This window comes from Chiloscyllium plagiosum, unplaced genomic scaffold, assembly GCF_037043375.1.
Source record: "Chiloscyllium plagiosum isolate Xiang-an unplaced genomic scaffold, Cpla_swu_hap1 HiC_scaffold_29, whole genome shotgun sequence".
Lineage (NCBI taxonomy): Eukaryota > Metazoa > Chordata > Chondrichthyes > Orectolobiformes > Hemiscylliidae > Chiloscyllium > Chiloscyllium plagiosum.
The window spans coordinates 39765446-39837534 of NW_028270167.1; the positions used below are offsets into that span (position 1 = coordinate 39765446).

General features: G+C 42.3%; 1 long non-coding RNA gene across 1 annotated transcript; it reads right to left on the reverse strand.

Annotated features, from left to right (window-relative positions):
* Nucleotides 1-6162: 6162 nt before the first annotated feature.
* On the reverse strand, nucleotides 6163-37528 carry LOC148142285 (uncharacterized). Its single transcript, XR_015752056.1, has 3 exons — nucleotides 37391-37528; nucleotides 12870-13062; nucleotides 6163-6248 (listed from the first exon to the last, which is right to left on the reverse strand). It is a non-coding gene; the product is annotated as an uncharacterized LOC148142285 (long non-coding RNA).
* Nucleotides 37529-72089: the final 34561 nt, after the last annotated feature.

The following is a 72089-nucleotide window of genomic DNA, read 5'->3' on the forward strand; positions in this document are numbered from 1 at the left end:
GGGGTAAAAGAGGGGGAGGTGTGGCATTGCTTGTCAAAGATAGTATTACAGCGGTGGAAAGGACGATGGATGAAGACTCGCCATCTGAGGTAGTTTGGGCTGAGGTTAGGAATAGGAAAGGTGAGGTCACCCTGTTAGGAGTTTTCTACAGGCCTCCTAATAGTCCTAGAGATGTAGAAGAAAGGATTGCCAGGATGATTCAGGAGAAGAGTGAAAGTAATAGGTTGGTTGTTATGGGGGACTTTAACTTTCCAGATATTGACTGGGAAAGCTATAGCTCGAGTTCGTTAGATGGGTCGGTGTTTGTCCAATGTGTGCAGGAGGGTTTCCTGACACAATATGTAGACAGGCCAACAAGAGGTGAGGCCATACAGGATTTGGTTCTGGGTAACGGACCAGGCCAGGTGTTAGAATTGGAGGTAGGTGAGCACTTTGGGGACAGTGAACACAATTCGGTGACTTTTACTCTAGTGATGGAGAGGGATAAGTGTGCACTGCAGGGCAAGAGTTATAGCTGGGGGCAGGGAAATTATGATGTGGTGAGGCACGACCTAGGATGCGTGGCTTGGAAAAGTAGGCTTCAAGGCATGGGCACAATTGATATGTGGAGCTTGTTCAAGGAGCAACTACTGAGTGTCCTGTCAGGCAGGGAGGAAAGGGTCGTGTGATGGAGCCATGGTTTAATAAGGAATCCCTTGTTAAATGGAAGAGGGCGGCCTATGTAAAGATGAGGCGTGAAGGTTCAATTGGGGCGATTGAGAGTTAGAAGGTAGCCAGGAAGGATCTGAAGAGAGAGCTAAGAGCAGCAAGGAGGGGACATGAAAAGTCCTTAGTTGGTAGGATTAGGGAAAACCCTAAGGCTTTCTATAGGTATGTCAGGAATAAAAGAATGATTAGGGTAGGCATAGGTCCAGTCAAGGATAGTAGTGGGAAGTTGCGTGTGGAGGCTGAAGAGATTGGGGAGACACTGAGTGAATACTTTTCGTCAGTATTCACTCAGGAACAGGACATTGTTGCCGATGTGAATATTGAGTCACAATTAATTAGAATGGACGGCTTTGAGGTATGTAGGGAAGAGGTGTTGGAAATTCTGGAAAGGGTGAAAATAGATAAGTCCCCTGGGCCTGATGGCATTTATCCTAGGATTCTTTGGGAAGCAAGGGAGGAGATTGCAGAGCCATTGGCCTTGATTTTTATGTCCTCGTTGTCTACAGGAATAGTGCCAGTAGACTGGAGGATAGCAAATGTGGTTCCCTTGTTCAAGAAGGGGAGTAGGGATAACCCTAGTAACTATAGGCCGGTGAGTCTCACTTCTGTTGTGGGCAAAGTCTTTGAGAGAATTGTAAGGGATAGGATTTATGAACATCTGGATAGGAATAATGTGATCAAGGATAGTAAGCATGGTTTTGTGAAAGGCAGGTCGTCTTCACAAACCTTATTGAATTCTTTGAGAAGGTGACTAAGGAGGTAGATGAGGGTAAAGCGGTAGATGTGGTGTATATGGATTTTAGTAAGGTGTTTGATAAGGTTCCCCATGGTAGGCTACTGCAAAAAATATGGAGGTATGGCATTGAGGGTGAGTTGGAGGTTTGGATTAGGAATTGGCTGGCTGGAAGAAGACAGAGGGTAGTAGTTGATGGTAAAGGTTCATCTTGGAGTGCAGTTACTAGCGGTGTTCCGCAAGGATCTGTTTTGGGACCATTGCTGTTTGTCATTTTTATAAATGACCTGGAGGAGGGGCTAGAAGGTTGGGTGAGCAAGTTTGCGGATGATACGAAAGTCGGTGGAGTTGACAGTGAGGAAGGATGTGTCAGGTTACAGCGGGATATAGATAAGTTGCAGTGCTGGGCAGAAAGGTGGCAAATGGAGTTCAATGTAGGTAAGTGTGAGGTGATTCACTTTGGTAAGAGTAACAAAAAGACGGGGTACTGGGCTAATGGTCGGATACTTGGTAGTGTGGATGAGCAGAGGGATCTTGGTGTCCATGTACACAGATCTTTGAAAGTTGCCACCCAGGTAAATAGTGCGGTGAAGAAGGCATATGGCGTACTGGCTTTTATTGGTAGAGGAATTGAGTTCCGGAGTCCTGAGATCATGTTGCAGTTGTATAAGACTCTGGTGCGGCCGCATCTGGAGTATTGTGTGCAGTTTTGGTCGCCATACTATAGGATGGATGTGGAGGCACTGGAACGGGTGCAGAGGAGGTTTACCAGGATGTTGCCTGGTATGGTAGGAAGATCGTATGAGGAAAGGCTGAGGCACTTGGGGCTGTTTTCATTGGAGAAAAGAAGGTTTAGGGGTGACTTGATAGAGGTGTACATGATGATTAGGGGTTTAGATAGAGTTGACCATGAGAACCTTTTTCCACGTATGGAGTCAGCTATTACGAGGGGGCATAGCTTTAAATTAAGGGGTGGTAGGTATAGGACAGATGTTAGGGGTAGATTCTTTACTCAGCGAGTCATGAGTTCATGGAATGCCCTGCCAGTAGCAGTGGTGGACTCTCCCTCTTTATGGGCATTTAAATGGGCATTGGATAGGCATATGGAGGATAGTGGGCTAGTGTAGGTTAGGTGGGCTTGGATCGGATCAACATCGAGGGCCAAAGGGCCTGTACTGCGCTGTATTTTTCTATGTTCTATGTTCTATGTTCTATGTTTGTGGCTGATCCTTAATCTCCTCTTTCATGCCATACAGAGGTTGTGTCCCTGTCAAGCCTTTAGTGTCTAGAAATCTACCTATTTCTTTCTTAAGTATATTTGGTGCTTCCACAGAAAGCTGTGGTAGAGGATTGCATAGGATCATTACCTTCTGACTGAAGAATGTTTTCATCTCAGTCTGAAATGGTCTGTAGCAGATCCTGAGCCAATAACCTTTGCTCTAGACTGTCAGCCATGAAGAACATTATCCGTGCATCCAGTCAGTCCATTCCTGCTGGAATTCTACAATTCAGTCAGATTCCCTTTCCTTCTTCTCAACTCCAATGAATACAAACCCAAACCATATAACTCTGTAAGGCTGAATCAAACTGTTCACAACTTATATATTCTTTGTACACTGGGATAAATCTCAATATCTTATTTTTTCTGATGATAAAAGCAAAATACTGGAGATCTGAAATAAAAACAAGGTGTTAGAGAAACTCAACAAGTCTGGCAATATCTGAGGAGAGAGAAAAACAAAGTCAACATTTCAAGTCTAACTTGAGTCTTCTTAAGATGATGCTGAGGGGCAGTTTGTAGATGAGAAATGAGGGAGGGGAGTTAGGGTTATATCCTTACAGGACCTCATGATACCTGTGGGAATGATGGGAGTCCCTTGGAGTTCAGGAGCATGGTTCTCTGAAAGTGGAGTGACAGATAGACAGGTCAGTGAGGAAGGTTTTTGGCATACTGGCTTTCATCAGTCTGGGAACTGAGTATAGAAATTGGGAAGTTATCTTGCTGTTGTATGGGACATTGGTGAGGCCACACTTAGAGTTTTGTGTTCAGTTTTGGTCACTTTGCAATAGGAAGGATGTTATTAAACTGGAAAGAGTGCAAAAGAAATTTATAAAGGATGCTGCCAGGACTCAAATTATAGGGAGAGGTTGGATAAGTAGAACTTTTTCTTTAGGGCATAGGAGACTGAGGGGGGACCTTATAGAGGTGTATAAGATCATGAGAGGCATCGATAGGGTGAATGCATTCAATCTTTTTCCCAAGGTTGATGAATCAAGGACTAGAGGGCATCAGTTTAAGATTAGTGGGGAAAAAATAAAAGGGAACCTGAGGGGCAAAATAGCATATGGAATGAGCTGCCAGTGGAAGTGGTTGAGGCGGGTACATTAACAACATTTAAAAGGCATTTGGACAAATACATGAATAGGAAAGATTTAGAAGGATTTGGGCCAAGTGCAGGGAAATGAGGATAGTGTGAATGGACGTTTTGGTCGGCATGGTCCAGTTTGTGAAGAAGGGCCTCTCTCTCTGTGCTGTCGGACTGTATAACATTAAATCTCTCTACACTAAATCACTGCACTTGATTCTCCTGCAGCAATAGTACAAAGTAAGTGCTATCCCATCCAGGTAGATGAGGATAGAGAGGTGTTAAAGGGGAAATGATGTCGTCAGCCATATCACATGCTATATTCACTTGAGAGGGGATCTCATTGAAACAGATTGCATTCTGACTAGGAGAGATTGAATACAGGCATGTTGTTTTTCATGACTGAGGAGCTCCAGAACAAAGGGTCATGGACTCAGGCTTTGCAGACAGGTCCATGAGGATCTGGAGAAATAGATTGCCATTGTCACAATTACAGAATGAGACTAATCCATCTCCCAATATTGAAGATAATCTCACAACAGAAATCATCGAATTCCTACCGTATAGAAGCAGGCCATTCGGCACAATGAGTCTACACCCAGACCCATCCCCCACTAACCTTATGCCCTGTAATCCTGCAATTCATTTGACTAAATCCATCTAACTTAACACATCACTGGGCACAATGGACAATTTAATATGGCCAATCCCCCTAACCTGCACATCTTTGGACTGTGGGAGGAAACCAGAGCACCAGAGGAAACCCACGCAGACACTGGGAGAACATGCAAACAGACAGTCAGCCAAGGGTGGAATCAAACTCGGGTCCTGGCATCAAACTCGGGTGCCTGGCGCTTGAGTCAGCAATGTTAACCAATGAGCCACCCTGCCGCCCAAGCGGAAGATGCACCTAATTAGAAGCTCTCAACTCCCTCTCAACTTTGGAGCAGCACTAATGTTTGAACAGTGATCTAATGAAGAGTTTGATAAACTCCATGCTCATCTCCCAATTCAGAGAGGTGAATGTGTGACACCAATCTCACAATGTCAGGACACAGTCAGTGATGCTTATCACTGATGCCACATATTGTTTCAGTTTGAATATTTGATAACATAATAGTGCAATTCAAACACAATTCATTGATTGTGGCCAGTCTGTGGTGTCTTGGAAATGTGATTGCCTTCATAATAAAGCAAGTTTCTTCACCCTGGAATAGAAAGGTTAAGTTTCTTACACTACATGTCACTAGGCACACCGTCATTCTTTCAGTGTGAGATATGACAAGTAAAAATTCCATAATAATTGCTAACCGAATAAATAAATAACTTGCTGCATAATTCATAACTTTGTTTTCGTTGAGTTTCATCTCATTTTACTGTTACAAATGCTATTAGCGTTAGGCAATGCTGTGACCAACTTCTCAAAATGAATATGAAGAAAGAAAGAGTTACCTTTTTACTGTACCTTTGATGACTTCTAACATTACAAAATATTTTACAGCCAATGATGTACTTTTCTGAAGTGTAGTCACTGTTGTAATGTAAGAAATGCAGGATCCAATTTGTGCACAGCAAGCTCCCACAGCCAGCAATGAGATAAATTAGCAGGCCATCTGTTTTATGTGCTGGGTAAATGTTGGTCGGAACACCTGGAAAGCTCAGCTGTTCTTCTATGAAGGAGCACAGAATCTGTGGAGACAATGGCTTAATGGTACTATCACTGGGCTATTAATCCAGAGACCTGGCCATGTCCTGGGGATCCAGATTTGAATCTTGCCATCGCAAATGGTGGAATTTAAATTCAAAAACTAATTTGGAGTTAAGAGTCTAATGATGACCATGAACCAATTGTTGGAAAAACCCATCTTATTCACTAATGTCCTTTAGAGAAGGAAACTGGTCTGGCCTACATGTGACTCCTGACTTGCAGCAATGTGATGTCTCATAAAACTGCCCTCTGGGCAATTTTGGGATGGGCAGTAAATGCTGGCTGAGCCAGTGATGCCCTCATCTCATCAATGAATTTAAAAAGAATTATTTTACAGCCACCTGAGTAAAGAAACTGAACCGTGGCTGATAGCTCTGACAGTGCAGCATTGCCTCAGTGCTGCAGTGCTCGAGTCCATGAGGTGGAATGGGAAATGCTGACCTCTGACTCAGATATGAAGCTGCTAATGACTGAGAGCAGCCTTCTTTCCTCTGATGGTCTACAGGACTAGGGTTTCTCAAGAGAATCTGTGCTTTCCTCATATTCACTTTTGAAGCGTAGTCATCAAAATGACAGCAAATCGGGAAGATCAAGAATGGGGAACATCCAAGATTATGAATACCCAGCTGGTGGGTTTGATGCTGATGCTTTCTCTCACTGTCTCACAACTGCCACGCGTTTGACTGTGGAATTTGGGGACTGAATGATTCAGACGGAGTTCATTGTCCAGACGCTGAAAAAAAGAAGGAAATGATTGCAGGGTTTAATCTACACATAAGAAGTGATTTATGGGGAAGGGTTTCTCCCCAATCTTTCAGAAAATATATTAATCAAATGTCTCCCAACTGGGCCCATTTATAGCATCTCAGTGCCAATTTTCAGCTAACTCAAAGGAAACAGATTTCACAGCATAGTTAAATCCTAATTCTATCAATAAATGTATGAGCACATCACAGTAGTTCAAAGACAGTGTGATATAAATACTAACACTCAGGCATGGAAGCACTTAAGACAAGGCCTGCTTCTGTGCTGCTGCCCTGTGTAGCCTCTTTGATCTGGCCTGGTATATTTTATGCATTGTCTGTCAAGTCGTGGGAAGGTCTATTTTTATCTCTCACTTTCCATGCAGGTAGGATCTAAACCAGATGTGCCAGAGTGCTGCCCAGAGGAAGCCTGCGTGGGAGCTCAGCTTTCAATGTGGTCAGCGGAGGATGCACCTTATTAGAAGCTGCTTCCTCTCGACTTTGAAGCAGCACCAACGTTTGAACAGCGATCTAATGTGGAGTTTGATAAACTCCACGCTTAGCTTCCCATTCAGAGGTGAATGTGTGGAACCAATCTCACAATGTCAGACATGAGTGCCTGCCAACAATCTGGCACATATCACAGACCTTGCAAATTCCTATTAAATCAGACAGGATTCCTTTTTTCTTCTTTTGAGAGATACAGTTATGAATTCTATCAAAGGCTTTAAACATAATGGGAACAGCATTTCCGTTAGGTGCTCCAGACAGACCCAGTGATTTTTAGTGCATCAGTAAATATAAGAGAATGTATTTTCCCAACTGTAAACGTGTGTTAGTGACAGAATTGTGTTAACTTAGACATGTGTCCATTTTAGAATAATGACCAACTCTCCGATGTTGTAACCTGAACGTCAGCACAGTTAGAGGACAGCAAAAATACAGCAGGATAGTGCAGATACAGGATGGATTCATTATAATGTAGACCCCATAATGACACAGAACAGGATAGGCAGTGCACAGATACGGAACACAGAAATATGGCAAAGATGCAGGACTGTGTCATTGTAGCTGGGGAGGGGATAGGTTAGGGCTATTATCACTGGACTGTTAATCCAAAGACCCAAGTAATGATCTGGGGATCCATTTTTGAATCCATCTATGGCAGATTCAAAGAAAATCAATTTGAATTCCATGAAAATCTGCAATTTATAGTATATTGATGGTTATGAAAGGATTGTTGATTATTGGGGAAAACCCCATCTGGTTCACGAATGTCATTTAGGGAAGGAAAACTGCCACCTTTACCTAGAAGAGCCGATAAGTGACCCACGGCAACATGGTTGACTCTTATGGGTAATTAAAGATGAGCCATAAACGCTGACAAGCTATCACATGAATGATTTTTTTAGAAAGTACAAGGAGATAATGGTGTATACATAGAAGACATGTAAAGTAGTAGAGACAAGGCACAGTTAAAGAATAGTGTACAGACAGCATGTGTAGATATAGTACACATCCCAGAAACTGTGGATATTGGGCAGATAGAACATGACACAGGTTAGTAAGGATACCTAATCAGATACAGATTTGTGCTTAGACACATGACTGCGTGGATACAGGTCAGGATAGATATCTCACCAGCTTAGAATAGTATAGATACAGGACAGTGTAGATATAGGTACAAAATGGTTTTAGTTTTTGTCTCTTTCTTTCCTAATAATCCCATACCTCACAACTGGATTCAACAATTCCATGATTGACACTTGTAGTCACTACACTGTGACTCAACCATTGCTTCTGTATTTAATTCTCTCAGGGTGTAACAAAACACATTCATGAAGGTAGAACAATGGATGTGGTGTCCTTGGATTTTAGCAAGACATTTGATAAGGTTCTCCATGCTAGACTCATTTAGAAAGTAAAGAGGCATGGGATACATGGGAACCTGGCTGGCCGTAGAAGGTGCTGGTAGATGGAAAGTATTCAGCCTGGAGCTTGGTGACCAGTGGTGTTCTGCAGGGATGAGTTCTGTGACCTCTGATCTTTGTGATTTCTATAAGTGACTTGGATGAGGAAGTAGAAGGGTGGTTTAGTAAGTTTGCCAATGATACAAAGATTGGTGGAGTGGTGGATAATGTGAAGGGCTGTTGTAGGTTGCAATGGGACATTGACAGGATGCAGAACTGGGCTGATAAGTGGCAGATGGAGTTCAACCTGGAAAGGTGTGAAGTGATTCACTTTGGAAGATCAAATTTGAATACAGAATACAGCATGAAAGGCAGAATTCTTGGCAGTTTGGAAGAACAGAAGAATCTTGGGGTCCACGTCCATAGATCCCTCAATGTTGCCACGGAGGTTAATAGGGTTATTAAGAAGGCATATGGTGTGTTGGCTTTCATTAGCAGGGGAATTGAATTTAAGAGCTGTGAGGTTATGCTGCAGATCTATAAAGCCCTGGTTAGACCACACTTGGAATATTGTGTTCAGTTATGGTCACCTAATTATAGAAAAGATGTGGAAGCTTTAGAAAGGGTGCAGAGGAGATTTACCAGGATGCTGCCTGGACCAGAGGGGGCATTTCTTATGAAGAAATGTTGAGGGAACTAGAGTTCTTTTCATGGGAGTGAAAAAGAATGATAAGTGACTTGATAGAGGTGTACAAGATGCTGAGAGGCATAGATAGAGTGGATAACCAAAGACATATTCCCATGGCGGAAATGTCTATCACTAGGGGGCATAATTTTAAGGTAATTGGAAGAAGGTTTAGGAAAGATGTCAGAGGTAGGTTCCTTACACAGAGAGTGGTGGGTGTGTGGAATGCACTGCCGGCAGTGGTAGTAGAGTCAGATGCATTAGGGACATTTAAGCAACTCTTGGCTGGGCACATGGAAGATGGTACAATAAGGGTATGTAGGTTAGTCTGATCTTAGAGTAAGATAAAAGGCAGGCACAACATTGAGGGCCAACGGGTCTGTACTGTGCTGTATAGTTCTATGTTCTATGTTCTAAAATCAGCAGTGGGTCAGGACATTCCTGGCTTGTCTCAACTGCATTAAGTCTGAAAGAGTTCAATTACCCATCAGGGTAATGGCCTCTGCTTCATTGGCACACTTTCCACTGGACTCCAATCATTTGCCTGCAGTGTGTGTAATCCACAAGACACACTTCAATAATACATTGCCCTTCCTTAGAATAATAGAATCCATACAGTGTGGAATCAGGCTATTTCACACCAACCTTCCAAAGAGCATCTGATCTAGACCCACCCCTCACTCTATACCTGTAACCGTGCATTTCCCATGGCTAATCCACCTAGCCTACACATCCCTGGAAAGTATGGGCAATTTAGCATGGCCAATCCACCCTGATATTGTGACTTTGGGAAGAAACTATAGCACCTGGAAGAAACCCATGCTGACACGGGGAAGAACACCGTGGGCGGCACGGTGGTACAGTGGTTAGCACTGCTGCCTCGCAGCGTCAGAGACCCGGGTTCATTTCCCGCCTCAGGCGACTGACTGTGTGGAGTTTGCACGTTCTCCCCGTGTCTGCGTGGGTTTCCTCCGGGTGCTCCGGTTTCCTCCCACAGTCACAAAGATGTGCAGGTCAGGTGAATTGGCCATGCTAAATTGCCCGTAGTGTTAGGTAAGGGGTAAATGTAGGGGTATGGGTGGGTTACGCTTCGGCGGGTCGGTGTGGACTTGTTGGGCCGAAGGGCCTGTTTCCACACTGTAAGTAATCTAATCTAAATGTGCAGACTCCACAAAGACTTTCTGAGGATGGAATTGAAACTAGGTTCCAGGTTCTAACCACTGAGCCACCATGCCATCCTTCAACAGCATTTCCCAAACCTGCCATCTCCACCACTGTGAATGACAAAGACAGCAGCTGTTTGGAAACACTACCAAGTCCAAGTTCCATATCATCCTGACTTGGTGGTAGAACATAGAACATAGAACATAGAACAATACAGCACAGAACAGGCCCTTCGGTCCACGATGTTGTGCCGAACATTTGTCCTAGCTTAAGCACCCATCCATATACCTATCCAATTGCCGCTTAAAGGTCACCAAAGATTCTGACTCTACCACTCCCACAGGCAGCGCATTCCATGCCCCCACCACTCTCTGGGTAAAGAACCCACCCCTGACATCTCCCCTATACCTTCCACCCTTCACTTGAAATTTATGTCCCCTTGTAACACTCTGTTGCACCCGGGGAAAAAGTTTCTGACTGTCTACTGTATCTATTCCCCTGATCATCTTATAAACCTCTGTCAAGTCATCCCTCATCCTTCGCCGTTCTAATGAGAAAAGGCCAAGCACTCTCAACCTATCCTCGTACGACCTATTCTCCATTCCAGGCAACATCCTGGTAAATTTTCTCTGCACCCTCTCCAAAGCTTCCACATCTTTCCTAAAGTGAGGCGACCAGAACTGCACACAGTACTCCAAATGTGGCCTAACCAAAGTCCTGTTGCAACAGTTGCATCATCAATTCACGACTCTTGAATTCAATCCCTCCGCTAATAAGCGCTAATACACCATAGGCCTTCTTACAAGCTCTATCCACCTGAGTGGCAACTTTCAAAGATCTATGAACATAGACCCCAAGATCCCTCTGTTCCTCCACCTCACTAAGAACACTACCGTTAACCCTGTATTCCGCATTCTTATTTGTCTTTCCAAAATGGACAACCTCACACTTGGCAGGGTTGAACTCCATCTGCCACTCCTCAGCCCAGCTCTGCATCATATCTAAGTCTCTTTGCAGCCGACAACAGCCCTCCTCACTATCCACAACTCCACCAATCTTCGTATCATCTGCAAATTTACTGACCCACCCTTCGACTCCCTCATCCAAGTCATTAATAAAAATTACAAACAGCAGAGGACCCAGAACTGATTCCTGCGGAACTCCACTTGTAACTGGGCTCCAGGCTGAATATTTGCCATCTACCACCACTCTCTGACTTCGACCGGTTAGCCAGTTTTCTATCCAATTGGCCAAACTTCCCTCTATCCCATGCCTCCTGATTTTCCGCATAAGCCTACCATGGGGAACCTTATCAAATGCCTTACTAAAATCCATGTATACTACATCCACTGCTCTACCCTCATCCACATTCTTGGTCACCTCCTCAAAGAATTCAATAAGACTTGTAAGGCAAGACCTACCCTTCACAAATCCGTGCTGGCTGTCCTTAATCAAGCAGTGTCTTTCCAGATACTCATAAATCCTATCCCTCAGTACCCTTTCCATTACTTTGCCTACCACCGAAGTAAGACTAACTGGCCTGTAATTCCCGGGGTTATCCCTATTCCCTTTTTTGAACAGGGGCACAACATTCGCCACTCTCCAGTCCCCTGGTACCACCCACGTTGACAGTGAAGACGAAAAGATCATTGCCAACGGTACTGCAATTTCCTCTCTTGCTTCCCACATAATCCTAGGATATATCCCATCAGGCCCGGGGGACTTGTCTATCCTCAAGTTGTTCAAAATGTCCAACACATCTTACTTCCTAACAAGTATCTCCTCTAGCTTACCAGTCCGTTTCACACTCTCCTTTTCAACAATACAGTCCCTCTCATTCATAAATACTGAAGAAAAGTACTCATTCAAGACCTCTCCTATCTCTTCCGACTCAATACACAGTCTCCCACTACTGTCCTTGATCGAACCTACCCTCGTCCTCGTATATCACTGATTCTTCATGTTTCTGGCTCATTATTCCAAAATACCTTCTCTCATAAATATTATTGGAACCCTTTTATCAAACAGTAGTTCGTGAAGGTTCCCTATTATCTGTATGGCAATTAGGAAGGGGCTATAAATGTCAACTTATCAGCAATGAACAAATCTCATCAAAGGATAATGAGAATCTCTAGCATTTATATCAGTGCCCTGTCCTCCAAATTCTTGCCACTCTTCCTGGACTGTCCACATCTCTTTCCATCCTTTATAACAGCTACATTTGTTTCGCACCTCTAGTAAAGTACAATGTTCTTAGAGCATTATAAAAAGTAATGACTCCAACCCACACAACGGGTTATTGAGTGAGGCTTTGTCCAAGGTGTAGGCATTAATGAGCGTCCAATTGGACGAAAGAGAGATAGAATGATGGAAATGTTTAGGAGGGAATTCCAGGGATTAGGATGTTAACTGTTGAGACCTAGCCACCAACAGTGGAGTGATGGAAATTAGAAGTGTTGAAGAGGCAACAATTGGAGATGTACAAAGATCTTGGACTGGAGTAGATTTCAGAAATCCAGATAGGGGAGCCCATGCAGGAAAGGATGCAAATTTTAAAACTGAGGCACTATCAGATTGAACCTTGACCTGGTTTCTAGTTTGACTGGATCAGCTACTGGACATTTTCTCTCTCTCAAGGCTTGTTCTGTTGGATCTGTGAAAAGGTGATCCTTGGAAAGTGACTAACAAAAGTTGAATGTTAGCTTGATGTCCAGGAATTTATTACTGGTTCCATTCAGCAGACCTGCTGTGACCTCAAGTGAAGTTCCTGATAAACCATACTTCCTTCCTTTTATAATTCAGCAAATCCCATGTCAATTCTGTTATTCATCTCTGCTCTTTTTGATACTCACTTTTCCTGACAGTTCTGTTGCTGTCTTCTTTCATCTTTCTTTTAATCTTTCTCACTTCTTCCTTTTATTTTGCACCCTCGGATGATGACTGTCATTTTGCTGGTCTCAAAACACCCTCTAAATCTATTCATTCTGTTCAGTGGTCCTCATTAGCGCCATCACAAAGACAACATTCTGCAGGGGAACTGGAAATCTGAAATAAGAAAACAGAAAGTGCTGGAGGTATTCGGCAGGTCAGGCCACATCTCCGGAGAGAAACACAGTTAACATTTCAGGTCTGTGACTTTTCATCAGGAATGAGAAAAGTTCAACAACACTGACACACTTATGTAGCTTCTTTCATGTTGTAATACACTTCTCAGAAACATATTCAGATGAAATTTGACACTGAGTCAATAAAATGGAATGATACAGCTGAGGTAGTTTTTAAGGAATATCTTGAAGGCTGAAAGTGGAGCTCTTATGGTGAGCTGGCAGTGCCCCTACCTCTGAGCCAAGAGGGCTGGGTTCAAGTCCCATCTGCTCCACAGATGTGCAATAACATCTCTGAACAGGTTGGTTAGGAGACATCTCAAAGAAGAAAGTGAGACATTTTACCCTGGGTGGGCAGTGTATGTAAATTCATAGTTTAGCTGGTTACTTTGGTGATTTGGTGGAGGTTTAATTTAAAATAAACAAAGAAGGATAGTGAGGTGGTTGGGTGGAGAGGTTTAGAGGCAATTACAGAGCTTGGGACAGTTCAAGGCAACAGATGGCATAACCATTAATAGAAATCACAAGATGCCAGACTGAGGGAGGAAAGAGAAGGAAGAGCTGGGCAGCCAAAGTAATTCAGGAAGCGCAATGGGCAATGAGTGAATTGGATTTTTATCCTTTACTATCTAATAGGATGTGACAAACCTAGCATCTGTAATTGGCCTTGAACTGATTGTGCTTTCTCAGGCCAAGGCAGTGAGGGGTCAGAATTGGTCTTGTACCTCGGGACTCCTATGTAGGTCCTAAAGAGGCATTATCAGATGGGGTGGACTTCTGAGTGGCTTTGAAAATGATTGATGGAAGAAGAGAATTTGGAAGACTATGAGGATAATCTCAGTTTCCCAGCAGCAGGAAACCATTCAGCAACCTGACAGATTGTGCTTATTTGTACAGTGAGAATTTGGTGAATGACTGGGTTTTCAATTCATGTTATAAAAATTATTTCATGACATGCGGACATTGTGAAAAAGCCAGCTCTTGTTGTCTGTACTAATTGCTCCGTCAGCAATTCAAAGTTAACCACATTGCTGAGTATCGGTATTTGCACGTACTGATTTCTATCTGTAAAGGAAAGTAGTGAAGCAGGTTTATTTTTAAGCACACATAATGGTAGTTATCATGTCCACTGTCATTACTGAGATAAGATTCATATCCCATAAGACCCGAAGACATAAGAGCAAAATTAGGCCATTCAACCCATTGAGTCCACTCCACCATTTGATCATGACTGATATGGTTCTCAAACCCAATCTCCTGTCTTCTCCATGTAATCCTTGATCCCCCTACCAATCAAGAACCTATCTATCTCTGTGTTAAATACACTCAATGCCTTGGCTTCCATAGATCTCTGTGACAATGAGTTCTATTGAGTCACCACCCTCTGGCTGCAGAAATTCCTTCTCATCTTAGTTCTAAAGGGTTGTCCCTTCACCTTGAGGCCTTGCCCTCAGGTCTTAGTCTCTCCAACAACTGGAAACATCTTCTCCACATTCACTCTATCCAGTGTTTCAGTATTCTGTAAATTTCCATGAGATCTCCCACACCCTTTGAAACTTCATCAAGTACAGACCCAGAGTCCTCAACCTCTCCGCATTTGACAGGCCCTTCATCCCTGGGATCATTCTTATGAACCTCCTTTGGACCCCTCCAACACCAGAACATCTTTTCTTAAATACAGGGCCCAAATCTGTTCACGATATTCCAAATGCTGTCTGATCAGCGCCTTACACAGCCTCAGCAGTGCTGAACTGAAAAACCCAAGCTACTGCGCTAGGATTTGAAGTCAGTTCCTTGTGGAGTTACCCTGGGTCTTGGGATTATGAGTCCATGGAGCCGGTGTGGAGGTGATAGGGAAGAACCATCAAGCTCAACATTTCCCTCAATTTAGGAATTGCCTGATTGGCTGACATATTTGCTCTGATGAAGGGCTTTTACCCGAAACGTCGATTTTACTGCTCCTCGGATGCTGCCTGAACTGCTGTGTTCTTCCAGCACCACTAATCCAGACATTTGCTCTTGATGTTAAACACCATAGGCCCTGTTTAAAATCAGCTGCTGTCTTGCTATGAGGCAGGTTATCCCCACTCCGCTGGAAATTATGTTTGATTGTCAGTCGACTCGATTTTGAGTCTGATTGAGTCACAGTTGGAGGCAGGCACTGCCAAACAGTAGCCCCACAGGCCTGGGAGCAGGCCCATCAGCTCTATCCAGATTGCCACCTCCTCCTTGCCCTGGGCCATTTTCACAGAAGTGTGATTGGGCAAGGCTGAGCGTTCCTGCCTTGATGCTGTGAGTGGCGAAGCTTATTAAAAGTCAATTAAAAGAGGTCAACTGTTGTATTTGGTTGCCTGGAAGAGACCTCCGAGTGACAGATTTGGGACTGGGGTTCTGCAGACCTGAAACCTGGATCTTGTCTGATAGCTGGGATCATCAGCATTCCACCATTTAGCTTTCCTCACTGGCCCAGCTCCAAACAACACCTCTATTTCAGAGCACTATCTCCTTTACTCTCCCACCTTGATTACTTAGATTAGATCACTTACAGTGCGGAAACAGGCCCTTCTGCCCAACAGGTCCACACCAACCCTCCAAAGAGCAACCCACCCAGACCCATTCCCCTACACCTAACACTATGGGCAATTCACCTAATTTGCACATTTTTGGACTGAGGGAGGAAACCGGAGCACCCGGAGGAAACCCACGCAGACACGGGGAGAATGTGCAAACTCCACACAGAGAGTTGGCTGAGGCAGGAATTGAACCCGGGTCTCTGGCACTGTGAGGCAGCAGTGCTAGCCACTGTGCCACCGTGCCGTCCATATTCTGTTCATGATCTTCTGTTGCTGCTTTCAGAATAGAAGACCTCCTCCTTGACCCTCCGATATTAAGAGCTTACTGTTATCGGACTGTGAGCCTGTCCTCTTGCCAATAATTGAGTGCTTTGAAGGAAATCAGAATGATTGCCTACTTTTCACACCATGGGGGATCCTCCTTCCCATTTGAAAAGAAATATGCAGTTCAGAAGTTTGCGTGAAAAATATTGCTCAGTGACGACAAAAGCAGGATCTCCTGAATACTTTGCCCCCACATTCTCAAAACCTGCATTGTCAATGGGAGCAGTAGGTTCTGACTCTGCAGCACCTTCAAAAGGGAGCAGGACAGACCCCCGACAATAGCAGAGTTTGTATCAAATAGGAGATCTGTGTCTTTATGCCTAATATTTGATTCATTCATCTCCTACAGGTTTTGATTATCTGAGGGAGGTCAGGAGGATTTTTTGAGATTGTCCTTTCTTTTATTAACTTGTGCCTTTGCTCTTTGATTGCACCCCTCTGGATTACATGACTGTGGGATGGAAGAAAGCATTTGGACCTGTTACTCCAGTCATGAGGGTGGGGCAGGTGCAATGCAGAAGCCAATCTTTCATTCTCTGTTATTTTGTGTAAAAGTGAATGCACTTTCTGGAATGAACAGGGATTTGTTCCACTGCTGTTTTTAAGAATGTGGCAGTGGCTGGTCCATTTGAATGTTGTATGCTTTATGTGAATGGTGCTGTGTCAGGGCTTCAGGACCCTGCAGCAACCTTATGACAATGTCTTAAGACTGCACATCATGGGGTATAAATAGCACAATTTGGGCGAAGTTAGAAGGTTCTCCAACATGGAAATGAAAACACAAAGAAGGTAGTGTATATGTAAGCTAATTTAATTACAGGATCGGAGCCTGGTATATCTATGATTATCATATTTGGTAGTGTCTATTACTATCATATGTTAGCAGTGCTACCTTGAATTCTTATTCTGAAGACAATTCATGACATTGCCTTCTTCACTCAAACTTAGACTCATAGTACGGCATCAAACCACATAACGAAAGAAATGGAAGGGGAGCTTAATCAATAGGAATGTTGAATAATTTCCTTCAGACAATGGTAACATAGATCCTGGCAGTGTGAGATGCAATCTTTCAGCATTAGGACAATCTGAGGCCAAGTCGTTATATTAATCGCAGAAACCTTTTCACAGTTTTCAGCTGTATAGCAGCTGGCTGAAATTTTGCCGTGAGCTAATAGTCTTATTATAAATTATATCACTATTCTTTGAACTTCATGTCAATATGTGCACTATCTATTGGAATTGAAGTTTATAGGGCTTCAGAAAAGAAACCAACTTTCCAAAACAAATGAAAGGAATTTTCATATGTGAAGGAAAGCAGATTTGTTTTGTCCTGTACATCAGGTATAGCTGTGCCAATTCACCTTTGGAGATGGTTACAACATTAAAGTAACCAAATGAGATTACAGAGCTCCCCTGCATGCAGGGCATGTACAGAACATAATTTGTCTCTTCTCATCTTCACTGTTGACAATCATTTCCGTAACCAAAATTAAACATTGTGTGAGATTGGGCAGCAGCTGGGAAGGAAGACTTGGAGGAAGTGTGGAGGTGAGCAGAAAGATCCAATATTTGAAAACAGATGCATCTTTGGAGGCGGCAAGGCCTCGGAAGGGCTGGGCAGTTGGAAGCTGAGATCATTTGGATCAGGCATAAGAGAAGCAGAAGGTCAGTGGAAGCATTCATTCCAGCCGCTTCCTGACTGTCTCCAACAATCAGAAAAAAAAACCCGATATCTGAAAACCATTTCATATCTGCACCTTGTAGCCAGCTGCCTGTCCGAGTGTTAAGTTCGGCCGGCTGTTTAACATCAGTATCTGATGCAGGAATGCAGCAGAATATTTACAGCATGAAATGGAAAAAGAATAAAGAAAAGAAAACCAGATAAATGAGAGGAACTATGCAATGCTCTCACAGAGCTGCCTATCTCAGATTATAAATCCTTAGCAAGGTTTTTAATCAGGTCCCTGTGGCAGACTGGTCAAGAAAATAAGAAGGAGGAGAAAGTGAGGACTGCAGATGCTGGAGTACCAGAGTTGAAAAATGTGGTGCTGGAAAAACACAGCAGGCCAGGCAGCATCCGAGGAGCAGGAGAATCGACGTTTCGGGCATAAGCCCTTCTTCAGAAAATAAGAACCCGTGGGATCCTGGGAAAAATGGCAAGTTGGCTCCAAAATTGGCTGAGAGAGAGGAAGCAGAAGAGCTGGTGGAGAGATGTTTCCAGTGGGGTTCGGCAGAGCTTGGTGATGGAGTCCTTGCTGCTTGCAGTGGACCTTAATGATGTCGACTTTATTGTAGGGGGTGTGGTCGATATATTTGTGAATGGCATGAAAATTGGTAAGGTGACAAATAATGAGGAGGATAGCCATAAACTGCAGGAGGATATTCACAGTCAGCTGGCAAGAGCAGTGGCAAATAATTTCACCTAGAAAGTATGAGGTCATGTAGCTGAGCAGGGTTTAAAAAGAAACAAATGATTACGTTGTGAATGGTAGGACACTGAAAAGCACTGAAGATTGAAAAGACCTTGATGTGCTTCTCCACAGTTTCCTGAAAGTAGTAGGGCTGGTAGATGAGGTGGTTAAGAATGCTTATGAGGTACTTGCCTTTAATAAACGGGTATTCCTGATGAAGGGCTTTTGCCCGAAACGTCGATTTTACTGCTCCTCGGATGCTGCCTGAACTGCTGTGCTTTTCCAGCACCACTAATCCAGAATTTAATAAATGGGTATGAGAATATAAGAACAAGGAGATCGTGCTCAAACTGTAAACATTCTGGTTAGGCACATTTGTGTGAAGTTCTGATTACCACATTTTAGGAAGCTTGTGATTGCAATAGAGAGGGTGAAGAGGTGGTGCTGCCTGGGCTGGAAGGTCTGAGCTATGGGGAAAGATTGGATGGACTATGGGTTGCTTTCCTGAGAGTAGCAAATGCTTAGAGGGGACTTGATAGAGATGTATAAGATTATGAAGAATGTAGACAGGGTTGATAAGAAGGCACTTCTTTCATTAGTAGAAGGGTCAATAACCAGGGAGAGTATATATTTATAACCAGGGAGAGTATATATTTATAACCAGGCAAAGTATATATATATAACCAGGGAGAGTATATATTTATAACCAGGGAGAGTACATGTTTAAAGTAGGAGGTAGAAGTTTAAGAAAAGAATCAAGGAGAGTTTTTTTTTCGCTCAGGGTCATAGGAGTCCGGAACTCACTACTGGTTGAATTAGAAACTCTTGTAACACCTAAGTAGCATTTAGATATTCATTTGTATTATCATAACCTCCAGGGCTATCAGACAAGAACTGGAAAATAGATAGAGTGGTCAAATGTTTATAGACTGGCACAGCCATAATGGGCCAAATAACTTTCTTTTGTGCTTTATATATGTCTGAGTTTCACTTCAGGAAGGAGAACTGAGACTGTTGACAGTAACGAGTCTTGAAGCATGAAGCATGTGGGAACATTAAACGCTGCAGTCAGGAAAGATCTTTCCCTAGTTTCACATGAGTTGCACTGGGTATGTGTGGGGGAGCCTGAGAGCTCAGTGATATTTGGAAACTTGTGGTTACTCTGCAGCAATGTTGACCCATTGACCACAGCACCTGCCACCTCCGAAACCATCAGACTACTGGCACTCCTCTTTAAAGGTTGTCTCTTTGGGTTCCTGCTTCTCATTGGTAATTTGTGTGAGACTTGCTTGTGACAATATTGAGTTCGCCAAGCTGGGGGATATATTCCAAAGGCTGTTTCTGCAGCTTCTAATTTCAGGACTCAGGGCTGCTCACTATGGCTAGAGAAGAACTTGGAATGTAAGTGAGATGATCCACTCACCAGGATGTCTCATGTGCCCTGGATGTGTGTCAAAATCATATCCAAATAGGTTGATTAAATAACTGTAAAGCTGTACAGGAAGTATTGGGAATGTGGCAAAGGTGGAAAAACAGCCTTTGAAATTGTAAGAGTTAAGAAGTACAGAAGTGGCTGGGGGCAGCGAGACACTTCTGAATCCTTTAACTTAATCTCTCACCACTGTTAAAATAGGAGTGGAAGGCACTTCTGGCACTGTAGTAACGTCCCAACCTCTGAGCTAGGTGGCCCAGGTTCAAGTCCCACCTGAAAATATCCGAAATACTAACAGCAACAGAATGATCTCTTCAGCCTTAATTCATCACATAAGGACGTCAATTGGCCCTGGGAGACCTCCCCAATACGAGAAAGAGTTGGTCGGGAAAGGCCACATATCACTGAAATGGCACCAACTTTGCACCCCATCCCCCACGCGTGTCGCTCTGCTGCCAAGGATTGGTGTAAACGTTGATCCAATCCCTTCCTCTGAATCAGAAAGCCTGGGTTGAAGTCTCACCTGCTCCAGAGGTGTGTAATAGTATTTCTGAGCAGGCCACTTTAAATAAAATAAAATAAAAACTGATCCAGTAGGTCGTACAAAGAAGTGGACAAATTATACTCAACAATGAGCAAGATCTGGTTAACAGGTAAACGATGTGTAAACACTAAATATGTCCTGATCGTTGCATAATCATTTTAAATGTATAACTTGAAAAAGGGAAATTAGAGCTCTTCTGCTGCAGTGGTGATGTCCCTACCTCTAAACAAGGTGATCCAGGTTTGAGTCCTGCCTGCTGCAATGGTGTGTAATGACAACCCAACGTGAAACAGTTCATATGATTCTAAATTTAGACAAAGCAGACCTTCAATGGATTGGAACAGAGACTGTCTGCAAAAAAAAGTAAATCTGTTCTTGAGCAAAAGGGCAGAACTGTTCAAGTAAGATGATGAGTAAGAGGCTAATGACAAATATGATATAACGTGCCACTGAACAAGTTTGCACCACTAAGGGGCAAGAGTTCAGCAGGGCAGAAAGAAAGACCTTGATAACCAATGAGGTAAAATATACCATGAACCTAAAATAACAAGCGTGTAAATTAGAAAACTAAACAGAACCAAGTGAATAAAAAAGAGCCAGGGGTCAACAAGGATGACAAAGCAGCTAGTAAGAATTACAAAAGGAAGCACCAAAAAAAACTTAGAAGAGGTATAAAAGGCCTATTCTGAAGAAGTGTCAGACTGGACTTGAAACATTAACTGTTTCTCTCTCCATAGATAATGTCAGATCTGCTGAGTTTCTTCAGCAAAAATATGGAAAATGAAATGGGAATGGGAGTGGTTTGAGTTTCTCAGTAATGCCAGATCATGATTCTGAAACATTTTTCTTTATCCCCGATCCCAACTCTTCACCAACTGGCTTTAGGCTTGAATCCTGTCTCAAAGTGGAGCAGAGGAATACAGTTAAAAGCTTGTTTGCTTGGAGCTTGTTTTTTGATCATTCACTTTAGCCACTCGACCACAAATGGTAGCTCCAGCTTCTCAGGGTTCCTCAGTCTCAGGGAGATTCCACGCTCTGCAGATGATCTTCACGGCTTCTTAACAGCAGGACGCCTGCTCTTGTTTCCCTCATTTCATCTTCAAGCACTGAGCACAGACCTCAATCTGATCCCACTACTTTCTGCTCCTTTCTTAGCCTAATTCACAAACCATGGACTATGATCTTTGGCTATCCCCCAAAACCCAACCTCCCTACACTGGAGGTTCCCTTGGGACATGATCAATTCCAGTGTCTGGCAGTATTCCCTAGCAGCGCCACCTGAAGGCAGAGGTCCATTTGGTAAAACATTCTATTGGTACAGAGAATGCCTTGCAATGAATACCCTACAGAGAACATCCTGAAGATAATTCTCTACAGGGAATGACCCACAGGGAATATCCTTCAGGGAATGCCACACAGAAAGCAAAGCTCAGGATCCAGCCCTCATGGATGTTGGAAATTAGGAGGCAGTGCCTATTGCAACACCTCCAATACTCAACCTCATTTTAGGAAGGTTGATATTAGTCTCATATGGAAAGCAGCATATGTACCCTTTGGGATTACCTGGACTCCAAAGTTGTCAACACAAAACTTTGTAGTCAATGGAATTTAGAAGGTTATGTGTTGATTCAATCAAAGCTTTCAAGATGTTACGGGGTGGATCAAAGTGGTTCCTGTTGCTTAGAGAATCTATGGCCAAGAATCAATGTCGAAACATTAGACCCAGACCTTTCAAAATAAAAATAAAAGTCATTTCTATCCCCAAAATTCCCATTTTTCCACAAATGGCAATTGATTTTCGAGCAATTGTAAATCTCAAGTCTGAAACTGATAGACTTTTGTGAATGAATGCAGGTCCAAAGCATTAGATCAACTATTGACTGATGGAATGCCAGAACAGGCATGTCGGATAAATAGCCTCCTCCTATTCCTGTGCTTCTGTTTGAAAGTTAATACAATGGATCCATTCATCTCAGACTTAAAACCTAAGGAAGAGATTTTATAAATCTAGCAAAATCTGGACATCTTTTTGAATTTGTTTTGTCCCTTCTTTTCCTGTCAAACCTCTTACCAGGAATATTAAAATAATGATTACAACATTGTATTGAATCACACCTGGTGACCTTACTGATTTTGGAATAAATGCTGCGAACAGTAGTCTTGGAACACAAGAGAATGAAAGCTCATGGGAAGCAGCTACACAGCAAGGAAGCAGAGATAAAGAAGCACAATTCTGCAGCCACACCAATCACTGTCAAGAGGCCAAGAACAAATGGTCACAGTGACAAAGTATATCACTGGTGACTTTGGCCAGAGTAGAATCTTAACTGAACAGAAACAGAGATGACGAGGTTAATGATATGATCATATACAAGAAGAGCACAGGGATTGTTGATGAGGAGATGTCAAAAGCAGTTTTGAAAGCAACAAAGCTTGAAACAGGAAGAAGCGGGTAATGGCAGTCATCAAAGGATTGCACTGTCAAAGATTCAGAGTATGGAAATTGGCTTCCACAGAGAAAGTGAGATGATTCAGAGGCATGAGAATAGTGGCACAAGATAAGGCTGGGAACATAAGGAGGGCAGGAAGAGGGCAACTAATTAGATTAGAGAGAGACAACTAATGATGATTTAACCTGAGGGCTACCATGCCCCAGGTGAGGGGAAAAGTTGAGAAAGAAAAACCTTCATGGAAACCTCAGCCAGTGATGGGAATTGAAGCCATGCTGTTTGCATTACACTGCTTTGCCAACCAACCATCCAGCCCACTGAGCGAAAGACTAGACTATTAGAAAGCAGATCTTGACGTCCCATGTCAACCCTCCTCCCCAAGCCATATTTTTTTGAGGAATGTTGCAGAGAGTTGGCACGTCTCATCAGGATATTCTGCAGTGTCTGTTAATAGTAATAAAGAAATCACTCCCAAAAGTGATTCATCATCTTCTCAGATATTGGAATGGGTTTACTGAGCATCATAGAATGGTTGAACTTTTTATTTCATCAGAATAATTGGATGTCAGGTACTGCAGAATACAATTGGGTCAGCTAATATTTTGTTACAAAATGTAGTAAAAAATGTTGCATCGTGTCGCCACTCTCCAGTTCCATCTTAAAACATAGAAAGTAAAGCAAAATATAGAATTTAAAGGCAGGAAATGAAGAAACAAAGGAAGTGTCCAACTTTGCAATCCTCCATGTTAAGTGCTCTGACATGGGCCCTTGGCCTAAGTGGCCAGGCACGAGTCTCGTTTGCCATGCTGCCGCTGGAGTGAAAGTTGCCGCTCTTCGACGCCATCTCACCTCCATCGACATCCTCACCGTTATGAGTCCTCTCTGGACCTGTCCAATGCAGACATCACTGATGCTGCCGGGTACCGCACTGGCACACTGGGGCTGCCGTGAGTGTGCTTCATGAGAAACACATTTGCATTTTAATGCTCCGGACTCATTAGCAACAACAGTAACAAATTTATAGATTCATTTTATCATTTGTTTTACGTAGCATGGAGGAGCAGGGAAATCTGTACAGGGATTCGGTGAAAACGAGGCATAAGAAGAATGTATCAATTCACCACTGATGGTCTTGTAATTGGAGAGGGGAACCCTAGTTTATAAGAAGGGTTCTTGGAAGGGGAAATATTCTGTGCAACTGCACTAATGTTGGTGCAATATTTCTCATGAATTTCAGGGCTTTTGCATTCATTTTCCTTCAATCTTAAATTGCTTATGTCAATAAGAGATCACAATGTTGTAACTCTGGATCTATCTACAAACCTCTTGCAACATCCAGACCAACATTTAACAAAGCAAACCAGTCAATATGAAATCTAAACATGAGCACAACTTGTGTCGACTCAGCTTCAAGATCTGCATTGCGAGGTCTTCTGAGATACTGGCTTTGGTTTAGTGGCAATACATTCTCTTTTGAGTCACGGTACTTCATTATGTTAAAGCGATGAGACAAATGCAAGTTGATGTTGTTGTTGAGTCAACTGGTTCTAATCTCAAGTCCCATCCTGGGATTTAACTGCATAGTCCAGGATGAGACTCTCAAGCAGTACTGTAAGTGTACTGCACTGTCAGAGGTGCAATTTTTCAGATTCAGTATTGAAACAAGCCCCTACTTGCTTTCTCAACTGGACGTGAAATATCGTCCTTACAGGCAGTTGAAGTTTTCATAGTGACCTGGCCAGTATCACTTGACCAGTAGCAGCAGAAGCATACAATTTGGCTTCTTGATTCTTTGCTGGATCTTGCTATGTACAAATTTGCTGCTTTGTTTTTGTGATTGTGCTTCACAATACTCCCTTGATTGTGAAATACCTTAATTTGCCCTGGGGCAGCACATTGTACTGGATAAATACAAGTTCTTTCCTTCAGTGAGGTCAGTTCTTGGCAGATTTTGCAGGGTGCATAGAAACATCAAGCACCAGCTGCAATGGTTCCACCTAGCACCAAGTTTCTTATAATAAAAACAGCAATCGTGTTGAAACAATGTCTGGCTTTGTGTCAATTTGTAGTCTAAAATCACATTTAGTCCATGTGACTGTGATCCTGTTAGGCTCTGTATTGAATCTTCCCCAGATGCGAGGACTAAATTTTCAGGTTGGTCAGGCGCCAGAGGATGTTTTGCAATACCAGACTGTCAAGAGCAGAAAATAGTGCAATTTGTTTTCTGAATGAATGTGTGTACAAATTTATCCCAGCTTACCCCACACCCTAAACTCAATTCAAAATAGGCTGCATCAGAGAACAGGGAGATTTCCTTCCTCCAACCTTATCTCATTGACCATGCAGGACGGGGAGATGGTTGACCCTGAGTCCCTGTGCAATTCTCTATTGTCTTTTGCTTTGTGGAATGTAAATGTCACTTGTTGACCCTTTGATATCTCTCTGTCCATTTACTTTATCTTTTGTGTGGCAATTGGACAATGCACATTTGAAACAATTCTTTTTTCTTGTGTTCAGAGGGTGAATTCCAAACTTATCCATGTTCACACCCAAATATTGGCCTCATCAGAAGCTGTGCTGCCTTGGGTCTGCGAAGGTTAGGCAATTGTACATGAATCTGCAATCACACACTCTTCTTAAAGTGGTTGTGGAACAGATTTATTTTAATTCCCTGATCTCCCCAACACCCATACTTCCCACAGCCATCCTCCCTTTTTTCACTAAGTTAATTGCTCCTGAGGTGTTGAAAGCATTTGTGGTATCAGTCAGAAATTTTGACAACCATTAAAACAGTTTCAATTGATAATAATCCTGTTTATGAGTAGTATAGTCACTGAATCAATGATCAACTGAACAAAGTAATATTCTGGCAATCTGGGTTTGAATCTTGCCATGACAGATGGTAGTATTTGAAATTAAAGATCTGGAATTAAAAATCTAATGATGACCATGAAATAATTGTTAATTGGTGTAAAAGCCATTTGGTTCACTACTGTCCTTTAGCGAAGGAAGATTGGTAGCAATGTGATTTGCTGTTAACTGCCCTCTGAAATAGCCTAGATAATCACACTCAGCTATTTCAAAATGACCAAAAAGCCTCAAAAGAAGAGTGAAATCAGACCATGATCGTACCACTGTGCCACGACCTCCCCTGGGTTTGGATTGCCATTGGCATGGGACATATTCAGGAATGGAGATGATGTGTCTGGAACATTGTCTCTAAGGTGTGATGCCCTGAGTATGACTATATCAGGCTTTTATTTCGCTAATGAATTGGCCATGCTATATTGTTCATAGTGTTCTGGGTTGTGTGGGTTACTTGGGGTAAATAGAGAATTATACAGTAAGGGAATGCGTCTGAGTGTGTTACTCTTCAGAGGTTCAATGTGGACTTATTGGGCCAAATGGCCTGTTTCCACATTGTAGGTGTTCTATGATCTTTTATGAAATCACTTGGTATCACCTTAGAAACCAGAAACGAGAACAACAAAGCTAACCCTGTCCACCCTGCAAAGTCCTTCTTATTCACATCTGGAGGCTAGTGCCAAAATCGTGAGAGCTGTCTCACAAACTAGTAAAGCAACAGCCTGATATAGACAGCACCATACCTCAGAGACAATGTCCCAGACACACCATTTCTATCCCTGGATATATCCTGTGCCAACAGCAGGACAGACCCAGGAGAGGTAGTGGCACAGTGGCATACAGTCAGGAGGGAGTTACCCTGGGAGTCCTTAATACTGAATCCAGACCCCATGAAGTCTCATGGCATCAGGTCAAACAGGGGCAGGATTTCAATGTCTACCACCAAGAGTGGCTTGGCAGCAGTATCACTGATTGAGCTGGTTGGGTCCTATGGGACATACCAGCTAGACTGGTCTACGGCAGGTGGTGAGGAAACCAACAAGAGGAAAAAGCATATTTAAGCACATCCAGATGCTGGCTCCAGATGCATCTGTCCATGACAGGATCAGTAAGAGTGACCACTGCATAGCCCTTGTGGAGGTGAAATCCTGCCTTCACATTGATTATACCCTCCATCGTGTTGTGTGGCACCACCACTATGAAAAATGGGATAGATTTTGAACAGATGTAGCAACTCATATTGGGCATCCATGAGGCACATTGTGAAATAGCAGCAGTGCAATAATCCCAGACATGGTCTGGCCAAGCATATCCCCCACTAATACCATTACCATCAAGCCAGTTTGGCTCAATGGATACTGTAGGAGGGAATGCCACTTCCTCCACCATCCACTTCCCCCACACCCCCACCCACTCCCAACCCCACTCCCCCTCCCAGGAGCAGCACTAGGCATACCTAAAAATGAGGTATTAAACTAGTGAAGCTATCAAACAGGATGACTTGCATGCAAGTGATAGACAGAGCTAAGCAATACCACAATGAATGGATATGAACTCTGCAGACCTGCTACATCCATTTGTGAATTGTGTTGGATAATCAACCAACTTACTGGAGGAGGAGGCTCCACAAATATCCCCATCCTCTATGATGGAAGAGCCCAGCACTTCTGTACAACAGATAAAGCTGGAGGATTTGCAGCAACCTTCAGCCAGAAATGGCAAGTGGATGATCCATCTTGGCCTCCACCAGTGGTCCCCAGCGTCACAGATACTAGTCTTCAGCCAATTCGATTCACTCCCTGTAATATCAATAATTGGTTAAGGCCACTGGGCTGTGGGCCCTGACCACATCCTGGCAATAGCACTGAAGACTTATGCTCCAAAACTTGCCACTTACCAAATGGAGAACTTGCCATTCCCCTAGCCAAGCTGGTTCAGTACAGTAACAACACTGGCATTGACCTAGCCAAGTTGTTTCAGCACAGTTATAACACTGGCATCGACCTAGCAAGATGGAAAATTGCCCAGGTATGCCCTGTGCACATGAAGCAGAACAAATTCAACCTGGCCAATTACCACCTCATCAGTCTCCCCTCAATCATCAGTAAAGTGATGGGAGGTGTCATCAACAATGCTATCAAGCAGCACCTGCTCTGTGTCACCCAGTTTGGTTTCTACAGGGACACTCAGCTCCTGATCACATTACAGCCTTGGTTCAAACTGATGGGGGGATGTTATTGGAGTTGAGCACCAGAATGTTGGTTGAGTTAGTTCTAGCAGGGTCAGATCATTGGATTGGCAGGGTTTCTGGGTCGTTGTAAGCAGCCAGGTCTTGTGGTGTCACTTATAGAGATGTACAGCATGGAAACAGACCCTTTGTTCCACCTCCTCCATGCTGGCCAGATATCCCAACCCAATCTAATCCCACCTGCCAGCACCTGGCCCATATCCCTCCAAACCCTTCTTATTCATATACCCACCCAAATGCCTTTTAAATGTTGCAATCATACTAGCCTCCACCACTCCCTCTGGCAGCTCATTCCATACATGCACCATCCTCTGTGTGAAAATGTTGCCCCTTAGGTCTCTTTTATATGTTTCCCCTCTCATTCTAAATCTATGCCCTATAGTTCTAGACTCCCTCACTCCAGGGAAAAGACCTTTTCAATTTATCCTATCAATGCCCCTCATGATTTTATAAACCTTTATAATGTCACCCCTCAGCCTCCAATGCTCCAGGGAAAACAACCCTAGCTTATTCAACCTCTCCCTATAGCTCAAATCCTCCAACCCTGACAATATTCTTGTAAATCTTTTCTGAACTCTTTCAAATTTCATCAACATCCTTCGGATAGGAAGGAGACCAGAATTGCACGCATTATTCCAAAAGTGGCCTAACCAATGTCCTGTACAGCCGCAACATGACCTCCCAACTCCTGTACTCAATACTCTGACCAATAAAGGAAAGCATACCAAACACCTTCTTCACTATCCTACCTACCTGCGACTCCACTTTCAAGGAGCTATGAACCTGTACTCCAAGGTCTCTTTGTATAGCACATTCCCTAGGTCCTTACCATTAAGGGTATAAGTCCTGCTAGGGTTTGCTTTCCCAAAATGCAGCACTTAGCATTTATCTGAATTAAACTCCATCTGCCACTTCTCAGCCCATTGGCTCATCTGATCAAGATCCCGTTGTAATCCGAGGTAACCTTCTTCGCTGTCCACTACACCTCCAATTTTGGTGTCATCTGCAAACTTACTAACTATACCGCTTAAGCTCACATCCATATCATTTATGTAAATGACGAAACGTAGTGAACCCAGCACCGATCCTTGTGGCACTCCACTGGTCACAGGCCTCCAGCCTGAAAAACAACTGTCCATACCACCCTCTGTCTTCTACCTTTGAGCCAGTTCTGTATCCAAATGGCTAGTTCTCCCTCTTTTCAATGAGATCTAACCTTGCTAATCAGTCTCCCATGGGGAACCTTGTCGAATGCCTTACTGAAGTCCATGTAGATCACATTGTGCCTAAATTGGTGACTTTAGTGGTGCATAGGCTGGGACTCCAGTGGTGAGTTGTGGGCTCAGTTTAGTAGTTACCAGAACACATTTTTAAACCTCTGACTTTACAGGTTAAGAACCCATCCTGATCTGTAATAGCTTACTGGACCAGGCAGGACATTTACCCATTGATGCTGCTAGTTAATAGTGGCTTTGAGAACAGGGAAACGTGTTAAGCTTTCATCTCAGGATGCTTTTATTATAAAATGACATTTTCTCAGATTATGTTAACTTGAAAGGAGGCAATTAGTCTGCTTTAAGCAAACACCCTTCAGTTGCCGCTGGATCTCACAACAGAGATCCTACTGCAAGAGTTCGTCCTGGCTCCTCAGGGCCAGTTGTAATTTTCTCCTGTCCACATCTAAGCATCTACCTCATATATTATAATGGATATCAATTCGGACTGACTAGGCAGCTATTTACTCTTCTGAACCTGTTCTTCTCATCTTTAACATGGGAATTGCTGGTCAGGTCACTTCCCACAGTCACAATCCTGCCTTCTACCTGACAAGTGCCCACCCATGGAGCTTTCATTGAGGGGTTGTGGAGATGGGTTGGTTTGGGACTTCAGCCCCAGGAAGCAGGCCTGAAGTAGGAATGGAAGCAGACAGAGGCTAGCCTGCCTCTGATCTGTCTCTGAGGTAAAAATCCTCCCCATTGCAACATTGTCTTGAATTGGTTCTGTGCAGCTTTGAATAGGTTGGTTTGTTTTGCTCATCCAGACTGTCTAATGATTGTAGCATTAAATAAATGTGTTTGCACAGTCATCACTCATTTTATCAGTTTGATCTTCGCTTTTTAAACAAACTGTGGGCCATCATGGGCAATGACAATGTAAGCTTTTATCAAAGTGAGATGATATTTTAAAGCACCAGCTAATTGCAGAGGTGCAATAGGGTGGGACACACCTATCATTTTCTATAACATTGCTTTAATCTTCAGATGGGCTGAGCTGTCATATGCTGCAGACTGTGCCCACGGGGGTCAGGATTATGCAACCAACAAACCACCCAACTCCAATTTACCGAAGCTACAAATCTCCGTCAATTCACAATCAATACTGACCACCAAGGCCAGAGCTTTTAGCATCAACTAAAGTATTTATAATAAAGCACCTTTAAAGCAGTAAGCTGTCCCATGGCACTTTCCAAGAACATTGTCAGCCAAAATCTGACACCAATTCACATTAAGAAAGTGCTAAGACCATAGTTTAAGGCACAGAGGAGGTCATATAGCCCATCGAATCTATGATAGCAGGTGACATTGTTTTGTAGGCAATATTTTTGAAAAAAGAGCAATCTAGACTTGTGGTGTGGTTTATCTTTTTCGGCAGTGGGGAATTCCTAAAGCACAATTACAGTTTAAAACTGAAATAAAAATTAATTATGGTTTATTTTGTTAAAAGGTGAGGATTGCAGGTGTTAGTTATTGTGTAAAAGGGCACTCATTTTAAAACCAACATTCAGGCACGTGGGGTTGTGGTCAGAGATGAGAGTTCTGGTATTTTTGGATTGTCAGAATGGTGCAATTTTCAAAGAAAAGCTTTTACTTGATAACAGTGCAGCTTTGGAATTGGGACAAATCTGCTGCTAGTTTAATCAGATGATCAACAACAGATCTGCAAACCACCACATCTCAAGTGAAAAACAAACAAGTTTATATTGAAAAAAAAAACACACATCTGGTGAAAAGCTGGTTTGAGATCCTCCCACACATAGACACATACAGAGATGACTGCCTGAGTGAATGGAAACTCTCTGATAGCAGGTGCTCGATGGTATGGCTCCTGTATCAAACTCAGCAGTATGTCTGCTGCAGAATTTATGCAGTTCAGACTCCACAGAGCAGCAACAGATAAGTTTGAGCAAATTGTAGGTTAAGCGGCTGTTCTTTCTTTTTGGATTTGCTTTCTTTTATGATCCCAAAGGAGGCCATTCAGCCTGTCATATCTGGTTCAACCCCATTTGAAAATTGTTATCTGCTTGCACCACCCTTTCTCACTAAGCTTTCCTCGCCATAACAACCTGCTGTGTTAAATAAAACCTCACCATACTTCCTCTGCTTTGTTGTTGTTGATGACATTAAACCTGTGTCCCATGGTTACTGGTTCCCCTGACAATTAACTGTTTCTCTTTATTTATTCTATCAAGACTCTTCAGAATATTGAACTATTTCAGTTAACCAGCTCTGCTCCATAAAGATTCCAGCTTCCTAAGGATGCTATGATGAGGCCACATCTTGAACACAGTGTGCGGTCTCCTTATTTAGGGAAGGATGTAAATGCATTGGTGGTGGTGGTTGTGGTTAGAAGGAAGTTTTGGAGATTGGAACGAGTGGGCTGACTTCTGAGGTTGGACACCACTAGAGTTTAGAAGAATGAGGGGGTAATTTGATTGAATACCTGAAAATTTTGACAAGGTAGACGGGAAAGGGTGTTTCCTTCTCTAGGTCAGTCCAGACAGATGGGACACTGTTTTAAAATCAAGGGTTGCCATTTTCTGACAGAAATGAGGAGAATTTCCTTTCTCTCAGAGGGTTTTGCAAATTAGGAACTCTGTCTCATAATGTGATAGACATGGGGCCATTGTATATTTTTAAGGCAGAGGTGAATACATTCTTGTGAGACAGTGGAATCAAAGGTTGTTAGGAATTGATTGGGATCTGAAACACAAATGGACTAGTCACGGTTTTATAAAATGGTAGAGCAGGCTTGAGTGGTTGATGGTCTTCTTCTGCTTTTAGATTATAAGTTCATTTGCTTCTGTTCAAATCTTTCTCATTTTTCTTCATGGGCTGAGGACATTGTCATCAAAACATTATCAATTCCTGTGTATCCATAATTGCCTAAAACTGAGAAACTTGCTTAAGCATTTCAGATGGTAGTTACGAGTCATTGCTGTAGCAGACTGGCACCACAGTATAGAGGATATGGCTGCATTGAGGAAGGTTCTGAGGAAAGGTGCCCAAAACATTAACTCTAATTTCTCTCCACAGATGCTGCCAGACCTGCTGAGTTTTTCCAGCAATTTCTGTTTTTCAGTTATTGATCAATTCTTGAGTTAGTGCAACTGAAGGTTGAGAGAAACGTGGGCACAAAACACATCCAGCAATGATATGGAAATAAACACTGGATTGCAACAACCAAATTGATATTCAAATTGCGGTACAGCAATCACAGTTCACTGTTGTGCCAGATGTCTGACATTAAAATGCAAAATACTGCAGATGATATAAATCTGAAATAAAAGTTCTGGAGAAACTCTGCAAGTCTGGCAACATCTGTGGAGAGAGAAACAGAATTAATATTTCAAGTCCAGTATGACTCTTCCTTGTTCTGAAGGTACCTATGCATACAAATTATATTGAATATTTTAACATAGCTTTATTTTGGCACATAAACTGACATTTTTGTCACTACCATGAGTTCTGAGGAAGGGTCATTAGACCCAAAACATTCATTCTGGTTTCTCTTCACAGATCTGCCAGACCTTTTCCAGCAACCTCTGTTTTTGTTCCTGATTTACAGTATCCACAGTTCTTTTGGTTTTTATTGAATATTTTAATGTAATCTTCAGATTTTGATCTCTGTGCCTGAGCCTCAACATTTATCTTTTGAAAACAATGGTCCCAGGATTCATCTAAGGGGAAGATCATTGTCAATACCTTTCCAGTTCAAGCTGTATCCATCAGTCACTAAACTCTGTTGTCTGTTCATCCACAAGTTTCTGTCCATACTGCCACATGCAATGATCTGCATATTATTTTTATTCAACAAACCTCTCTCATTTTGAATATTTATGTACACAATATGCTCATTATACTCCTATTTCAAACTGTATATATAATATATATATTTAAAAATGAATACAGCTGTAGCTTGATATTCATGAAACCATGCTGACTTCTATAATTATTCTAAAATACAATCCTGCAATAGTGTTTTTAAAAAGACTAATGATAGCTGTCCATTTCCCTAATACCTGTTTTCTGATGCAGAATGAATAACTCTTCCTTTAGTCTGAACAGAAGTAATTTGAAGGAGCCGGTGCTGGACTGGGGTGTACGAAGATAAAAATCACACAACACCAGGCTATAGTCCAACAGGTTTATTTGGAAGCACTAGTTACCTGATGAAGGAGCAGCGCTAAGAAAGCTAGTGCTTCCAAATAAACCTGTTGGACTATATCTGGTGTTGAGTGATTTTTGTCTCTGAACAGAAGTATTCTTTTTGTAACTTTGCAATATTCTGAGTTCATTCCCATATCCCACAAAGAGAGATAATTGCAGTAAAATTGTCTGATATGTTCACTCTGATATCTCTCGATATCTTGGAAGTCAGGACGTCAGAGTCCGGGGCCTTATAAAGTTTAAAGTTCTGCAGATGTTTTTTGTTAGAGACAGGGTCAGGAGTGAACTGAAACTCTTGAATGCTTTCCCATTCTCCTCATAATCAATGCAGCTTTTGGAGGGCAAGATGTGCGTTTCTTTGCCCTCGAAGTACATAATCAATTTAACAATAGTAGCAAGCTTTCTTGAGTTTAAATAAAAAGGAGTATTTATTTAGAAAATCAGGCCCAAAAGACTGAATGCTAAATTGTGGGCAGCACGGTGGCACAGTGGTTAGCACTGCTGCCTCACAGCGCCAGAGACCCGGGTTCAATTCCCGCCTCAGGCGACTCTCTGTGTGGAGTTTGCACGTTCTCCCCGTGTCTGCGTGGGTTTCCTCCGGGTGCTCCAGTTTCCTCCCACTGTCACAAAGATGTGCAGGTCAGGTGAATTGGCCATGCTAAATTGCCTGTAGTGTTAGGTTAGGGGTAAATGTCGGGGTATGGGTATGGGTGGGTTGCGCTTCGGCGAGTCGGTGTGGACTTGTTGGGCCGAAGGGCCTGTTTCCACACTGTAATGTAATGTAATCTAATCTAATCTAAATTGCCCATAGTGTCCGGGGATGTTTAGGTTAGGTGGATCAGCCATGGGAAACACAGGGTTACAGGGATACTGTAGTGGGGATGGGTCTACGTGAAATGGTCTTCAGAGGGTCAGTGTGAACTTGCTGGGCCAAGTGTGGCAACCATTTGATCTATGATGCTGTGGTCTCCCAGTCAGCACCCTCTGATTGTTGTCCTACATATTCGGTATTGTACACTTACTCACCAACTCAGTACTCTAAAGGAACTTTTATCTCCTGTCCTGTTTGCCTCCCTGGATTATCTCATCTACATCCCTTTGCTAATAACATTTTTTGCTTGTGGACTAACCACATTTCGGGAAGAATATTCTAAAACTCTATAGTTCCCAGGTGAGATGAAGTATCTTTGGCTGCTCCTCAAACACCAAAACTGTGTGTAAACAAAAGGGTGATGTTAATTTTAGCTGAAAGATGGATTAGCATCAGGAGCTCTTTATGTTGAACACACTATAGGGACGTTGGGAATGGTAGATGCATTTGATCTTGACCAAATTATACAGTTGTCTGAAGTTAATCTCTTCCCTGCCCTCCCTAGTCAAGGAGGTTTCCAACGTATGGTATTTCCAGAGGCAAAAATTATTTGAGTAGTCTGCAGTTGCTAACCATAACAGGCTTCAACTATTCCATCATGTTACACAAAGTAGTGTAAAATCACCAACATAGATTTTGGCCAAATGTGCTTCAAGGCTGAGCTATCAGAAAGATTAAAGTTCTGTTTACTGACTTCATAACATAGTATAGTTTACACCCTACTGATTTCTCACTGCTCAAAGATTAATGTTCCACTTCTAAACACCTTTAATGTACATAATAGTCCAGCCACTGCATTAGGGAAACAGTATCTGTTAGAAAACAGTTAGTTAGATTATCTACATATCCATTCATTAGTCCATTCACAACTTAAATTAGAAAACTGGTCTGTCAATAAGTTAATATGTTTAGCCAGTTTCAAGTATTGAACAGACAAATAAGGAAATGAACATGAAACTGCAATTCAGGATTCCAGGATGTCTCATTTGCGTGACCACTGTGACAAAAGTATACACTGTCCACTCTTGTGCTGTTCAAGCCTGATCCTGTTGTTACCTGAGCTTACCACAAATACACTTTCCACAATTTTGGGTCAAAAGTTGTCAGCCACAAATGACAATAAGATGAAGGAGATGTTAATCTGTTCCTTTTTCAGGATGGGTGAATATTTAATTGTGGATCAGAGGAACGCACCAGAAAAAATCCTTTCCCTTTACATTAGGATTACATTTCCACCTGAAGGAATGGGATGACATGATAAGACATTGGATTGACATCTCTCTGAAGGATGGCACTTATTCATCGAATTCCTACAGTGTGGAAACAAGCTCTCTGGCCCAATGAGTCCACACCAATCCTCCAAAGACATCCTCCAAAGACATGCAAATGTAACACAGACAGTTGCCTGAGGCTGGAATTGAACCCAGGTCCCTGGCACTGTGACGCAGCAGTGCTAACCATTGTGCCTCTTTCCACCTTACAGCACTTCTTAAATGTTGCATTGGAGAGTTTAGCTTTTACTTTTGATCTTTTACTCTCTTACCCCAGATGCATTGAAGGCATTACTGGCCTGAAACAGATAATTTGAGATCCAAAGCTTCCTAGTTTGCGTGACTCAGCATGCAGAGAAATTCCACTGAACCATCAGTTGAGCATCATCAATAGCACTCAGACTTTGATATTCAACATCGTTCATCATTAATTTACTATTAAGAATCATTACATTTGTTGCCAATCAGTTCCATGACTATATTTGTCGCTGTGTGAAAATACAATCACCTTAGACCATCTCAACAAAGTGACAGTCTCATGCAAGAGCTTGTGGTAATTGTTCTGAAGAGGTTAATGTTTGTGTCCCATTAACTACTTCCATTCAACTACCATGACACACAGTTTGTGTGGTGACAAGCTCTCTGCCTCTGCACTTCAATGCTTCAGCAAGCTGCAGCAGGAATTCTTTGCCTCCAGTTACTGATGAAGAGATCTAGCATCACCTCTGCTGTGCCATTGGCTGCCTGAGGAAAAGGGTGTATGAGGACAACAACATTAGATCTGACACCAAGATCATGGTTTACAGAGCTGTGGTGGTTCTCACCATCCTGTATGGCTCAGAGACATGGACAGTCTACAGCAGACACCTTAAGACAGTAGAGCAGCACCATTAACACTGTCTGAATTATGATCCTGCGAATCTACTGAGAACAAAGACACACCAACATCAGCTTCCTCAATCAGGCCAACATCCCCAGCATTGAGGCCCTGACTCCCCTTGATCAGCTACAATGGGCTAGGCACGTCATCTGCATGACTGACACAGGACTCCTCAAGCAGCTCCTCCACCCCCAGCTTCGAAAATGGCAGGGAAGTCCCAGGTGGACAGCAGAAGTGCTTCATGGATACCTTCATGGCCTCACTGGTGAAATGTGGCATTCCCACGGATACCTGGGAATCACTGGCCCATGACTGTCCAAAGTGGAGGAAGGTGTCCAGCACTTGAGACTTGACTTTGGGAAAAAGCAGAAGCCAGGTGAAAACAACATAAGGAGTATTCTGCCACACCAATACTCCATCCAATCTTTCCCATCACTTGCCCCAAGTGTAATCGAGCCTGTGGTAGCCACATTGGTCAGTACAGCTATCTATGGACTCACCTTGAGAGTAGAAGAGAGTCATCCTCATCTGCGAGGGACCGCCAGTGATGATGGTGATAAGGAATTCTATTCTAACTTTTAAAGGAAGCATATGTACCTGCACTAGCTTCCTAAGGTTCCAGTAATTACACCTGCCCAACTGAAGTTCTGGTGATGATTGTTGTGCAGAAACCCATTTGTTAACTAAGAATAGAACGTCTTCGGTGGAAACACTGTCATGGTATATCCTCCAGCACTATTCACTTGATAAGCCCATTCATGGCAGTGAGTTACATCTAGCTTACCCAGTGCCATATGCTCGTGGATATGGCAAATACCACATGGTGCTAGCAGTGGCTATATGGGAAAATACCACATACTGACAGCAGTGTGCACCATATGAAGAAGAAAACCAGAAGGTGCAAAAGAAAAGAAACATTATTGTTCATGGAAGGAAATTGCTGTCCTTACCTAGTCTTGTTTTGTTAAGGAGAAGTCGTGTCTGACCAATTTGATTGAATTTTCCGAAGAGATGACTAGGTGTGTAGATGAGGGCAATACTTTTAATGTAGTCTGCTTGGACTTCAGCAAGGCTTCTGATAAGGTCCCACCTTGGGAGACAGATAGCAAGGGTAAGAGCCCAGGGGATCCAAGGAAATTTAGCAAGTGGAACCCATAACTGGCTGAGTGCAAAGAACAGAGGATAAAGGTGAGGGATATTTTTCTGACTGGAAGTCTGTGTCCACATGGGTCCCACACAGATCAGAGTTGGGGCCTTTGCTGTTTGTGGTTTATGTAAATGATATAGACTTCAATGTAGGATGGTTATCAGCAAGTTTGCAAATGATACAAAAATTAGTGAGGATAGCCTTAGATTACAGGAGAATACAGGTGGACTTGTCAGGTGGGCAAGTCAGTGACACACTTCAATCTACATAAGTGTGAGGTAGTGCACTTAGCAGGACAAACAAGGCAAAGGAATACATGATGAATGATTAGGAGTCTGGGAAGCACTGAGAATCAGAAGGTGCATATATTCAGGTCCCTTAGGGTATGAGAGCAGGTGGATAAAGTGGTTAAGAAAACATATGGTATACCAGTCTTTATTAGCCAAGGCATAGAGTTTAAGAGCAGGGATGTTATGCTGGAACTGTATAAAATTTTGGCTAGGTCACAGGTGGAATATTATGCCCAGTTCAGGAATCCACACTATAAAGGGGATGTGATAACACTGGACAGGGTGCAAAGGAGATTTATCAGGATGTTGCCTGGGCTGGAGAGTTTCAGTGATGAAGAGGGATTGTACAGACTGGAGTTGTTTCCTTGTAGCAAAGGAGATCGAGACGGGACATACCGAGATATTTAAATGGGCAGCACGGTGGCTCAGTGGTTAGCACTGCTGCCTCACAGCACCAGAGACCCGGGTTCAATTCCTGCCTCAGGCAACTGTCTGTATGGAGTTTGCACATTCTCCCTGTGCCTGCGTAGGTTTCCTCCAGATGCTCTGGTTTCCTCCCACAGTCCAAAAATGTGCAGGTTAGGTGAATTGGCCATACTAAATTGCCCGTACTGTTAGGTGAAGTGGTAAATGTAGGGGAATGGGTCTGTGTGGGTGGCTGGTCGGTGTGGAATTATTGGGCCGAAGGGCCTGTTTCCACACTGCAATGGGCTGAGACGTGGCAGATGGAGTTTAATTCAGATAAATGCGAGGTGCTGCATCTTGGGAAGGCAAATCTTAGCAGGACTTATACACTTATTGTTAACACCGAGGGCGTGTTGCTGAACAAAGAGACCTTGGAGTGCAGGTTCATAGCTCCTTGAAAGTGGAGTCGCAGGTAGATAGGATAGTGAAGAAGGCGTTTGGTATGCTTTCCTTTATTGGTTAGAGTATTAAGTACAGGAGTTGGGAGGTCATGTTGCGGCTGTACAGGACATTAGTTAGGCCACTGTTGGAATATTGCGTGCAATTCTGGTCTCCTTCCTATCGGAAAGATGTTGTAAAGCTTGAAAGGGTTCAGTAAAGATTTAGAAGGATGTTGCCAGGGTTGGAGGATCTGAGCTACAGGGAGAGGCTGAATGTGTAACTTCTCCTTCTCCAGCATTGGGAACTGGTCTGGTCGAATAGTAACAGTCACTTCCATATCAATCTCAAAATTAATGGTTACCACTAATGTAGACATGTTCTGACTCTCTGTCTCATTAGATTAGATAGTTATCCGAGAAATGCTTCAGATATCTTATCCAGTAGAAGTATCTAAAGGTGTTGTCTACCTGTGTAGACATCTTTGCCTATGTTATTCGAAAAACTGTGTCTTATTGTTGCATATCTTCTGAAAGTTCCCTTCAGTTTTGTAAATACAGCATTCCATAATTACAACTAAATATTTTCGATGTCTGTGAGCCTTGCTGTCTCACAATGATGGCATTGTTTTTGAGCATTGGTTGTTTGACCTTTTTTTCTGTGAAGACTTGGCATGTGTCTCTTTCTGTCATTCTGTACCTTACAAAGTGAATAAACCCTGTCATTTGCTTGTTGTAATATCAGAATTCTCCTCACAATCTCTGAGTCTTTCTGGTTATTGCTTCCAGTGCAATGTGAATAACTTTCTCTAAAATTAATTCTAACGTGGACTACAAGAAATCTGATAACATTTCATCAAAAATTCTGACAGTAATTCTGTCGCTTGTGAAATTTTAAAACTCCACACTCACAATTTCCAGTAACCATTAATGAAATTGTCAGTGGATTCTTTTGGAAGCTGAACTCTTCCATAAAGTCTTGCTCACTCAAGAGTCTGTTTTTTACTCAACTTGAAGAAAGAATCAAAAACATTCTGGGGCATCTGCAAAAGCTGCCAGAGGATGTGGTGGAGGCTGGTACAATTGCAATATTTAAGAGGCATTTGGATGGGTATATGAATTAGAAGGGTTTTGAGGGATATGGGCCAGGTGCTGGCAGGTGGGACTAGATTGGGTTGGAATATCTGGTCGGCATGGACGGGTTGAACAGGTCTGTTTCCATGCTGTACATCTCTATGATTCTATGATTCTAAGTCGAAATGGTGCAGGTGGAATTACTGTCAGAAACAGAGGAATGCTGCAAGTTTCAGGTCAACACAACACATCAAAACTGATTAAATAGGTGTGTGCTCTGTTTGTAATCAATGAACAACACTTTAGGCCTGAGATGTGTCGATCTCAACTTCATCATGAGAGCTAAAGGAAACGAACAACCTCCAGTCAAAATCATGTAGGACATGGATATGGTGAATAGCCAAGGTCTTTTCCCCATGGTGGGGGAATTTAAAACTAGAGGGAATAGGTTTAAAAGGGACTGAAGGGGTAACCTTTTCATGCAGAAGGTGGTGCGTGTATGGAATGACTCTGTAACTCCATGACAACAACTGGCCCAGTTGCAAAGAACTGTCTATTCACTTGTTCAGGAACAAAGAACTATTGCCCAAGCAGTCAAGATGCAACCAGTAGAAGAGTTAATTGGTTTTACCAGATTTGCAATGAACACCGAAAAGAAGAAAGGATCCAGTGAGATCACTTATGCTGGTATAAGAGAGCGGTTTAACTTTATCAACATGGAGAAAGTCACATACTATGCATGACTGGTGGAATTGCTCACTCCCCTGTCTTCTAAAACAGAACAGTCAGGTACCAATAATAAAGATAGTGTTGAATGGGCAGCAATCTTTCAATAACATGACAGAATGTCCAGAAACCTTTACTTACTTGTCAAGCATCCACAATAGATGAGTGAGGAAGTCCAACCTGATTGGCAACTCAAGGGACATAAGCTGCATAGGACTTCGGAGTAGGCAGAGCAATGTGCACAGGTCCAGGACATGGTCATGAAGAAGAAACTGGTCTAAGCATCTAGGACACTGCAAAATAAAAGACACTGGCTCTTTCTATTGGAAAGTGATTGCTTGTTGCAGAAATCCAGGATGTTGCAATAGCAGAAAGTACTTATTTCAGCAGAGCCGTTGTCTTCCAGGAGGGAAATTCAGGTGAGTAATGTTTCTCCAGAGAAGCTAATGGACCGACAATGACATCTACAAAAAAGGATTTCTGAGGGTTACAAGATCTTCCAGCAGAGAAACTATCCAATGTGCAGAACCAGAATCAACAGGCCTCAACCATTCTTCCAAATCTGAAAACAGTGAAAAATGTGGGATGTCCAGATCACCTGCATTTGGGAAGAGATAGTATAATGATAAATGTAATGTAGTTGTATACATTAGTGTATACTGGATTGACCATAGGATAAAATGAAAATCTTTGGGGAAGATATTATATTATATTAGACAAAGTAAATTTATAATATCCCTACAGTGTGGAAACAGGCCCTTCAGTCCAACAAGTCTTTACTGACCCTCCGAAAAGTAACCCACCCAGATCCACTCCCCTGCATTTACCCCAGACCAATGCACCTAATCTACACATCATGGGCAACTTAGCATGGCCAATTCATCTAAACCGCACACCTTTGGATCGTGGGACAAAACCAGAGCACCTGAAGGAAACCCATGCAGACACAGGGAGTATGTGCAAACCTGGGTCCCTGGCACTGTGAGGCAACAGTGCTGACCACTGAGCCACCATGCTGCCCTATGGTCATGTTCCATTGGGTCCTTTCACTCTACTGCTGTCACACACAGTCTGGGATGGAGACAAAAAGTAGTTGACCAAATGCAGTTTCAATTATTGCCAACCCCTGCAATCAACCTTCTTGTTATCTTGCAACAGTACTTCTTCTTTAGATATCTATTGGTCGACCGCTAAATATTAGATAGACTCAAGAAAAAGAAAGGTAAAGGAGGATTGGTAGCAGTAACCTACCTCAAACAACCTTTGCTGCATATTACATTCTGATAGAGGTGGCAAATATAAGGAGCCAGCAGCAGTTATCTGAGAGATTGCCACCAAGATTATCATCCAGTCGGTCAAGCCTACTTTTCCTCATGATTCCTGCAATAGATTTATACGAGCTCTCAATTCCATTGATGAACACAATCTGTTGGGTTCCTTTGTGAAATCCATAAGTTTTCACATTTCATCACGTATCCATTGTCTGCACTTTATGAGAAGCTTCTGCCCACATTTCTGGTTTTCGTTTGTTGTCCTTATTCCTGTAAATATGATGTTCTTGTGCTTAGATTTGCTACATAGTAGGGAAGTTCACTTTTAAAAATAATTTCAATCAGTTCCACCATCTCCCCTCTCAGCTGCTTCTTTCAAGAATAGGAAAGATCCAAGGTAGTTAATCTTCCATCAGGTGCATTCCTCAAATTAGGATGATCAAATAAATAATTCTCCACAGAACCTTGTATATAAATAATTTGAGACTTCCAGTCCTGACCCTAGGACAGTGAGGAATCTTTATAAATAGGAGTTTGCCACTTATTGTCAAAATAATCCTGAGGAGAATGATCTGTCACAGAACCACTCCAAAATATTCCGATGCAGGCAACATCCATTTTGTTCTATAATAGAGATTTATCAGGGTGGCATGGGCATGTGTTGTCCATTTGATCAGAGGGCTATGTGAGAAATGCTGTGAGAACGTACTAGCGGGTATGCATTTAAGGTGAGGGGGGAAAATTGAAAGAAGAAGAGGGAGGCAAGTATTTTACATAGAGGTGGTAGGAATCTGGAATGCACTGTCAGGGTGGTGGAGGAGGCAGATACAATAGGGGTATTTTAGGAACGTTTAGATAAATACATGAATATGCAAGGAATGGAGGGATATAAACCAAGGACAGGCAGAAGGCAATAGTTTATTTTGGTGTCGTGTTTGGCACAACATCATGGGCTGAAGGGCCTGTTCCTGTACTGTACAGTTCTATATTCTATGTCCTAATGTGGAGCCACTGAATGCAGTTAGCAATGTTGATTAAGTGCCAGTGATAGACGTACTGTGAATCCAAATTCAGCAGTATTATATAGTGGATTAACAAACAAACAAGGTGAGGCGATAACAAAATGGAGGAGCCAAAGGTCATTCAGTCCATCAAACTTGCTTCACTCTTGATAAAATCTGACTAGTTCTGATTGTTGCTTTCACTCTTACCTGTCTTCCAAAATCCTTAATTCTCTTGTCAGTTAAACTTTGTCTAAATCAGCCTTCAATACATTCAGTGACCCACCTTCCACCACTCTTTGGGGAAGAGAAACCCTCAGATTCTGAGAGAAAAAGTTCTTTCTCATATCTGTTTTCAGTTAAAGAATCCTTATGTTGAAATTGTGGCACACATTTCTAGACTCCCCCAGGACAGAAAACATCTTTCCAGAGTTACACTGTCAAACTCACGTACAATCTTAAAGGGCTTTTTAAGATAATTTCTCAATCTTCTAAATTTGAATGAATACAGACCCAGTCTTCTTAGTCTTTCCTCAAAAGATAATCCATTCATCCTCGGAACCAGCCCCAGGAACGTATTCCAAAGCAAATGATCTTGACCAAAGAGGCCAACATTGTAATCAATACTTCATCTGTGGTCTCACCATTTCCAATTACAATTGCAGCAAGACTTCCAATACATTCACCCTTGTAAGAAAACCGACATTCTTTTTGCTTTCTTAATTACTTGCTGTATCTGTGCGTTTACTGTGTGTGATTCATATCCAAGGACACCTGATTCCCTCTACATAACATCATTCTGCACTCTTTCGTGATTTGAATAGTATTTTACATTTCTGTTCATCCTGTCAAAGTGGATGATATCATTTGGTCCATGAGTATACTTCAATACATGAATATATTGTTATTTTATTCCTCATTCACTGAATCTACCTATAACCCTTTCCTCTCATAGCTTGTTTTCCATCTATTTTTCTATCAACAATAACTTGAGCTACAGTGCAATTTCCCTTCATTTAAGTCTTTCAGATAGATGATATATAGTTGAAGACCCAGCACTGACCTCTGTGACACTCCATTAGTTACAATTTGCCAAACTGAAAATGACCCGCTTAACCTGACTTAGTGTTTCCTGATAGTTGAATTTTTTTTTTGCTAATATATCACCCCCAACGCCATGAGCTCTTTTTCCATTTTATATGACTCCTTAGCAAGTGCCTTTTGGAAATTCAACCACTCTACATCTCCAGGTTCCCCTTTATCCATCCTGCCTTTTACATCAAGAGAACTCTAATGAGTTTATCAAATATGATTTCCATTTCACAAAACTAAACCATGTTCACTCTGCCTTATTATAACAGCCAAGATGTGGAGGAGCCCATTTTGTACTGGGGTTGACAAAGTTAAAAATCACACAACACCAGGTTCTAGTCCAACAGGTTTATATGGAAGTACCAGCTTTTGGAGCACTGCTCCTTCATCAGGTAACTAGTTAACTTTTTTACTTTAACTTTATTATAATAGTGTCTTGCTGCTCCTCAATAATGCATTCCAATCTTTTCCTAATGACAAATTGTAGACTCAATATTTTATGCTTTTCTGCTTTCTGCTTCTGTCCTTTTCTGAAGACAGGTGCTACATTTGCCAAATAGAAAATGACCCATATTGAGGGTAGCAAGGTGGCTCAGTGGTTAACACTGCTGCCTCACAATACCAGGGACCCAAGATCAATTCCATCCTCGTATGACTGTCTGCGTAGAGTTTGTACACTCTCCCAGTGTCTATGTGGTTTTCTTCCGTCAGTACAAAGATGTGCATGTTACCTGGACTGACAATGCTAAATTGCCCACAGTGTGCGGGGATGTGTAAGTCAGTTGGATTAGTTATGGGGAATGTAGGGTTACTGGGTTGGGTATGGGTGCAATGCTTTTCAGAGGGGTTGTATGAACTGAATAGCCTGCTTCCACACTTTAAGGATTCTATGATTTGCAGTTTTCTATCCATTGAGTTCTTTCCAGAATCTAGGGAACTTTGAAAGACTATAACATCAGTTATTTCTGCAGCCGCTCCCTTCAAAATCCTAGGGTAAAGGTCATCAGGTCCAGGGAACTTGTGAGTCTGGAATCCCATGAGATTTTCTTCGTGTTGTTTTTCTCTTGATTGTTTAATTTCCTCTCTCCCTTTTGTGTCTTGGTTTTTTGCTATTTTTGGGACTATTTTGTGTCTTCTACAATGAAAACAGATACAAAGTACTTGTTCAAAGCTTCTGCCATTTCCTTGCTTCTAATTACTAATTCACCACTGTCGCCCTCCAAGGGAACAATGGTTATGTACATCACTCATTTCCTTTTCAGACGCTTATCAAAACTTTCAGAGTTTTCTCTCGTCCTCCAATTCTCCTCTCATTTTTTTTTGTTAACTTTTGCTAATTCCTAGAATGTTATCAATATTCTGGTTTATCAAGAGCAGCATTGTGAACCTGTTCTTTTAATCTAGTATCATTTTCCACTTTCTTAGATCATACAACATCTTTCTCAACTGAATGTATCTTTGTTGAGAATTAAGAAATATTTTATTCAATTCCTGGTATTTCTCCTTTACATCAATCTGTGACTGAAGTCCCATCTGGTTCACTAAGGCTCTTGAGGGAAGGAAATTGCTATTCTAACCTGGTCTGGCCTACATGTCGCTCCAGAACCACAGCAATGTGATGGACTCTTAACTGCCCTCTGGGCAATTAGGAATGGACAATAAATGCTGGCCTAAGCAGCAGTGCCCTCATCCTGTGAATAACTAATAGAAAAATGGAGCTGATGGAAGTTATTCACTGGTTAATTTTGGTCCTGGGTTCTCAAAGTCCTTGTTCATGCCTCAGCTTGCCACCATGGTGGTATAATTATTTCTGAGGCTTTAGGTCTCCATTCAATTCCAAATTAAGACTGGCAGACATAATCTAAGATGATGCCTCACTGACAAAGTCATGCATATTTGCTGAATTTCATGTGAGACATTCATATAGATGTTAAATATCTAATGGTTCTCTTTTAAAGGAAAACTCTCCTAATGTGCAAGTTAACATGACTCCCTCAACTAACTTCTTCACTATAACTGATTGCCTTTCCATTCAGTTTGTAGGACAACTGTGCATCCCTGGCAGCTTTATTTCACAACAACTTAATAGTTGAAAGGCATAAAAGGGACTTTATTACCTGTAGTACGATTTGAGACATTAAAAGAATGCAAAAAGCTTTCTATAAATTCAAGTTTTCAGTCATAAAATCCAATGGTTTGAAAACTCTACAAAATCAACATTCTATAGGTCATGAAAAGTAGCAATTGCTATTGAGCAAGAACCTGCATGGGATTGAAAATTGAAAAATAAGGATTATTTGAGGCAGTTTACTGTTATCAATCAACCTTTGACTTTGCTTAGACATGGGCCAATATATTGATTGGTTTTAGAGGATACAGCATGGTACAATACCTACAGAAGAGGCATTGACCTCAGATAACCAGCAAGCCAATTGGATAATAGAAAGAAGCACAATTACATTAGGTCATATATAATTTCTGGGACTGAAGACAACAAATGCTGGAAATCACAGTGGATCAGCCAACACCATGGAGAGAGAGTCTAGACTCAAAACATTAGCTTGCTCCCTCTCCATGGCTGCTGCCTGACCTGCTGTGATCTCCAACATTTGTTGTTTACAGCACAGATTCCAGCATCTGCAGTAATTTGCTCCTATAATTACTGAAACCTTAAGGAACTGGTACAGATACATCTGATCCCTCTGAAGCCTATAATAGAACTCTTTGTCTCCAATGACAGTTTTTGTGTGATGTTACTAGAATAGGTAGAGCCAAAGTAATATGAATATTAACTCTTTCAGAACCGTTATCTTATGCATTAAAACGTACAAATAAAAAATTCAGGTGATTGCATTCAATCTTTGGGAGTGTCCTGTCCAACCTGCAATATATTGTGATTTGCAGTTTTATTGTTTGCTCATGTAAAATTATATCTTATTTTACTTTTGGTGCTTTTCCTTATCAAATTGAAGCAGTTTGGGTATTAGCAGTCTGACTAGCTCCTGGGGATAACTCTGTACAGGGGTGGTGCAGGCAGTGCTGGGCAGAATGAGGAGAGTGTTATTAAAGTGGCTACGAAGGTTTTTTACTTGCCTGCCAGTCTCTGACAGTGTCATTTTAAGGTTTGAATCTGATTGTTTCATTAAAAGAAACAAACTACTGAACTTTTAGCTGTAAAACCAATGAAAACCAAAATAAGGGAAGTGACAACAAATGAGATGGGGGGGGAGAGGGGGGGCATGTGAAACACTGACAGAAAAGAACTGAAGGGTAAGAAATACAGAACTAATTCCCTGAAAATGAAACAAAGCATAAAGCCAGAGGCAGAAATGTCTCAAAAGAAAGACTCGAGGTGGACTGTAAGATGTAACAGTGGAATAGAGGCATTTGGAGAATGACAGTGCCTGGGTGGAAAGCAGAGATGAAGAGAGGTGTATACTGAACGATTGATGCGTCTAGACTGGAAGTGAGAAAAGATCCAGCTGGACAATTTCTCTTTCTGCCGAACACTAAAGCTGGCGGGAGATTAAATGAGGATTATCACTGCTTTAATTTATCCTTACATCGTGTAGTGATTTGATAGCCTTTATCTACATTCTTCCTAAGTATATAGTATTAGGCTGATGTGTTTATGGAGTGAATGAATGATGGATCAGTTTCATATTGCAAACCTCGGCAAATATTCCTATTGCTGTGTTTGGGTTAGTTTAGGGTATGTCAGGATCAGTGCAAAGAACTGAACTGAACTGAAACATTCTGTGGTGATCTCGGTTCACTTATTGCAGTGGTGTAATTATTTGGGACTGAAAGGAGTGTAGTTTTCTGTTAGATCACTTGGTTCTCGTTAAACCAGGGACTACACTATGACACAACATTGGCTGATATTATGGGGCAAACCCAATCATGCAAGGGGCTGCTGAGAAGATGACCTTATGCAAATAACTAGTCTGTGCAAATACTCTTACTCCGTTCACTGGGTTTATTTCAGAAGTGAAATAGAAGTAAATGAGTTGGGAGGTTTGTACAACAATAATAACAATTATGCAATAAAGTGGAACACAATGTAACATTCCTGTTCTCATATCATCATTAGTGTTTTCAACGTCCTGACAAAGGGTTTTGGCCTGAAACGTTGACTGTCCTGCTCCTCGGATGCTGTCTGACCTGCTGTGCTTTTCCAACTTCACATTGATTGACTCTGACTTTCAGCACCTGCAGTCCTTACTGTCTCCCAGAAAATGACCATCACCTATTAAGTTGAAACACACACATGCATTTTTTTTAACATTACATTACAGTGTGGAAACAGGCCCTTTGGCCCAACAAGTCCACACCGACCCGCCGAAGCGCAACCCACCCATACCCCTACACTTACCTCTTACCTAACACTACGGGCAATTTGGCATGGCCAATTCACCTGCCCTGCACATCTTTGGACTGTGGGAGGAAACTGGAGCACCTGGAGGAAGCCCACGCAGACACAGGGAGAACGTGCAAACTCCACACAGTCAGTCGCCTGAGGCGGGAATTGAACCCGGGTCTCAGGCGCTGTGAGGCAGCAGTGCTAACCACTGTGCCACCGTGCCACCCACAAATGCGTATACATTCTTCCTGATTGCAAAGATCGGGGCCCTGTGTTTGAAAAGTTGTAGCTTCCAGAACATGCAAGTGTGCCATACTGCAAGCCAGAGTGTATTGGCTTACATTTGGGATTTTCTAGCAAATGTTGCCCAAACATGGAAACACATTTAATGTTGGTCACTGCGTTCTGCGTTTTGTAAGTGCAAACTGTTCGGGTTCAGTCAATATATTGTCTGCTGTGAACAGCCAAAAGGACATGCTGCTTCATATGATCTGCCAGTCTTTGGGATGTACAGTCTATATATCGAGCATCACACTGACAGTGAAATTCATACACTGCATTACTCATTTGTGTGACAGGTATAATATTTTGTGTTTGTCTGCAGGAATCCGAATGCATACACTGACCAGGGAAGGTAAGTTTGCAGTAGGCTGTGTTAGAGAAGCCCCTGGCTGATTTTTCAATAGGGCATCAAGGAACTTTTTTGAACTTTAAATCTGAACTTGAGTGCAGAATGGAGTCTGTTAAAACTGGTAATGAAATTCTTGAATGCAATTGCAGACTCAAAGATACCAAATTTATCATCTACAGATCAACACATTCAATTATCATTACTTTATTATTGTACTGCATACCTATATATCAGCGACCACCATCTCTGCTGTGTTTCAAAGCATTCAAACTGAGAGTGATTGCAATGAGAAAATCTGACTACTTTTCCTAAAGGACATAAAACACCAATGAGACAAAGAAATCTTGGTGGATAATTGGGCTTCTGGTACTTATACCACTAATATGTGTACTTAACAGGTATTATTTGTGTGCGTACCTGGTGCTGAGTGACTTGAAATGTGCGATCGAGTGAAAAAGCTTGACATTTCAAATGAATAATTAACCCTTGCCCTGCCGAGAAAGTAAGCATGCAGATTTGCTGCAATACCCTGAATTGACACCCTAGTGAACAAACAGTAGGTTTCAATAGTACAAAGTCTTTCTGACAACACATATAAAGACAAGTAACTATTTTCATGCAGATTGACTCACATCACTAGTTCTACTGAAATTAGAAGGACGACTGAAAATGTCTTTGTCAGTATTGCAGATACTGATATAGGAGAAAGGTCAGGCTCATTTGTTTGATTTGGTGCAGAGGGACCTGTCTTATCTATTTCACAGGAATCAGACATTCAACGGATCAGATTGAGTCTAGTTGCTTTCAGGACAGGGTGCGGTATCATCTGCAGCACTTGTGGTTTTTGTGATATTAATTGTGGAGAGCAATCGTTGCAAACATTTTCATTCTGCTTCACCTGGTTTCCTACAGACTTACAAGAAATAATAACTCATTTCTTTTTGCTTCATTTCCCGGCTATAATTGAAAAATGGCATGAATCACACATTCAAGGTCACAGGGCATTGAAAAACTTCATATGAGGTTGCAAAATGCATTCAATAAATATCCCCGAAGGTGTGTCAGCACTTGGTATTCTTCTGCTGTTGTTTAATGAGGCAAGACTAACTACTAATCTCATCGCAAAAGATCCACAGGGAAATAGTGACCATAATACAATTGAATTCCATTTTAAGTTTAAAATCAATGTATGTCAATCGTAAACACAAATCTGATACACAAGCAAAGCCAGTTACATTAATATGAAAGGAGAACTAGCAAAGGTTGATTGCATTTATAGACTAAACGTTTTGGCCACAAAAAATCAACAGAAAACATTTCAAGAAACAAAACTAGTCAACAAAACTACATCCCACTGGAAAGTAAAAACTCGGTGAGAAAGATCCACACATCGTTAGCAGGGTGAGGACAATACTAAACTAAAGGCCTCAAGGCCCCAAATACACCTCCCAGGTGCAGCAGTGAAGTCAGTGTTTTATGTGTACTCTAAAATCCACTACAAGCCCACCAACATCCACAATTACCCTGACTATACCTCACATTCTGCTTCCTCCAAGGATTCCATTCCACTCTCCCAATTTCTCCACCTCCATCACATCTGTTCTAATTATATCACCTTCTATCAGATTGCCTCCTATGTGACTGCTTTTTCTCCTCAACTGAGGCTTTCAGTTGTAACCCACCTTCTCCTGGACTTCTATACTCACCATTTTTCCTCTTTCCCAGAACAACTTCAGGGCTCCTTTTATCCTTACTTTCTATCCCTCTTGTCTCCATATTCAAAGGGTCATCATTTGCCATTTCCACCATCTCTAGCAGATGCTTCCACAAAGCACACTTTCCCCTCTCCTCTACTGTTAGCATTCTGCACCCTCCCTGACACCCTAGTCCACCTTGTCCATCACTTTCCGGACACTTCCACACATCACCTTCCCATTCAATCACAGAAGCTGTAACACTTACCCACCTTCTCCCCCATCACTGTCAGAAGTCCCAATCACACCTTCCAAGTGAAGTAGACTGTTACTTACAATTGTTTCAATCAAGTCTACAGCATTTGCTCCTCATGTAATAGTTTCCTTTACATTAGTGAAACCAAATGCAGACTGGGTTACACCTTCAGTCTGGAGGGTGACCCTCAATCTCCCAGCTGCTTGCCATTTCAATAAAACCCCTTGCTCTCATGCTAACATTTCTGTCCTGGGCCTTCTGCAATATTCCATTGAATCACCACGCAAACTTGAATTATACCAGCTCATTTTCTCCTTTGGCGATTTCTCAAGGTCTCAACACTGAATTCCCTAATATCAGAAAATAAATGCAATGTGTTCCTTCTCCATTTTTCTCACATTCTCATTTAGTTTGTGTCTTGTTTGTTTTGCTCTTAATAGAGAGGACACTCTCTCCCTTTCACAACTTAATTTATCTCCTTTTCCTCTTTTATTGCTATTAACTACCTCCGTAACATTTCCATTGGGTCTTTACACCCTTCCTCCTTATCTGACATTGTCAAAAGTATATTAAAAAATTCTAACACTTTACTCACGGGATTAAACAAAGTCAGCAGGGGTTTACCAAAAGGAAATCATGCTTAACTAATAAGATTATAAGACATTGGAGCAGAAATCCCATAAAGTCTGTTCCATCATTCAATGAGCTGATCACTTAATCCTCAACTCCACATTCCTGCCTTTTCCCTTACTGATTAAAAATCTGTCTGCCTCAACATTGAATAAACTTATTGACAGGACATTGATTAGGCCAGCTTTGGAAAACTGCATGCAATTCTGATCTCCCTGCTATAGAAACGATGTTATGAAACTTGAAAGGATTCAGCAAAGATTTACAGGGATGTTGCCAAGGTTGGAGGGTTTGAGCGATGGGGAAACTTGAAGACACTGGAGCTATTCTCCCTGGAGCATCGGAGGCACAGGGGAAACCTTATAGAAGTTTATAAAATCCTGAGGGGCATGGATAGGATGAATAGCCAAGGCCTTTTCCCCGGGGTAGGGAGACCAAAACTAGATTAGATTACATTACAATGTGGAAACAGGCCCTTCGGTCCAACAAGTCCACACCGACCTGCCGAAGCGTAACCCACCTATATCTCTACATTTACCCCTTACCTAACACTACGGGCAATTTAGCATGGCCAATTCACCTGACTTGCACATCTTTGGTGTGTGGGAGGAAACCAGAGCACCTGGAGGAAACCCATGCAGACACAGGGAGAACGTGCAAACTCCACACAGTCAGTCGCCTGAGGTGGGAATTGAACCCGGGTCTCTGGCGCTGTGCCACTGTGCCGCCCACTAGAGCGTGTCAGTTTAAGGTGAGAGGGGAAGGATTGAAAAGGGACACAAGGGGCATCTTTTTCATGCAGAGGGTGGTGTGTGTATGGAATAAGCTGCTAGAGGAGGTGGTGGAGGTACAATTACAACATTTAAAAGGTATGTGGATGGGTATATCAATAGAAAGGGTTTAGAGGAATATGGGTCAAATGCTGGTAAATTGGACTAGATTAATTTAGACTATCTGGTTGGCATGGACGAGTTAGACCAAAGAGTCTGTTTCCATGATGTACATCTCTATAACTCTACGACCCAGCATTAACAGCCCTCCGCAGTAAATAATTCCACAGATTCACTGTCGATGAAAAAAATTTCCTCCTCATCTGTGTCTTGAAAGAGTAGCCTCTTATTCAGAGATAATGTCCTCTGATGCTAGATTCTGCCACAAGGAAAAAGAACCTCTCATTTGTGAAGAAGAGTTATGTTAAACCCAACTCATATTAATTCTGTTTGTCTCTCTCCAAAGATGCTGCCAGACCTGCTGAGTTTCTCCAGCATTCTCTGTGTTTGCAATAGATTAAAAGGAAGAGGTTTTAATATTGTAAAGATAGCAGTAAGTCTAAAGGTTTGGAATTTTGTAAAAACTACAAATGACTACAAAAATGTCCACAGAAAGTGAGAAATTAGAATATGGAAAGTAATTGGGGTGGCACAGAAACCTGTGTTCAATTCCATCCTTGGGTGACTGTCTGTATGGAGTTTGCAAATTCTCCCTGTGTCTGTGTGGGTTTCCTCTTGCTGCTCTGGTTTCCAAAGTGCAAAGGTGTGCAGCTTAGGTGGATTGGCTATAAAATAAATTGCCCATAGTGTCCAGGGATGTGCAGGGTAGGTAGATTTACCATGAGATGCAGAGTGACAGGGATAGGGTAGGGGAGTGGGTTCTGGATGAGGTGCTCTTTTGAGGGTTGGTGTGGACTTGATGGGCCAAATTGTCTACTTCCACACTGTACGGATTCAACAAAATGCCAATTAATATAAAACTATATCGTAATAAGGAAGAAACCAATAATTATTGAGGAAAATGGTTCAGACATTGAAGAGATTATTTTGTCTGTATTCCAAATACTTATACTTTGAAATAAGTTCCACATAAAACATAGAGCGTATGTAGTAGCTAGTAAGAGTGAAAATATTAAAGTAATCAACATCAGCAGAGAAAAACTGGACTAAAATGCTACAAATTACCAGGAACTGATGTTCTACTCCAAAGAATTATATGAGAAATAGATATAGAGATTAGTGGATGAGCTGGTTTTGAATCAGGAACACAGGTACATGAGGAGGATATTCTGTCCATTGAACCTGCTCTGCCATTTAATATGTTCATGGCTGATCAAACACTTAATACTTCTCAGCCACATTATTCCCAGAACCTTTTACTCCACTGATAATCTGAAACCTATCAACATTTGCTTTAAATATTTGAAAAGACTTGGCATCTAGTTAGAGAACTCCAAAGATTTGCAATCCTCTTAGTAAACTAAAATCCCCTCAGCTCAGTCCTAAATGGATTTTCCCTGTCTTTGATAATATTTTTCCTCAGTTAGGGAGACACAAATGTCTCCAAGTGCAGTCTAACCAACTCTTTATACAATTGAAGCTACATTGCATTAGCCTTCCTATTAACTTGCTGAACCTGCATAGTACTCCTCAGTGAATCATTGACAAACACTCATGCCCCTTTGTACTTCTACACTTGCCAACCTCTTACTTTTTAAGCCATGCTCTTTACATGTATTCCTCCTATCAAAGTAGATAACCTTACATGTTTCCACATTGCATAGCCCATTAGCCATATTCTTGCTTACTGACCAAGTCTATTCAAATCTTCTAGAAAATGTTTTACATCTTCCTCACAAGACACATGCCTGCTGAATTGAAAATATTATATTTAGTCCCACCTAAAAATCATTGATGAATATTGTGAACAGCTGGGGTCCAAGTAGGGATCCTTGTCGTATCCCATTAGTCATAGACCATTCATGTGACAATGTCCCATTTATTCCTGATCTCTGTTTTCTGTATATTGGCTAATCATTGAAGCAGGGTCGAAAAGTATGGCACTCGTAAAAGCACAGCAGGTCAGGCAGCACCCAAGGAGCAGGAGAATCGACATTCCTGAACGAAGCAAGGTTAGCAACTGAGGAAATTAATCTGTGATTGGAAACTCTGAAAGAAACTGATGGAGATTAGCTGACTGAACTGTTTACTTGTATAATGCTTAAATAATGTGATTCAAAACTCTCAGAGATGCAAACCTTTCAATAAGCATAAGGGAGGGTACACAGATTCTTCGATGTAGTTTCCACCCTAACTTTTTTTCAGTGTTGTTGGATGCATCTTATCCCGTCCTGGTGACTTTTCTAATTTAATACAGTCAGCCTTTCCAATACATCTGCACTGAATTGTCTCAGGTTGCTTTAATGTCCCACAACCCCAAGTTTACAACAGACCTGCTATAGAATCACTACATGGAAGTACATTTAAAATTAATAAATGCGTCACACATGTAGAATTATGTTTGCAACCAATGCTGCTTTGGTAATTGTGATTTTTTTTTGGATGATTCAAATAGCAGAAACTTTTCTCATTTGAGAGTTAAATTGCATGAATGGTCCTGCAACAATCCAGTCAGTATGATAGATTCATATTGCAAGGCTGAATATAGAAGATTCAGCAGGAACTGAGAAAGGAAATAAGAGAAGCTAACAGAAAACATGAGAAGATACTGGCAATTAACAGAAAAGGGAATCCAAAATTCTTCTGCAGCCACATAAATAATAGTGGAAAGATAGTAAGAGGAAGAGTTGGGATGTGTAAGGACTTTGAGGGAGAGGGCATTGCTAGATTTTAAATTAGTATCCTATATCTGGCTTAATCAAAAAAGAACATACTGCCAAAATCATGGTTAAACAGGAAATAATTAGAAATCGAATGGACTAACACTTGATAAAAAGGATGTATTGGAATGACTGGCTGTATTTAAAGTAAATAAGTCTACAAGACAGGATGAGTTGCATGCAAGAATACTGAAAGAGGTAAGGATGGAATCTCTAAAGTTATTGGTTCTAATCTTCCAATCATCTAGGATTAGTGCTAGAGGACAAGAGAATTATTAAAGTTACACCCATGTACTACAAAGAATGTAATGGTCAATTCATGGAATGGCGGGATTACCTTACACTGAAAGACTGGAGCATCTGGGCTTGTATACCCTTGAGTTTAGAAGACTGAGAGGGGATCTGATTGAGACATACAAGATTATTAAAGGATTGGACACTCTGGAGGCAGGAAACATGTTTCCGCTGATGGGTGAGTGCTGAACCAGAGGACACAGCTTAAAAATATGGGGTAGACCATTTAGGACAGAGATGAGGAGAAACTTCTTCACCCAGAGAGTGGTGGCTGTGTGGAATGCTCTACCCCAGATGGCAGTGGAGGCCCAGTCTCTGGATTCATTTAAGAAAGAGTTGGATAGAGCTCTCAAGGATTGTGGAATTAAGGGTTATGGAGATAAGGCAGGAACAGGATACTGATTAAGGATGATCAGCCATGATCTTATTGAATGGTGGTGCAGGCTCGAAGGGCAGAATGGCCTACTCCTGCACCTATTGTCTATTGTCTATTGTCTATTGATAACCAAGACAATAGTGACCTGTCAGTTTATCATTGGTGGTGGGAATGTTTTTAGAAACAATAGTCTGGGACAAAATCAACAATTATTTGGACAATTGTGGATTAATTAAGGAAAGTTGGCATGCATTTCTCAAGAAGAAATTGTGTTCCAAGTTAATTGGGTTCTTGATGAAGTAATGGAGAGGGAATGAGGGGAAAGCAGCTGATGTGGCGTACTTGGATTTCCATAAGTCATTTGATAAAGTGCTACATAGGAGACAATTTTTGAGCATGATTAAAACCCATGGAATAAAGTAACATTGGCAGCGTGAGTGGCTGAGTGACAGGAAACATAACAGCGTACTGAATGCTGGTTTTACAGGTTGGAGATGTAAGTTATTTCATTTGATCTATAGTTTTGATCCAGACTTGGATGTCCAGAAGTTTCAAGTTTTCAAAATTTGTAGATGATAGAAAAAATGACATTTTTGTGAATTGTAATGGGCATTAAAAATAAATTTATCGAGGAACTAGGCTTTTAGTTTGGGCAGATGCAAGGCAGATAAAATTTAATAAATACATGTGTTAAATGATTCATTTTGTTAAAAAAATCAATGAGGAAGGTGGCATGGTGGCTCAGTGGTTAGCATTGCTGCCTCACAGCGCCAGGGACCCGGGTTCAATTTCAGCCTCGGGCAGCTGTTTGTGTGGAGTTTGCACATTCTCCCTGTGTCTGTGTGTGTTTCATCCAAGTGCTCTGGTTTCATCCTACAGTCCAAAGATATGCAGGTGAGGTGGAGTGGCCATGCTAAATTGCCCATTATGAGCAGGGTAGATGGGTTAGCCAGGGGAAATACGGGGGGGATGGGTCTGAGTGGGATACCCTTCAGAGAATTGGCATAGACTCAATGGGCCAAATGGCCTGCTTCCACACTGTTAGGATTCTATGAAGCAATATCAGATAAAGAGTACAATTTGTGGTGTTGTAGATGTGGACAGGATGTTTTCTCTTCTGAGAGAATCTAGAATGAGAGGCAGAATCTTGAAAGGCCCTATACACTTATTAACAGCAACCCACCTCACTAACGCATGTCAAGCAAGCCAGACATCAAACATGCTCAACATGGAAGTCAGAGTTGGTTCGGAGACTTTAGTTCATTGCTGGCTGCAAGGAGCCACCATGTTGTTCAGTACCAAACAGAATCTCAGGGTATGATCCATGGGCACCAGCCATATGTACACCTCACCCACAGACATTGGCACCACCTGACATTTGCCAACCCTTCACAATCCTCATTGCACCTCTCTAGCCCACTTACAGGATGCACAAACCTGCATTGCAGGGCATTCCAGTGATACTGGTCTTTCAGCCAATATCCACTAAGTGGCAACTTTTCCGTAACAAACTTGTGGTAAGATTGAGATAGAATCGGAAAGAGGGATGCAGTAGAGAAGTGTTGGTAGTTAATGAAGGGAGAAAAATACACAGAGAAGGCTGGAGAAACTCAATAGATCTGCAGCACCTGTGAAGAGAGAAACAGAGTTAATGTTTTGATCCTTATCTGACTCTTCTTCAGAATCTCTAATTCAGGATTATTACTTGAACCACATCTAATTAGACATATGGTAAATAAGATTAGAGAAATGAATGCATGGCTCAAAGGTTGGAGTAGTGGAAATGGATTCTGTTTATGAGGTACCAATACCAGGACTCAAGTGGAGCTCAAATCACTGTCCCCATTCTGTGGCTGATGTTCTCATGAGGCAGATAACTAAGGAAATAGAAATCAGTTTCTTGGTGTTAAGGAAACAAATTTAAGCAAAATGTGATAAAGCAAAGAGACAAGGCAATTAAGAAACACATTAATATTAAAAGTTATAAATAGGTATGACAGGAATGCACACAAATGACAAATCTAAGAGTAAAGCAACTGATCAGGATAGAATTTACAGAAGTAATGAAACATAAAAGCTCAAGGCTGTGTATTTTAATACATGCAACATTTGAAATGAACAGATGGACTGATCGTGAAAATGGACATGAACAAGTATGAGCCCATAGCCATTTCAGAAGCACGTCTAGAATGATATAGATCAGGACTTGAACATTGAAGGGTACATGATAATTCAGGACAGGGGGCTAGGAAAAGGTAGAGGGAGTGGCTCAGTTAATTAATGATAATATAAGAACAATAGAGAAGAACAGCCTAAGATTTAAAAACTGAGATGTGGAAACCATTTGGAACTAGATGAGAAATTATAAAGGCATGATGTCACCTGTGGGTGGAGTGTATAGACCCTTTATCAGCAACCAAATATTAAAATGGAATACAAAGGCAAGAGTATTGAAAACTTTTCAGAAAGATATATGGATAATCCTGGGGAGATTTTTGTCCACAAACAGAGTGGATAAAATCTGCATCAGTCTATTTTACAACTGTCTCCATGATAAAAGATACAAAAACATTTTAGAAATAGTTGCAAATCCAAGAGGAGGCCAGAAGAATGATGGAAGAATGATCTTTATTGAATGAAATTGAAAAAATTAGATTCTCGTTGACAGGACAAACTTTAGCAATAAAAGTGTCCAACCCCAAAAGTTTGATCAACCTCCTCAACTTCAGGTTTAGAGAAACCTATTTGTATGTATTAGCATCTCATTAAAGACAAAACTCACTGGAATGCAGGATCCACTCCCTTTCAACATTTAACCAATGAGAAATCTGATTGTTCAGATGGTGAACCATATAAAAACAGTCATGAACCCGGTGGAATGCAGTTCTTCCTTGACTTTATGGTATATAGTCATTGCTTTGTCTTTACAGTGGTACAGCTTTAAATGATAGTTGCATCAAGTTTTGGTGTAAGTTCTCCAAGTGCAATCCAAGCAGTTTAGAGGAGATTGGTGCTTGTCTCTGTGGGGTAGGGTGGAGCAAAAACATCTAAGGGCATGGGAAGTCAATGGAGCAACAATGGTGAGGCACTGCCTGTCCAGAGGTAGAAGGGGATACCTCCTAACAGTTTCTGCCCTGTCCTGGAACATTTAGGGTGATGAATGGCAGTGGGGAGTCAGAGGGAGATGAGTGATCATTGCATTGGCCTTTCCTGGGGAAGTGCATGTCTTGGGATGAGGCTGGTAATATTGGGTTGTTGAGGGTGTGTTCACAGTAAAGGGAGGATTTGGATGTGGACAGATGAGTGTTAGGTCATGGAACATACCTGTGCTCTCCTGGAACAAGGTGAGTCCTGAACATCATGATGCAGATGACCTCATTGATGGGAGAGGCATTGTGACTTGAATGTTTGGTATTTTAGATGTCAAAGTTGGGCAGTTCAGAGTATTAGAAGAAGATCTAACATATTTATTTGAACAATGGAAGTAAATTTCTCTATCTTGAAGCATTTATTGAGTTGGCATGGTAGCTCAGTGGCTAGCATTGCTGCCTTACAGTGCCAGGGACCTGGGTTCGATTCCAGCCTTTGGTAATTGTCTGTCTGGAATTTGTATGTTCTCCCTGTATCTGCATGGGTTCCATCCCACAATCTAAAGATGTGTAGGTGAGGTAGATTGGTTATGCCATGTTGCTGTTAATGTCCAGGGATGTGTACAACTTGAGTGGGATGCTCTTTGGAGAGTCAATGTGGACATGATGGGCTGAATGACTTGCTTCCAATTGTTGGATTCTATGATTCGATTGAAAATCTTCAGCTTTTGAAATGGCAACAACCAAAATTGGAAGAAATTTGTTTTGAATGGGATGGGTTTAAGCTTGGAATAGTTAACTAATGAAAGAGGCACCCCATCATCCTTGTGTCCAGTGGACAGAGAATCATGCTCAGCTGGCTTCTATTCTCAATTAACCAACCAATCCATGTGGTTTTGGAAGAATTTTACCTGTTTTTGATGATTCATGTCATATTACATTAGTTGGACTGTTTCTAGGGAATCAAAAGAAAATACTGCACTGGCTTAAAGGTTCGAAAGGCTCTCATTTGTCCCAACTAAGGCAGGAAAGAAATTATTAGGCAAGGTCATCTCAAAGATCTGTCATCTGGTAGACTGGGAAACATCTGCTGTGTGGTACATGCCAGATGTCTCTGTCAGATAAAGGTGTTAAGACAAATTTTGGAAATCAGATGCTGAACTCTGTTAGGATTGAGTTTTAGTTGAAAGTGTGGCATTTGTGTGTTGATAACTGAGGACTCATCTGTCCACATGTACACCTATCATCCCAGGAATCCAGCTGGTGACAGGCTCATTCCCAATGACTCGGGGAAACCAAGCTGAGAGAATGGGTCAGGGGGCAATTCAACACAACAGTTGACACTGCATGAATTCTCAAATCCTCACAGTTTGACCTTTTCAGTATCAGAATCTATTCCAATGTTAAACCATAAACTGGAATCTGAGAATGAGATTAATTAGATTAGATTAGATTAGATTACTTACAGTGTGGAAACAGGCCCTTCGGCCCAACAAGTCCACACCGACCCGCCGAAGCGTAACCCACCCATATCCCTACATTTACCCCTTTACCTAACACTATGGGCAATTTAGCATGGCCAATTCACCTGACTTGCACATCTTTGGACTGTGGGAGGAAACCGGAGCCCCCGGAGGAAACCCACGCAGACACGGGGAGAACGTGCAAACTCCACACAGTCAGTCGCCTGAGTCGGGAATTGAACCCGGGTCTCTGGCGCTGCGAGGCAGCAGTGCTAACCACTGTGCCACCGTGCCGCCCACAAGGTTGAGAAGAGCCACAGCTGGTGCAGGAATTGAACCCACACGATTGGCATCTCCTTGCATTGCAAACCAGCCACCTAGCCAACTGAACTAACTGACCCCACCAATAGCGCTTGCAAAGAGTTGAGACAAACACAATCGGCAGACTGGCTTCTTGTGGTGCCTGATACAATGTAACGCTAATGGATTTAATCATTTTGATGTTGGAGCATCTTTTTGTTTCTCTTAGAAGTGAGACCAGCTCCTCCCTATCTACTCTGTCTAGCTCACTCATGATGTTAAAAACAACTATCAAATCTCCTCCCAATCTTCTTTGCAAGAGTGCAATCACAATTTCTTCAATCTATCCTCATCACTGAAGTTCCTCATCCCTGGAACAATTCTTGTAAACCTCTGTGCTCTCTGTTGCATTCACATCCTTCCAATCGTGGCACCCATAACTGTACACAATACTCTAGCTGACAACAACCGAGTTTTGAAGTTCCAAATAGAGCATTTGTTTTGGGAGGCTTGGTGAGGTTTGTGGATGATATGGCCTGTCCAGTGGAGCTGATTGATTCCGATCAGTGCTTCAATGCTGGGGACGTTGGTCTCTTGTGAGAACACTGACATTGATGCATATACCCTGCTCATGGATGCATAGTATCTTGCAGAAGCAGTCATGCTGGTATGTCCCTGCGGTTTGTGGAGTCTGCTGTACTCTGAGGAGGGCAGGTATCATGACTGATTCATAGTAATCTGTTTGTGCCACATTTGTAGACCTGTCTTCATCATGCAAACGAAGGCTGCCCTGGCACACTGAAGATTGAATCAAACCTCATCATTGATGTGTGACTTTGTTGACAGGAGGCTCCTAAGGTATGGAAGGTGAACAATGTCATCCCATGGGTAATCCAAGATGGAGGACGGGAACAATTTCTGGCTGCAACAGCTGTTCCTTTTGAGGTATTTTAGGTGTTGGAGGTGACTTCGTCGAATTCCAGGAGTAGCAATTCCTGTTTTATATGCTGGTGCATTGTTTTGGAACTTTGGAAAAAAAAGTCAAAACAACAGCAGTTTTAAAAGGGAGAAGAACAGACAAAGGAAGCACATGGTGAGGTCATTGCAAGAGACAGAGAGAGAGAACCTGCACAGTTACTGCTTTTGCTGTTTGAATTCATGTATCCTTGGGCATCAGAGTGCGTCTGGAAAAATTAACAAACAGTGAAATTCACAACTGATCTTGGAGGAACTGTTGGGCAAAGTTCACAGCAGAAAATCAGAAGTTAATTGTTGTTTTAAGTGTGGCCTACAGAGAATCTGCAGTAGGGAGTAGTGGGTTCTTTCTTGATTATGCTTTTGGAGGTATGTCTCTTGATTAAAATCAAAGTTTAAGCCATAACTATTAATTTAACCTCGGGCAGTGTTTGTAGAGGAATAAGACAGTGTTATTTTCTGGGTCTGTAGATTGGGAAGGAGCAAAAATGGCCTTTAATAGAGTGATAAGTACTTGTCATATGTGGGAGGTTAAAGAGAGGTTAAGGGTTACTGCGGATTATATCTGCCATAAATGCTGTTGGCTGCGAATCTTATCAGATTGGTTGGAGAGACAGTTAGAAACTGAGGAATTTGCAACAGTATGTGATGGATGGCAGTTATAGGAAGGAGGGAAAGTCTCAGATACAGTCACATAGATGGGTTAACTCCAGGAAAGGTAAGAGGTAGGCAGCTAGTGCAGGAGTCTTTCGTGGATATACCCATTTCAAACAGGTGTGCTGTTTTGGAAAATATAGGGGGTGATGGATTCTCAGGGGAACGTAACTCGAACAGCCAAGTTTCTGGTATTGAGACTGGCTCTAATGCAATGAAAGGTACATCGGGTTCCAAGAGATCAATTGTGTTAGGGGATTCTCTACTCCAAGGTACATACAGACGTTTCTGTGGCCAGCAGAGAAAAAGCAGAATGATGTGTTGCTTCCCTGGTGCCAGGATCAAGGATGTCAGAGGGTGCAGCATGTTCTCACGGGGGAGAGGGGCCAGCAAGAGATCATTGTCCATGTTGGAACCAACAACATAGGAAGGGAAAATATTGAGATTCTGAAGGGGGATTACAGGGGTTTAGGCAGAAATTTAAAAAGGAGCTCCTCGAGTAGTAATATCTGGATTACTCCAGTGCTACGAGCTAGTGAGAGCAGGAATAGGATGATAGAGCAGATGAATGCATGGCTGAGGAGTTGATGTATGGGAGAAGGATTCACATTTTTGGGGTCATTGGAATATCTTTTTGGGGTAGAAGTGACCTGTACAAGAAGGACAGATTGCATCTAAATTGGAAGGGGACTAATATACTGGCAGGGAAATTTGCTAGAGCTGCTCGGGAGAATTTAACCTAGTAAGGTTGGGGGCAGGGGAGGGGGGTGAGGTGGGACCCAGGGAGATATTGAGGAAAGAGATCAATCTGAGACTGGTACAGGTGAGAACAGAAGTGAGTCAAACAGGCAGGGATAAGGGAGGACTAATAAATTAAACTGCATTTATTTCAATGCAAGGGTCTAGACTAGAGTGGTGCTGGAAAAGCACAGCAGTTCAAGCAGCATCTGAGGAGCAGGAAAATCGACGTTTCGGGCAAAAGCCCTTCATCAGGAATAGAGGCACAGTGCCTGCAGGGTGGAGAGATAAATGAGAAGCTCCTCTCATTTATCTCTCCACTCTGCCTCTATTCCTGATGAAGGGCTTTTGCCCGAAACGTCGATTTTCCTGCTCCTCAGATGCTGCTTGAACTGCTGTGCTTTTCCAGCACCACTCTAGTCTAGAATCTGATTTCCAGCATCTGCAGTCATTGTTTTTACCTCTTTCAAATGCAAGGGTCCTAACAGGGAAGGCAGATGCACTCTGGGCATGGTTAGGAACATGGGACTGGGATATCATAGCAATTACAGAAACATGGCTCAGGGATGGGCAGGACTGGCAGTTTAATGTTCAAGGATACAAATGTTACAGGAAGGATAGAAAGGAAGGCAAGAGAGGTGGGGGGTGGTGCCATTTTTGATGAGGGATAGCATTACAGCTGTGCTGAGGGAGGATATTCCCAGAAATACATCCAGGGAAGTTATTTGGGTAGAACTGAAAAATAAGAAAGGGATGGTCACCTTATTGGGATTGTATCATAGATCCCCTCATAGTCAGGGAAATTGAGAAACAAACTTGTAAGAAGGTCTCAGCTATCTGTAAGAATAATAGGGTGGTTATGGTAGGGGATTTTAACTTTCCAAACATAGACTGGGACTGCCATAATGTTAAGGGTTTAGATGGAGAGGAATTTAAGTGTTACAAAAAATGTTCTGGTTCAGTCTGTGGATGTACCTACTAGAGAAGGTGCAAAACTTGACCTACTGTTGGGAAATAAGGCAGGGCAGGTGACTGAGGTGTCAGTGGGGGAGCACTTTGGGGCCAGCAACCATAATTCTATTAGAGTTAAAATAATGATGGAACAGGATAGACCAGATCTAAAAGTTGAAGTTCTAAATTGGAGGAAGGCCCATTTTGACAGTATTAGGCAAGAGCTTTCGAAAGCTGACTGGGGGCAGATGTTCGCAGGTAAAGGGACGGCTGGAAAATGGGAAGCCTTCAGAAATGAGATAACGAGAATCCAGAGAAAGTATATTCCTGTCAGGGTGAAAGAGAAGGCTGGTAGGTATAGGGAATGCTGGATGACTAAAGAAATTGAGGGTTTGGTTAAGAAAAAGAAGGAAGCATATGTCAGATATAGACAGAATAGATTGAGTGAATCCTTAGGGTATAAAGGAAGTAGGAGTATACTTAAGAGGGAATTCCAGAGGCAAAATAGGGACATGAGATAGCTTTAGCAAATAGAATTAAGGAGAATCCAAAGAGTTTTTACAAATACATTAAGGACAAAAGGGTAACTAGGGAGAGAATAGGACCTCTCAAAGATCAGCAAGACGGCCTTTGTGTGGAGCCACAGAAAATGGGGCAGATACTAAATAAGTATTTTGCATAAGTATTTACTGTGGAAAAGGATATGGAAGATATAGACTGTAGGGAAATAGATGGTGACATCTTGCAAAATGTCCAGATTACAGAGGAGGAAGTGCTGGATGTCTTGAAACGGATAAATCCCCAGGACCTGATCAGGTTTACCTGAGAACTCTGGGAAGCTAGAGAAGTGATTGCTGGTCCACTTGCTAAGATATTTTTATCATCGATAGTCACAGGTGAGGTGCCGGAAGACTGGAGGCGGTCTAACGTGGTGCCGCTGTTTAAGAAGGGTGGTAAGGACAAACCAGGGAACTATAGACCAGTGAGCCTGATGGTGGTGGGCAAGTTGTTGGAAGGAATCCTGAGGGACAGGATGTACATGTATTTGAAAAGGCAAGGACTGATTAGGGATAGTCAACATGGCTTTGTGCATGGGAAATCGTATCTCTCAAACTTGATTGAGTTTTTTGAGGAAGTAACAAAGAGGATTGATGGGGGCAGAGCAGTAGATGTGCTCTACATGGAATTGGGTAAGGCATTCAACAAGGTTCCCCATGGGAGACTGATTAGTAAGGTTAGATCTCATGGAATACAGGGAGAACTAGCCATTTGGATACAGAACTGGCTCAAAAGTAGAAGACAGAGGGGGGTGGTGGAGGGTTGTTTTTCAGACTGGAGGTCTGTGACCAGTGGAGTGCCACAAGGATCAGTGCTGGGTCGTCTACTTTTTGACATTTACATAAATGATTTGTATGCGAGCATAAGAGGTACAGTTAGTAAGTTTGCAGATGACACCAAAATTGGAGATGTAGTGGACAGTGAAGAGGGTTACCTCAGATTACAACAGGATCTGGACCAGATGGGCCAATGGGCTGAGAAGCGGCAGGTGGAATTTAATTCAGATAAATGCAACATTTAAGAGGCATTTGGATGGGTATATGAATAGGAAGGGATATGGGCCAGGTGCTGGCAGGTGGGACTAGATTGGGTTGGGATATCTGGCTGACATGGACGGGTTGGACTGAATGGTCTGTTTCCATGCTGTACATCTCTACGACTCTATGCCCCGTGAGGACAGTAATACAATGTGATGAGGCAGAACTTTTCTTTGTCTCATGAATGTTTAAGGTAAGGCCCATATTGCCACACATCTCATTAAAGTGTTGATGATGGCTTGGAGCTTAGTGTCCATACATGGACATGCAATCACTCAACAACAAAGGACAAGGCGACCTTGGTCTTACCTGCAGACAGTGGAGGATGATAGAGTTGAGCTAGAAGATGAGTCATGATCTCACTGAATGGTGGAGCAGGCATTAAGGGCTGAACAGATTATCCATGAACTTATGTTTTTACATTCGTATGAAATTGTCTTCCAACCTTTTAGCTCAGTCAATCAGATTTCCAATGAGTGAATAAGCAAGTGATTGTGCCTGACTACTGTTGCTCCATGCACCACTAACAAGGAGCGGAAAAAACAAACGGTCAAAGAAAAAACTCCCAACGCACAGGAAACTGACTACACAGCACGTCTGCACAAACACCCTTCAGCCAGAGGAAAGGCACGGAATTATAAATATATCCAGGTCCAGCAGGTCATGGCCACAGCACAAACAATAGGGAAATGACAGAACAAGCAGCAAATATCAGTGATACACAGACATAGACAACCTGAATAACTCATTGTGTCATGATTGCAAAACCTGATGGCAGTAATTGTCTGCAGTCCAGCTGCAGATCATATCATTAGATGCACGATTTATGATCAAAATTAAAGCATGTGAGTGTCAGTAATGAGAGAAAGACTTGAATTTAAATGTTGTTTTTGTTCAGTCCGTGAAATACTGCAGAGTACTCCCTAAAGCTATTTAATGTGATTTAGGCAAAGACAAATGCCTTTTTTAATTTTACAAGACTCCACAGGAAATGATGATTATTTATCTGTTTGCCCCCATTGTAGGTCGGAGAAGGAATGGTGGCTAACAAAATGAGAACTGCAGCCATAGAGCCTGAATATTTGAATCACTGAGTCACATTTTGAGTGGTGTATTCCTGCTTTAGTGCCAGCTTTTAGACGCAGAACAGCTCCTGGGGTAGTTGATTGTAATGAGGTCATCATCGAGTCCTACAGAATGGAGACAAGCCCTTTTGTCCAAGCTGGTCCATACCTATGAATGTCTATCCATGCGAACCCCATTTCTCTGCACTTGGTCCATGTCCTTCAAAACCTTTCCTATCCATGTATTTGTCAAACTCATTGAATGAGTTCCCTGATTGGGGCTGTTAAACAGGAGTATCAGACATCCTGTTCACCTTTGAGGTAGCACTGAGGGAGCTGGATCATGTCAAGGACACTCCACATGTAAATAAAGGGGGACTTGGTGTTGGGATACTAGCCTCAATGGAGTCATTTCAATGGTCAAGCTGGGAAGCAGAATTGTCTGGTTCACTCATCTCAAGTACAGAATGCTAACTGGATAGAGGCCTTGAGGCCTTGAGGATAATTAAACCTCTGATTAATTTGAATTGAATGAATTTGAATTGAATTTATTGTCATGTGTACCAAGGCACAGTGAAAAGCTTTGTCTTGCGAGCAACACAGGCAGATCATGTAGCTAAGTAGCATAGATAATAAATAATAGGTGAACAGTGGCAAAAACAAAAACACGGGTTCAGGTGAATGTTAAATTTCTGAGTCCATTCAGTATCCTAACTACGGTAGTGTAGAAACTGTTGCAAAACCTATCCTTATAGGACCTCTCTCTCGATCACCTCCTCTAACCTTAAAGAACAGGGACACATCAGGTAAACATCTCCTCTTTTTTCCTTTGTGATAAGGGGACTAGCAGGGATGGTAGTGCAGGGAGAGCAATGTTCCTCCTGCATGATGTTTGAGGTGAGGGACGCCATTAGTGTCCTATCCAACTGCACTTGCAGGAAGTGCACCCGACTCTCGCTCCTCCAAGACCGTGTTAGGGAACTGAAGCGGGAGCTGGATGAACTTCGGATCATTCGGGAAGCAGAGGCTGTGATAAGAGTTACAGGGAAGTAGTTACTCCTAGGCACGAAGAAAGCTGGGTGACTGTTTGAAGGGGGAAAAACAGTCAGTGGAGGGATCCCCTGTCGTCATTCCCCTGAAAAACATGTATACTGTTTTGGATACTGTTGAGGGGGACGACTTAGCAGGGGTATGTAGTCGAGTCCAGGTCTCTGACACAGAGCCTGTCCCATTGCACAGAAGGGAAGGAGGGAAAGGAGGAGAGTGTTAGTCATTGGGGACTCCATAGTTAGAGGCTCAGATGGTTTGTTGGGAACGAATGAGATTCATGGTTAGTGTGTTGCCTATCAGGTGCCAGGGTTCGTGAGGTCTCGAATCGTATCTTTGGGGTTGTGAAGGGAAAGCTCACCAGCCTCCAGTTGTGGTCCATGTAGGTACCAATGACATAGGTAGAAAGAGAGATAGGGATGTAAGGCAGGGTTTCAGGGAGCTAGGGTGGAAGTTGAGAGCTAGAACAAACAGTTGTTATCTTTGGTTTGTTACCCGTGCCACGTGATAGCGAGGCAAGGAATAGAGACAGATATCAGCTGAACACAAGGGTGGTGCAGGAGGGAGGGTTTCAGGTACTTAGATAATTGCGGCTCATTCTGGGGAAGGTGGGACCTGTACAAACAGGACGGTCTTCACTTGAACCAGAGGGGTACTAATATCCTGGGTGGGAAATTTGCCAGTGCTATTCGGGTGAGTTTAAACTTGCTCAGCAGGGGGATGGGAACCTGAAGTGTAGTTGCAGTGCACAAGAGGATGAGAGTAGGGAGGACAGGGACAGGATTTCAGGGTCACAGGAATGTGCTGGCAGACAGCAAAGTGGTTTGAAGTGTGTCTACTTCAACGCCAGAAGTATCCAAAATAAGGTAAGTGAGCTTGCAGCATGGATAGGTACCTAGGACTTCGATGTTGTGGCCATTACGGAGACATGGATAGAGCAGGGAGAAGTATGGATGTTGCAGGTTCCAGGGTTTAGACCTTTCATTAAGAACAGGCAAGGTGATAAGAGGGGGAGGTGTGGCATTGTTAGTCAAGGGTACTATATTGGTGGCTGAAAGAACACTTGATGAGGACTCGTCTACTGAGCTAATGTGGGCTGAGGCTAGAAACAGGAGAGGAGAGGTCACACTGCTTGGAGTTTTTTTGTAGGCCTCCACAGAGTTCCAGGGAGGTGGAAGAGAAGATTAGCAAAATTATTCTGAATAGGAGTGAAGGGAACAGGGTGGCCATTATGGGGGATTTTAACTTCCCCAACATTGACTGGAAATGCTATAACTCTAGTACGTCAGATGGATCAATTTTTATCCAGTGTGTACAGGAGGGTTTCCTGACACAGTATGTCGAAGGGCCGACAAGAGGGGACACCACATTGGATCTGGTGCTTGGTATTGAACCAGGCCAGGTGTTTGATTTAGTTGTAGGTGAGCACTTTGGAGAGAGTGACCATAATTCAGTTACGTTTAGTTTAGTGATGGAAAGGAATAGGTACATGCCACAAGTCAAGACTTATCGATAGGGCAAGGGCCGTGTGATTAGGCAAGAATTAGGATGCATAGAATGGAGTAGCAAAATGCAGGAGATGCAGACAATGGAAATGTGTAGCTGGTTTAATGAACAGATATTGCGTGTCCTTGATAGGTATGTCCCTGTGAGGCAGGGAGGAAGTGATAAGGTAAGGGAACTGTGGTTTACAACAGAAATTGCATCTCTTGTTAAGCAGAAGAAGGCTTATGTGCTGATGAGGCAAGATCTTTCAGATGAAGAAATGGAGAGTTACAGATCAGCTAGGAAGGATTTAGAAAGTTAAGAGCAAAGACAGGACACGAGCAGTCTTTAACAAATAGAATTAAGGAGAACCCTGAAGCTTTCTATAGGTATGTGAGGGAAAAAAGGATGACTAGCGTAGGAATAGGGCCATTAAAGACAGAAGTGGGAAGTTGAGTGTGGACCCTGTGGAGATCGGAAAGGTGCTAAAAGAACATTTCTTATCAGTTTTCACTCAGGAAAAGGAGAATATTGGAGAGGAGAAGAATGAGGTACGAGATATTAGACTAGAAAGGATCGAGGTTAGTTACAAACATGTGTTATCAATTCTAGAAGGAATGAAAGTAGACAAGTCCCCTGGGCCAGATGGGATTTATCCAAGGATTCTCTGGGTCTCTAGGGAGGAGATAGCAGAGCCTTTAGCTTTGATATTTGAGTCATCATTGTCTACAGGTTTAGTACCAGAGGACTGGAGGATTGCAAATGTTGTGCCCTTCTTCAAGAAGGTCAGTAGAGATGACCCAGATAATTATATACTGAAAATGTGTTGCTGGAAAAGCACAGCAGGTCAGGCAGCATCCAAGGAACAGGAGAATCAACATTTCAGGCATAAGCCCTTCTTCAGGACACATCGATTCTCCTGTTCCTTGGATGCTGCCTGACCTGCTGCGCTTTTCCAGCAACACATTTTCAGCTCTGATCTCCAGCATCTGCAGCCCTCACTTTCTCTCGTAGATAATTATATAGACCAGTGAGCCTTACTTCTGTTGTAGGAAAGGTTTTGGAAAGGATTATAAGAAGATTTATAATCAGCTAGCAAGCAACAATTTGATTTCAGATCGTCAACATGGTTTCGTCAAGGGCAGGTCATGTCTCTCAAACCTTAGTTTTTTGAGAAGGTGACCAAGCATGTAGATGAGGGTAGGGCAGTTGATGTGGTATACATGGACTTCAGTAAAGCTTTTGATAAGGTTCCACATGGTTGGCTGTTGAAGAAAATGCAGGAGCATGCAATTGTGTGATTTAGCAGTTTGTATTTGAAACTGGCTTTCTGAAAGAAGGCAGCGAGTGGTGGTTAATGGAAAATATTCAGCCTGGAGTCCAGTTACTCGTGGTGTGCCACAAGGATCTGTTTTGGGACCGCTGGTGTTTATCATTTTTATAAATGACTTAGACGCAGGCATAAGTGGATGGATTAGTAAATTTGCAGATGACACTAAAATCGGTGGAGAGGTGGACAGTTTGAAAGAATGTTACAGATTGCAGGGGAACTTGGATAAACTGCAGAATTGGGCTGAGGTGGCAAATGGAGTTCAAAGCAGCTAAATATGAAGTGATGCACTTTGGGAAGAATAGCAGGAAGGCAGAGTACTGGGTCAATGGAAAGATTCTTGGTAGTGGTTGTACAGAGGGATCTTCAAGTCCATGTGCATAGATCCCTAAAAGTTGCCACCCAGGTGGATAGTGCTGTTAAGAAGGCATATGGTGTGTTAGGTTTCATTGGTCAAGGGATTGAGTTCCGGAGCCGCAATATCATGCTGCAACTATACAAAACGCTGATGGGGCAGCACTTGGAATATTGTGTACAGTTCTGGTCACCATATTTCAGGAAGGATGTGGAAGCATTGGAAAAGGTGCAGAGGAGATTTACCAGGATGTTGCCTGGTCTGGAGGGAAGGTCTTATGAGGAAAGACTGAGAGACTTGGGTCTGTTCTCTTTAGAAAGAAAGAGGCTGAGGTGGTATGATAGACATACAAGATGATCAGAGGATTAGATAGGGTAGACAGTGAAAGTCCTTTTTTCCTAGGATCATGACATCAGCTTGTACGAGGGGACATAACTACAAATTGAGGGGTGATAGATTTAAGACAGATGTCAGAGGCAGGTTCTTAATGCAGAGAGTGGTAAGGGCGTGGAATGCCCTACCTGCCAATGTAGTCAACTCAGCCACATTAGGGAGATTTAAACAATCCTTAGATAAGCACATAGATGATGAGATAGTGTAGGAGGATGAGCTGAGAATAGTTCACAGGTCGGTGCAACAAGGGCCAAAGGGCCTGTTCTGCATTGTATTCTATGTTCTATGAAACCGGCTGGTGCATGTTCAGACTTCTGCACCTTCTCCCCAATGGTAGTAGTTGAAGAAAAACATTGCCAGGGTGGGATGGATCTTTGAGAATGCTGGAGGCCATACCTTGACAGCGGGCCTGGTAGATGGATTCTATAGATGGGAGGTTGGCCTTTGATTGTCCAGGCCGAGTTCACCACTCTCTGTAACTGTCTCTGATCTTGAATGATACCAGGTAGTGATACATCCAGACAGAATGCTCTCGATCGCTCACCTATAAAAGTTGGCAAGGGTGTTCGCCATCATGCCAAATTTTCTCAGCTGCCTGAGGAAGAGACATTGTTGGGCCTTTGTACCCAGTGTATCCACATGAGTCTAAGAAAGCTTGTTGTGGATGACCACTCCCAGGAGCTTGACATTCTCCACTCGTTCCACCTGTGCTGTTAATGTGTAGGGGAGGGGGCATGAGTAACATTCTGTGGAAGTCAATGAGTTTCTTGGTTTTGCTGGCATTGAGAGCTCGGTTGTTCTCAGTGCACCATTTTTCCAGGTCTTCCACCTCCTGTCTGTCATTGCCATCTGAGATTTGACTGCCTATGGTGGGGTCATCAGTGAACTTGTGAATGGAATTAGTCTGGTATTT